This window comes from Electrophorus electricus, chromosome 15 (genome assembly GCF_013358815.1).
Source record: "Electrophorus electricus isolate fEleEle1 chromosome 15, fEleEle1.pri, whole genome shotgun sequence".
Classification (NCBI taxonomy): Eukaryota; Metazoa; Chordata; class Actinopteri; order Gymnotiformes; family Gymnotidae; genus Electrophorus; species Electrophorus electricus.
Window position 1 is genome coordinate 5,411,717 of NC_049549.1, and position 70,000 is coordinate 5,481,716.

Consider the following 70,000-nt stretch of genomic DNA (forward strand, 5'->3'; position numbering starts at 1 on the left):
AGTGTTTGGTGGTTGTGAAGTGTCTCTGAGACAAGAAAAGTGGGAAGTTTACTAATGCCTTCCACAAAGAATTGTGGGAAATTCTAGTAATTGTGAGCCACAGTCCATCTAATAACACAGTCTATCCACGGAATCGCCACTGTTTATTTAACTCTTAAAATATTCATTATTGTCCAGTGGTCCTTCAGTGAACACTGTAGGTACTGTTTGTTTGTTTGTTTGTTTGAGAACCTTTCTCAAACTCAAGTTCACTTTTCAGAGAATCAATCAATAATGTGGAAAACCACAATCAGAAAACAGCAGGTGGAAGCAGAAGGAGAGTATGGAATAAACAGAAACATTGTCAGCTGAGCTTTGAAAGAAGATACAGAAGTGCAAATCTGAATATATTGAGTTCCAGAGTTCCAGAGACAGGGGCCATGGCAGTAAATGACCTGTTACCCAAGGCAGAGTCTGGTCTGAGGGGCCATTAGTCCAGTGCTAGACCAGCATGTAGATGGAGGGTTGTAATGAGCTGAACTAAATAAGTGAAATAGACTTCAGATTGTGGTTTGAGAAAATGACAAGTAACGCATCTGATAAGCCATTTATTGGATGTCACTCTAATTTAAGTAATTTAGACTTTAAGTAAGATGGACCATTTTAAAAATAATAAACCAAAGTTTACATTGAACACAATTAAGATATTGCTAAGTACGGTAGCTGATAAAGAGTTTATGAAGGCATGAAAATCACACCATCAATATTGACACAAAAGCTTCTTGGTAACTACAAATATTTTAGTACTGAGTTTGAGAAAGTTTGCCTTTATTCAGATATTTAAATTATTAAGCAATTCTTTCAGAGTGGGGTTGTACATTTGTGAGAGAGGTTCCATCAGCAATGAAAACTTAGACCATTGTGGCAGATGATTTCGTCAGGGAGGGAGCAAGCATATTGTAGGGTTCACAGTAGTTGGAGCAAATTCTTGACTCATGCATGCATTTGTAAAAGGAAAAGAGAAACTTTCACAGGAGCTGGAATAAAAGTACAAACAATAAATGTGTTTATTCCAGGTTAGAAATGAATCACAACTCAAGGAAAATTCTAAAAGCGAAGGTATTCCTAATTCAAAATGCAATACAGTAAGAAAATGGTGTTGCTCCCACTGTCTTCACTGAAAATGAGACAAAACAAAAACTGCACAAGCCACTAAAACCACTGCGAGTTATACTGTGTATGACTATGTATGTGACAAATAAACCAAACTTGAACTTGAACTTGAAAACCAAGCTAAAAGATAATGTTATGACTTAGTAGTAACTTACATCTTATGGTGACAGTACTCAAAAAAGGTTATGAACATAATCCAAAACCTAAAGTGCTTTGGCTTCCACACATATTTTGAAAAACACGAGACCAACAACTGATCCTGGGGGTACACACTGGGTAATAGTGGCAAAGGTAGATATTATTTCCAACTAGAGGTTTCAACACAGGGGTACACAGAGGTTTCCATAGAGGTTTCAATACAGAGGAACACTTGTGTATGTGTATTCTGTCTTAGAAAGTGTTTTAGAATCTGGTATTGTTTATGGTTTGCAGTCATGATAAAATGTACTCATGCTAAAAATAACTACAGTTTTGGGGTGGATTCTGCATACACTGATATTTTGTAATGTGGTTTGAGAGCAAACATGAATTGAATAAATTAAAAGCAGTCAGAAAGAAGCAGATGGGTTCTTTCAACATTTTGATTAATGACTCTTATTTGAAAAGCTGAGATTTCACCTTTGAAATCTATTCATTAATCATTATAAGATCTTTATAAAATGATTTCAGACCTTACATTTTCACTCTTATGACTGTTATGGTGGCATCGTTCTTCCAACACCAACAAATTTGTATGTAACAAGATTTTGGATTAATTACTAAATCCTCACAGCCACATCAAGATCTGATTTATTTATTAAAAGACTTATTGTGTATCAAAATACTTGGCATTTCAGTTACATGAATAAAGAGTGCTGAATACATACTTACCTACATACATGTATGTACCATGTACCTAAAAGCTTGGAGATTAGTTTGACTCAAACCACTATCCTTCAAGACACAAAGAAGACATACACTCTCTGTCCTCATACCCAGGAAGTGGAATGAGTTCCCCTTGTTGTCTGTACATTGAGACTTCAAATAGTCTCTTCACTGAGTCAGTGAGCACTTAAATATATGCTAAATATATGCTAAATATATGCTAAAAAACCTATATTATCACATTTTCTGCTTTAGCTATGGCTTTAGCCAGATAGTATTCTTGACGCTAACCTATTTATGTTAGCATGATGATAAGTTTTTGGTAGACTTTAAATCACTTCTGTAGGTTACTCTGGACAAGGGCATCTGTCAAATGCTGTACATGTAAATGTAATGTAAATGTAAATGAATACATGATGTGAGGATTTGCCTTATGATTGCATGAAGTTGTGATTCCAGCCAGCTTATAGATTACACCATGACACCCTCAGCACTGTCTAGTCTGAAATACACATGTTTCAACCTCCATGAACTAAAAGCAAATGAAATAGCATAAGCGAGCCATCATTTTTTTGCAACCATCCATGACAGAATTTAGAGATGACAGAGATAGTCTTGCCTCAGCACAGCAAGGCTCTGGAGCTTTCTGGACCTTCAATTTATCTCTATAGAAGTCCTTCCACTGTGATGCAGAGAGCCATGAGAGTCTTCTCTGATTCAGGGAGACAGAGAAACAGAGGACAGAGCCTCCCTGGACCCATCTTTCATTCCTTTCTCTCTCTCCCTCTGTCTGCCTCTATCTATCTATCTTTCTCTCTGTCGTGCTCTGTCTCAGCTGTCTGGACAGCCCAGAGCACTGTGCCATGCTGTTAAAGGGAGCCCCACTCAGCCAGCCAGCTGTGGGATAAAAATCTACTTTAATACGTCTCCTCCTGCACTATGGCCCTCTCAGGCATATAAAGCTCTTCTCTTAAGTCTTTGTTTGGCTTGAGGAACTGTCCAAAGCTATTTTTTTTAAACTTAGCCTCTCAAAGAGCTCCCACTGAAACACACAAGCTCCTTTCTCTTATGTAAATTGGTGACCAAAAAGATGCCTATTAGGCTATACAATATATGGTTATTTAAATGTTTAAACAACAAAACAATGATGAAAGTTAATAATTGTACAAATTCTTTTTAATTCTTATAAAGTATAATGTCAATCAACTTCTATTTATTATAAAATACTGTACATACAGTCCTGCAGTCTGCAATGATCTTGCCAGTAAGTTATAGGTAGTGAAAAAGCTCCAGGCAGTAGAAACTGATTGAGTACCCAGACCCATATCTTGTGGTCAGTCTGGCCCTTAATTGATAGTATATTGAAATGAAAATAGGCACCAAAACCTGCCATAGTCCAACGTGTATGCCTAGAATAATTAAATCATTGGTTAAACCAAAACATTTTTTTTTTTACACTTACCTTAACACCTTTCTTATATGCCAGAGCACTTTACAATCAACACTAAGCTTTTACATCCAATAAACACACACTCCAATGAGAAGTGGCAGCCAATCATGCCCAGCATACTCTCAGATGGAAACAACAGCCCCCTTGGGGGACTGCATCAGGCACAAGGAAGGTGAGGGAAGAAATTTCCAGGACAGAGTGCCATCAATCACTGGCATACAGACATGCAGTCATTCACACACATTCACATCATGGCAATTAGAGCATCCAGTTGACCTAACTACCTGTGGACTGTTGGAGGAAATCTGAGACCACAGAGGAAACCATGCAAACATCCTAACCATCAAACCATCAAACATGTTCTCTCTCTCAGGACTTCTATCTCAGATTATTAAACAAGAAGATTTAATGTATTTAGCATCAGAGTCAGTTTGCAGAGGTCTAGACTGGATAAAAATAGGAACCTTAAAAATCCATTTTAAACGTCGATATTAAATAATTGATATCAAGCATCTGAATATTGTGTAAATATATACACATGAATGTGTCACGATTGGTCCTTATTTTATACCCATCCTGATCCAGTTCCTGTTCCTGTAGCCAAGCCTACGGACCTCCCGGACCCGGCACTGCTGAACGCCGCAGCCGCGCCCCAAGACCCGCTGCCGCTGAACGCCGCCGCTGCTGCCTTGTGCCAGACTTGTCCCAGTGGTTGCTCCTCAAAGCTCTTCTGTGTCTCAAAAGGCTGCCACTGCCATGTTGCCTGTCTCTTATGTGTTCGCTTATAGGTTCTTTGATTGTGTTTGATGCATTGTTTATCTGTATGAATGCGTGTATGTAAGTTTGTACTCAGTGACTTTGGGTTTTTCCTAGCCTTTGTGTTTCTTAGCCTCCGAGTATTTCCTAGCCTTAGTTATAGCCAGCTTCCACAGTTTGCCTTGTTTTTGTTTGTTTGTAATGTATCCTCGTACTGTCCATGTTGGCTCTATGACCCTGGACTGCTACAATGACTCTGATTTTGGATTTGCCCATAATAAATCTCGCTCTTCTCTGCACATTCATCCACCTTCTTATTGCTTACCGTTACAGAATGTAATGCTTACACATGAAAGCAATTTTTTTTTTGCATGTTTAATAGCAAGGTGTTAAAATGTATTACATTCTATAGTGATAACTACTAGACATCCCATAATTCTCCACTATAATCAACAGAGAGGTTTTATGTTTAAGTGAATAGATTATGCATAGGTAATAACATCAGGTTGGATAGCATACAAATACAATATTAACAAAAATATATAATCATGTTGCATGTGAAATGGCTGAAGATGAATGAAGACATGAAATTTAGATGAGGTAGCTTTTTTGTTCTACTAATGCAGTAGAAACTTTCTTCAAGAGTATCCATGTAACCCACGCCCAGACTCTTTGGTTAATTTAATTCCATTACTACTGCTTGGACTGACACCAGTTACCTCTGCCATAAACTCTTGTGTAACCGTAAAGCCCAGAGTACAGTGACCCTTTAAAAACCAACACTAACAAACCTATACAATGAGAATTTACATTCATGGCATTCAGATTACACTTTTATCCAAAGCAACTTACAGTTATGACTAAATACAACTTGAGCAATTGAGGAGTTGATGATCTGATTGCAATTGTTCAGAAAGATTTACGATGTTTTCCTCCCTTCAGGTTGGTTTATATGGCTTGTCAGTAAAGTCAGCATCCCACATTAGAATGTTAGTGTTTGTTGGAGAATGATGGTGATTGATGGATAATGTTGGGTTGGTGTGCCCTGTTAGAGGTTTGCAGTGGTCAGTTTCCATGTCAGTATGTGTCATGATCAGTCTCTCCCATTTTCCGTGATCCGTCTTGTGTTTTTAGTTCCGTTCCATAGTTTCGTTTTCTGCGCCCCTCGTTTGATTTTCAACACCTGTCCCTCGTTTAGTTGATTGTATTTAAACCATGCCTTGGTCGCTTAGTTTTGGCTGTTCATTGTGGTTGTTTGTTGAGGCCGTGGATGCAGTTATATTTGAATCATTGTGTTTGTTAAGTTTATACTTTGTGTTTCTTAGCCCCGAGTTTTCCTAGCGTCGTTTGTTTTAGCCTGCTTCCCGTTTGCCTTCGTGTGTTTTTGTTTGTTAATCATGTATCCCCGTACTCTCCGTGTTGGTAATATGACCCTGGACTGTTATACCGACTCTGATTCTAGATTTGCCATGAATAAATCTCGCTGTTCTCCGCACATGCGTCCGCCTCCATACCGCTCACCGTTACAGTATGATCCGAGTACCTGAGTCCTTCCTTTGTAACTTGTATCATGACAAATCATGACAAATGACATAGAGACTGAATGCACATTTCCAGATATCATAGATACCATTGGGAAAAGGAGAGCAATCGTGTACCCTTCACTCACACACAAAGAGGGAATGTGGGAGCAACACCTGAACTGGTTTTGCAGTTTTTCATGAAAGTTCACATATACAGATCTCTGGCTATGATGCCCAAAGAAATAAAAATAAAAGATAAGATTCAAATGACTGTGAATTGCTCCTGATGATGCGAACACATTATTTATACCATGGCAACTGAAATAGCTTACATGACATTTGTTTAAAATACTAACCAAATACACAATAGAAATTCAGTACTGAACTTCTATATTGTTCATTCACAACAGTAAATTTAACTTGCATCAATTTATTCAAATGAATTCGGTCAAATTTATTTATATAGCGCTTTCTACAGCAACCGTTGTCACAAAACTCATTTAGCGCAGTATGAATTCAACACAGCATGTCATCAACTCCATGTACACTTAAACACTTAATTCATTAACAAGCATCTTAAAACTACTCTAAGACGCTTTTAAAATAAATATGTATATTAGTTACATGCAGGAATTTATTTTAATCGTGTAAGGGTTCCATTTGAACAGAAACGTAGAGGGCAACAGTGAGTTTAAAGTTAGTCTAAATAATTTCTGTGTCGGACACTCCCCTGTATGAATGTTATATTTATGGTTATGTGATAAAATTGTTTGGACCATTGAAAAATGTTTTGACTGGGACACATCAGAAATAAATTAGGAAATAAAAACAGGGACAGGGTTCTTTCATACCCCTCTGTCAATTTACAGGAAAAAATGAGGTGTGTTTAGATTGAAGGCAAAATGTAAATTTGCTTTGTGCTGGCTTGCCAAACTGACAATATTTGTAGAGTTGTTCAGATATAGATTTACTGACCTTGAGTTTCTCTGTAGGCTCCGCAAACCTATTTAGAAACAAAAGGCTTCATATTCCATTTCTGCTCCAAGACACTGAGCAAAGCATTTCTGTTTATGTGGCCCCCAGAAATTACACAATCCATTTACAAACTCCACCCAGAAATCCAGGAGCACTGTTCAACAGGATATAAAAGAACAAATGAAGCCAATGAAGTGAAGGGACTTTTGAAAGGACTGATAAAGTTGGAGCTGGACAAGAGATGATTTAATTATTAGGATGAAAATGACCCTGAGATGGTATGAGTCAATTAGGAGGAAATTTTTAAAAATGTATTTAATTGGTTTGCTCTGAAAATAAGTGCTGAATGCCATTCTAGACATTATGAAAACCGGAAATTAAAAATGCCTTGCGGTGACCCAAGTCAGTTGCCAAAAAAAAAAAAAAGATTAATTAAAAGTCATGTTCTGTGCAAAGAGGATTCATTCAAACAAAAAGCTGCAGTAGAAAAATTATAGCCATTCCAGAGGATGAGCAAGGAAGAAAATATTTCTTAGACTGTGCCATTTACCTACTGTAAACAAGAGGTTAATTCTTAAAACCAATAGACAAGCGGTCAATTAATTCCTTTTCTTAGTTGTTGGTTTAATTTCACGTATGAACATTTAGAATACAATTTAGAACTCTGCAGTCTAAAATACAATGGATTCATGGTTTCTTCAGATTGAATGATTACTGAATAATAGCACGCACATAATTGCATATGAACAACACTGTGTACATAATGCATTTTGCACACAAATAACTGATATGGCCCAAGAACTCTACCCATGTGAAATGAACACTATTGTATGTACATACAGCATATATACTGCACACTTTTATTATTTCTTATTATACTGTATGTATATTGTATGTAACCTGTGCACTCTTTTTACTCATTATACTTTTATTTAGTAAATATATTCTATTGAAGTCTTGGTGGGGAATCACACACCAAATATTTGATTTATTCTAGCAGTCCAAAAGTTGAAAACAGCTGGACGAATGCAGACTAATCCATGATGTTAGTAATATGCATTAACAGAAATACCAAGAAAAGCACATAGGCACCTTACAAATTTTTGTAATTTCTTTTTTTTTGGGGGGGGGGGGGGGGTGGGGGGGGGTGGGGGGGGGATGGTTAAATTCATACAAAAAATCATACAAAAAATGTAAACAGGTAATGCATATGTACCTAATAACCTGCTCAATAAATACAGAATCAGGATGACTACAGTGGGAAATATTATCTGCCAGTGTTTAGATACCAATGGTTGTATTTCTGCCAATGTCCAGCAATAAGTCACTTTTGGACAAAACCTCATAAAACATGAGAAATATTTTTAAGATTGAATTACTCTTTCAGTTTGATTCAGTTTGACACAAGGAACTTGGACAAGTGTTTACAAGGCACATTTTTTAACAAAAAAACTTTAATCCTTGTTTTATTTTTTATGTATTTTAACATGTAAGAATAAACAACAACAAATTTAAGGGCAATTAACAAAAAAAGCATTTAATCAAAATGATCAAGTGATGACCATTTATAGTATTGTCAGTATGTCAGTCAATTATACAATATGAAATGGCATCAGCGATGTGAGGATTATAGGTGTAGGCTGTACCTATTAGAATGGTCTGCTGTGAAGTCACATTACTAAATGGTGCGTATATATAAAGACGTATATATTTTCACGTTTTATGTGAACTGTAACATCTTGACAAGATAAAGCATGGGTGTAGTCATTGAGGCCTGAAACACTACAGAGTCTGACCTGATATAATACACTACATTAAACATATGGGCATTTACTGGACATAACTGAAATGGGTGTGTTAGAGTAAGGGAAATGCTCAGCTGTGCAGGACCAGTCACACACACTTGGACTGAAGAATGAAAAACATCTTTGTCTCAATATGAGAGGAAGTCCTTCACCTCTCTCTCGCGTTCTCTATCTCTATCTCTATGTCTGGTACAGGTATAATGTAGGCATGGACTGTTGATTGTCTAGCAAGGCTAAACTTGCCTCCCCCAAACCGCTGCAGGCGATATTTACACATGAAGGACATAAACACACACAGTGTGTCTATGTGTGCATACAAACACGTATAGACACACTGCATTGACCACATGGTCTGTGCAAAAGCATAGCATGTCTAATCTTTTGTGAATTCTTTAATCAATCTCCAGCCACTGTTCAAAATCAGTGTCATCCCTGACTCTCAGTGGCTCTCAGCCAATGACACCAAAATCCATCTTAACTCCATCTTATCACCCCTCTCCCAAAGCTCGTTTAAAAATGCATGCAGCAGAATTTTTGGGACCTGCACATACAGTGTTTGGTATTTATTGCACTGTGGTGAGTGTCCACCGCACTTAAAATTGAGATAATAGTTCCATATACACGGTCCTGGAAATAATAATACAATATCCGTAATATTTTCAGAACATTTCTTTTGAAAGGGTTGTAAAAATGAACATTTTATAATATGTTGAAAGCACAATTTAAAGCATTACAAATGAGAACAAATCACAATGAATAGGTTAAAAACAATATAAATAATCTGTATAGTTCACTCAATGGTTCATTTGTAGCCAAGAATAGTACTTAGTCCTTGGAACAATAAGACAATGAAAACAGGTCCAACTCTCTTTTAGAGTAACACAGCCAAGCAATATATAATCTAATGTTTAAACATTTCTACGTATAGAGCAAAATGTACTGTACTGTTGTTTTGTAACATTAGTTCAATATTTACTTTCTGACCTCCACATTCAAAAACAGGAATATGCACATTTGTTAAAAGATCAACAAGACCAGGAAAACTCTGCCTACACTACTAACCTGTTTACACCTTGAATTAACACGTGTTTCATATCTGGATTGTATCTGGATTGACTTTACTTGGATTCTGTTTACACTTTTCACCAGCAGGCATCCCCAGTGTGACCAGAAAGCATACCAACCCACACAACTTTGCGTTTTCTTCCTAAACGCTACTGCAAACGGGGCTATTACCAGTGTATCGTCAAATATACACAGAAACAGTCTACAATAGGCAACGAAGCGTCTCCTTCAACGCAGGAATTTTGTTTAGCAGCTGCTATAATATTCCTTAAGTCAATGAGCAGACGCATTTGCTAATAATTGTACGCAAATTCAGAAGACATATTCCGTTCACACTTGCACTTGCAAAAGTGGTCAAGATCCGCCTCTGACCATCTCCGAATGTGACTTGAGTTATCTGATTGCAGTTTTCATCTGGCTTTTCATGTGGCAAGTAAAATCCCCATGTGATTCGATTATTAAAAAAATGTTAATGCAAGATATAAACAGGTTGTATGTATTTGTAAGACTTCAGCACTGGACGAAGCAAAAAAAAAAAAGTTTGGTTTTTTTTTTTCTCTAAATCCATATAATCTAGTGTCATAAAGTCACTGGTCACCATTGGGAGCAGCAACTTTTTCCTCAGGTTTTGGGACCTTCATACTTCGTCACTGTCATGTGACCTCAGCATATGTGATGGGACTCTGAAAACCACAAAGCGAACAAAAAGTGAAGATATGTTCTACTGCCGTTTCTTCCTGTTTGGAACAAGCCTGATGTACTAAACACCAGCTTTCAATTTGGATGTAGTCTGTAAATGTCCTAGGAGTGCTAAGTTGTCGCGCGTCACGTTACAACACAAACCTTAACCACACCCCATTCGTAAAGCTGTTTTAATGGGGTTGATTTATAGCTACAGATTTTCTTAGCCAAAGACCAGATAGAGACTTTCCTCAGCTACGCAAACTGCCTTAACCGCATTTAAGATTAATGGCGGAGCCTTGACAGGAGCAGCGAAACGAGTGAACGCTTGTCCGCAGACACATGCGTTACGTCTCCGGCTGCCCTGACAAACTGCCTCCTGCGCCTTTGACTTGCGCACAAGCGGATGTAAGAAAGTCACATTGAGTTTTTCTATCACTGTTCCAAGATGAATCCAGTGCACAACGGCACGGCGCATTTTGGCGCTTACGCGTGGCCTACAGCCATATGAGCCGTGAACAATGCCTGACCTGCCTGGTGAATACTGCATGGCTCAAAAGCGTTGCTGAATATATTGCAGTTTTCATAAGTGGTGCCTCATCCTGGAGAGTCATTTATTTTCTTTTTCTGGATCAGATCTGAATCTTTCTTTTTCTCGTCTGATCACCGGTTTATGACATCATTAGCCAGCACATTTTCGTTGCCCCTCTTGAAAACATAATGCAACACAACAAATACATTGATTTTTTATGGAATTATTTGTACGGTGGCCCTAAAGAGCTATGACGCTTCTAGTGTTTTGTCCTAATAATATGGTGGCTGTATCTATATAGCTCAGTGTGTTGCACTGACTTTGGTACAAGAGATTGGGAGCTTGAATCCTGCCCAGGGTTGTCCCTTAAGCAAGGTCTTTTGTTCTACCTGCTTACCTCACGAAGAGTCAGAAATAAGAGAGTCACACTGACTTGTATGTTTCCTGGGCCGACAAGGTGATAAACTGATACTTCAATGTATATTTGCATGTCTACTGTACACATTATTGCATATCTGTAAAGATATTCTTGTAGAAAGGAATCAATGCAGATTTTCTCCCCAAACCAACTCCTTATAACAATGACACAATACATCTCATTTAGTGTTAATCAAATTAACTGAAAAAAATGCTTCTGAGCTCTGCAGCCAATGTACAAATTAGATTTACACTTTTTTTAAAGCTTTTTTTCTCCACAAGGCTGTGAAATTACTGCTACAGAGCAGGAAAATGCACACCCACCCCAGAGTGAACAGGATGCATAGAAAGACCCCAAATGGCTGACAAGCCTTTTAAGTTCACTCCCCAGATAATCTCTCACAGAGCACCATTTCCCAGCTTCCTCTTCATTCCCCGCGAAACTACTTTACAGACGAGAATGTTTGATGTTCAGAAAGTGCCGGACCATTTCATTAAAATCACCTCAGTTATATGATTGATGCATATTGAACACTAAATCAATAGAGAATATAAAACCAAGGTCATTAACTCCATCTAAAATCCTCTCCTCTACATGACCAGACAGCTAATTATCCTGACAGCTTATCCACACGTCCGACTTTGAACAGTCCCGAGCGGTGCGGCATGTCGACATCGCATCTCCATCAAAGACAACACAGCTGAGTCCACAGCATTCGGGAGTATCAAAGAGAAGTCTGTAGGGTAAAGGCAGCCCTATTTCAAAGCCCGCTCTGGTATACCTGCGGGGACCCGCATTTCTCCACAGCATGCTCCACCCTTGGCTGCCTGAGTATGTGAGTGCTGGGAGCACCTTCCTCTGGTGGTATCACACTCAGCAAAGGTTTCCTCTTGAAGTTCTTCACGACGCAGACCACCTTAGACAAGAGCCCCACACAAAACAGAACACAGGTAAGAAAGAGAGCAGGAGCAAGAGATTGAGATAAACACACACGTGGTTTTTTGGGGGGGGAAGGTGACTAGAAAGGCTCACTGGCAATCTTCAGTGAGAACCTCCAGGTTCCTCTTGGTAAAAGTTATGAATGATGGTTTGTGTTCCTCACATTACTAGCTTCCCTAGATGAATCACGCTTTCAGAGGGGAAATGAGCAAGACATCCTTTGCCGTGGCAAAACGAACATTCTCAATGAGACTGAGACTGAGACCAGAGGGCGACAAAGAGCAGAGGACAATCTTATATGGAGCATGCTTCAGGACACCAAGCCCTTTTGAATTAAACAAATATTGCAATGTATCATTCTCTTGGAGAAATTCTGTATAGACTACAGCTATTTTGGCCCATGCTCTACATTCTTTGGCTATTCTATATGACAAACAAAGACTGTGGAACTCACAGCTGAATGCACCCAAATATATATACAGATTCACACCAACACACAAAAGCTGTTTTCACATATGAGCTCCAGTGGCTAGAGAATTAGGTCTGAACATTGTTCATAGTTGCCCTTTTGCACATGTAGTGCAGAGCAGGAGCGAGTCCATGTCAGATGCATTCTCACTACTAGAAATACTCTGGTTTAAGCGAGAGGGGATGGCTGTGTAGAGCATGCAGGAGTCATGGCAAGACACAAAAACTATACTTCCAAAATTGTAGTGTTTTGTTTACAGCACATCAAAGATGGCAGATGAGGCCTGACTCCATAATGATGACTGATTTTGTGTTCACTTTTTTTGTACATTTATTTGTACATATCTGTAACATCAGTATCAATATCTCATTGCCTCTCCACTTAGATATTTTCATCTTGCAGATGTTTATATTTTTTCCGGTTTCATACCAGTCGCATTATAGAAATGTCATCAGCCTGCCCATTTGCTCACTGTAAGTTCTCCAGACAGTGACCTTCTCTATTCACATCTGGGCTCAGACAGACATCAGCTCAGACAGACTTTGTACTGGGGAGCCGGCGGGATAAAGTCCGTTTAATGTTCAGTACAACTGATTTGAACACATTTGTGTTCTCACACACTCACACACTTCCTCCAGGGGATGTCTAGAAATGTTCAGGGTTGCCGTGCGTGTCTGAAAGGCACACATGCGTGCACACACACTCTTTAAAGTACTAGAACATCTGACTTTATTAAATACTCATTCCCCTTCCACCACCAACTGCTTTGTCACCCTCAGCACCCCTCCACCCTACTGCCACCATCGCCCTAAGATGGAGAAATAGGTCGTTCATCACAGGCTCGTGAGGCAGCCACATGAGGAAAGACATCTGCCCCACACTAAAAACAGCTATAACATTGCCTTCCCTTGACTAAACGATGGTCCCCATGCTCAAGGTCTCTTGTATCGTTCCAAACCTGATCTTTTTGTATCTCGGTGCTGCATTGCTCTGATGACTCTCGCTCATGCAACGTTTATCCAGAGACAAAGCAAGATTAGGACAATGTCCTAATTCCTTCAGCTGTGTAACACCTTTACATATATCTTATCGTGTGTACCTTTAACAATTTAGAGTATATGACAAATGGATTGCATTGCAATTTGGGTGGCTTCTAGGAGGCCCCTCTGTGCTACTGGGAGATGGTCTTGAACTAATTGTTTGTCCCTGTCCTGCCTGCACTACATGGGCAAGCAGGAGCCCTGTAGCCTGCACATGCACATGGCTCTGGAGCAGACGCAGATGGGCCTGTCCCAGCTGGGTGTAGCGGCAACACTAGAGGCTCAAAGGGTGGTAGTGGAAGTGGGGTAGAGGAAGAGAGACACCTCAGCACTACATGACCAGATGCTTCTCGCTAACTGTTTGATGCTCACCTTTCGCTGGCATTTAGCTAATTGGCAAGGTTAAGGTGAGGTTACCCATCAGCGACCATATTTGTCCTTCTAGCTAAAATGGTTTAGACTTGCTACTGCTATATATCTGCACAGTGGTGTACACTTATTAACCCAGCTGCCAAGGATTTAGATATAGGCTGCCTTTCGAATTTTGAAACCTAATTACGCGAGCTGTCCGAAGTGTCAGACTCATGCAGTCAGTCTATTCACTCTGGAGTCACCTGGCAATGGGAACAAAGCGCTCAGTGGATGGGGAGACGTTTCCTACAGCTGGGACTGAATCCCATGTGTGCTGAGTGCCATCTTCAGAAACCCAGGGGAACACAACTGGCATTGTTCCTTTAAGAGTGTTGAGTTCTGCTATGGTACAGAATTATTATCTGCTTTCATAAAAAGATGTGTTGAAATGCAGCGGCATTTATCTTACAGTAGGCCTGCTAGCTACCACAATTTACATGAAGCAGCTACATTTGTACATTTTCATTACTAGTATCAAATGGATACACTAAATGCAAGTGTATACAGCTAAATGCAAAGTAATGAAGTGCAACCATAGCGCATTAACACAACTATTATGTGCTATTATATGTACTGACATTTTTCTGGAAAAAGTTCATTAAATGGACTTGCATGTAAGCATAAATAACAAGCATCCCAACATTATTAACACTGGTAAATAAAATGAACCTCTTGGACCCCTGTAGTAATATTTAGTTATTATTATAATGGGCATTTAAGCCATATTATTTTTTAGCTATTGCAAATTATTCAGTAAATACATTCAAACTAAGATGTGTTTATGAAAAGTGAGGAATGAGAGTCTGGCTCCTCCTCCTCCTCTAGTGTTTGGAGTGTACAGAGTGAAGTGAATTTCAGAGTACCTTTTATAACACAGTGCAATGTAAATGTAAGCAGCTTTTACATGGATTATATTTTATAATAATTTCACTTGTCCTGATCCTAGTGGCTTTTGTTGAGAGATAATGCCTATGTGGCAAAAGTTCAAACAAAAATATAGTATCACAAATCTGTACACCTGATGGGCAAAACATTGTAGGAAGCATTTCTGATAACACATTTTTCCATTTTGCAAGCACATATATGAGTGTAAATCTTCTGTTATACAGTATTATGCATATTACATTGTAATTAGTAGTATAACCACTGAAACAGTGATATAAACAGACACCTTATGGCAACTAGAAAATGGAGAAAATCAAATTGGGTGACACAAAGACTGCAGAAGGCAAATGATTCTGCCTAATATAACATATTAATAAAATGGCCTTGGTCAAAATCAGCAGCAGAGTGAAGTCGTATCCCTTACCATGAAGACGGCTATGGCTCCCCCGATGATGAAGCCGGCAATGACATCGGACCAGTGGTTGCGGTACTCCACCACGCGGTTGATGCCCGTGAGAAAAGCCAGGCACACGAGCCCCAGGGAGAGCATAGGCTTGGCCAAGCGTGTGCCTTTAGCTTTCACCCTGCACGTGATGTACATCTGCACAAAACACACGCCGCAGTCACAATGAAGCCTCCGCTTCAGGTGCAGCACATTTTTCTCACATCGCACCTGTCTTAAGCTCGCTTGTGTGAAGTGTGCTTGCTTTTGAGCGCAGCTCCTGTCTAGACAGATCCCCTGATCCAAAGACTGACTGTCAGTGTATGACGTGTGAAAGCTATCATTAGGATTAAAGCTTGGGACCAGCTGTGAGACTGCATAGGACTTCCAGAGGATTAGGAAAAAACTGTTGTATAGTTAATGTCTGCTACATGGAGCATCTGGTAGCTTAAATTAATTATTAACACTTCAAATGTTTCTGTATCTAACAATTGCATTTTGTAGTTCTTGCCAGTGACCATGTGGGCCTGTCATGCCCGCAATCTGACTCCAGGCTCGGTCATTACACCTGCATCTATTGAGGGCCGTCCCCGCTCAGCAGAACCTGTGCTGTCCCCACTGGCATGCAGCATGTGCCATGTGGAGAGGGCTGGCAAAGTCATTGCACCCTCTAGGTTTCTCTGCAGCCTGAGCCACACATCACAGGAAGCAGGGGAAAGATGACATGGGGGCACCAGAGCAGGAGCTTGACTTCTGTTTTTCAGATGTCTGATCAAGCCAGTATGCAGACACATGCGCATCCCTACCCAGTTTTGTGTATGTATATAATATGTGTGTGTGTGTATATATATATATATATATATATATATATATATATATATATATATATATATATATATATATATATATATATATATAATTTATTTTTTTAAATTAATTTATTTATTTGGGGGGGGGGGGGGTTTCAGATGTGTGTTATGTAATGCCTTCGCCTAATCTCCAACCTAACCTTACTTCAGTAAACAAAAGGAAATGGTTAAAATGGCTGAAAAACTATCCTTGTAGGGACCAGCCCAATGGTCTGACAAAGACAACATTTTCATGTTTTCATATTATGATAGGGACATTTGGTCCACAAAAATAGGCAACCCCCCCTCACCCCCAACACACACACTGACTGGAGCAAATGGTACCTAGAAGCACTGAACCGCTGCACTGCGACACCCTGCACCCTCCCCATGCCACACCATCCTCCATTAGGCCCCCATGTCTGCACTCTTCCCCTGACTGCATCCATCTTCAGTTTTCCATCATCAGTGGCAGAATGCAGGTTATTACACCAAGCAGCCAGCCTTTGAGGCTCACTCCTTATATCGATCTGCCCGCCCCGCTATCATTCCTACATCATTTGGGCATGACAGAGGAGACTAAAACTGTCACCAAGAATATTAATTTGATTATTGTCATGGGAGCCATCAGGTTAATCTCTTACAAGCCCACTTTGGACTTTTTGCTACTCTCTGTCACCCACCCTTTACGAAGCCGCCAGGGTATTCTTGTCAAAACCAGACTCCCCTTCTCTGTTATTAATATGATAATTTAATAAAATATGGTTAATATGATAAGCATTATCAGTGCTTGAAGGCAGGATATATTTTATGTTTTTGACGTGTTGTTTTTAACACAGCAACATGTCCTTGCTTGATGTTCAGCGCTTGTGGCAAGTCACATCAAAACTAAGAAATAACAAGTAAGAACAGTGGTTCATATTCAAAAACCTTTTAGAGTAAGAGTGCTAATCTAGGATCAGATTACTGTCTTGTTTACTTATTTATTTACTGACAGGAACAGATCCTAGATCAGTATTCCTACTCTGAGATGTTTTGTGAATATGCGCCAACATAATCTACATAATCTAAATAAAATGTGGGCTCTGAACAATGTTAGTTAATGCAACCACATTTTTCCTGTCAAAAATGGAGCCCTTAGGACATGTCATTAAATGATTCCATATTGTGCTCTGTTTGGAGTTTAGTTAGGCTGGAACCATTAAGTTGTATACTTTGTGTACACTAATAGAGACAGAAAATTCATTTTCAAAAGTCACACAATGGACTGCAAGAGGAGACGTAATAAGACTTTATACAATCCTGCTTTAGGGAAATTATCATTTTTGAAAATCAATGCATCAGACTGCAGTAGATAGTCACTAGTCTACATGAGCAGCACAGTCTGGATATGGCATTATCCTCGAACTGCTGACTGACAGACTGGGTCTGACCTGAGCCCTGCTTGAGTAGAAAGTGACATAAATAGAGGGATTAATAACTAGTCTGTGATCTCTGTAATTTCAGTTCCTCTGTCCCCAGTGCTATGATTCTTCAGCATCACAATGGGATCACTGCATGACAGCATATTTTGTGATAATCTTTTTTGCAAACCAGGGGAACAGAGATTTGGAACGTGATGAAAATTGCTGAAACATCTGGTTCTTTTGAAGAAAGCATGATAAAATTCAACTCACACAAGTCCCTTGTGTAAACCAACATAGTGCCTTTAAAAATGAACTTTAGTAGTATCTTGCAAAGCTTTTAATACAATGTGCTAGATCCTGACTTGGGTAATGATTGTGAATTCTTACCTGGTACAGTCTACAAAGTCTGTACTCCTGCTTTCCCACAAGCACAAAGGCCTTTGTTAAAAAAAAGCTTGATTTCAGTTAGGTGTTTGCAGCTTCACAAACACAGCTTGCTAGCCTTCTGGTCAATTAAACCAGATTAATTATTTATTAGCACTGTCACACCAAAGTGCCCTTGTGCATCAAATCAATCTGATATTATAAGTGTTGAATGGGTAAAGTTGAAAAATTCAAATTAAAACATTATGATTTTTAATTTTATTTGTTTATTTTGTAGAATAGGAGACAGAAATATGGTACCCAGAAACACTGGGTTTTATCTGCCCAGCTTGGGTCTTCCTGCGCGAAAGTCCCCCGAATTGGTGAGAGGCGATCCCCCACAGGTGGGTGGGACTCCAGCCCAGCCAACAACTAGGGGAAAGGCCGGTGTCCTTTATGTAACTGTGTACCTGTCCCTGTGTCTGTCCCCATCACATTGCCTGTGCCTGGGCTTTGTCCCCCTTTGTATCTATGCCTGTGCCTTTCTGTATGTTCGTCCCTGTGTCTGTCGTTGTCCTGATCCCTGTTCTTCCTCCCGCTGTCCTGCTCGCGCTGGCCCGTGTCAGGTCACTCGGTTCCCTGGCCTCACCGTTTGCCGTTCGTTTCGGGGCCACAGCCCGATAAGATGGTGGGCCTTGGGGGGGGGGGGGGTCTGTCACGGTACAACCCCCCCAAACGTCTCCATGCGTGTGTGCATGTGTGTGTGTGTGTTCGTCAATGTGGCCACGCCCTCCTTGTGTCTCACACCTGTTCCTTATTGTGTCATCATAGTTATAAAGGTCTGTCGTTTACGTGTTTGTGTTGTCAGTTTTTGACTCTGTTAGTGTGCGTGTCTGAGTGTAAAATAAAATGCATGTTGTTGTTTCACGCTACTCGTCTCTGCATCCTGCCTAAAGCCTCCACGTTACAGTCTCCAGAATGCTCGGTGATGTTCAAACTCCTACAAAATAGATGAGAAGTGACTGGATCAAATCACTGACTTGCTGAATCAAACCAAACTAAATTATTTGCAGCAATACAAATTGCTCCTGAATCAAGCCCTCAACCACTGTATTGTAATTACAAATGAAAATGACATGCCAAAGATTTAAAAAAAAAAAACCTGTCAGTCTAACAGAATAATCTGATTAGTGAAGCACCATAAGAGACATGCAGTACACGCACTCAAAAGCAAGTACAACTGTGACATACTGCCAGAGTCAGGGAGCAAAGTGCAAGCCTTTTCCTTTATTAAAAGAAATGAAAGGAAGCACAGAAAAAGACTATTTCCTCAAACAGTCTGATTTGCCGGAAGACATGAAGGAACATCAGGTTGGCAGTCTTGGGTGCTGTGGGGACATGGTCGTTTGGGTGTGGGCTTGCCTGCTGGATGGGTGTGTGGCACCTTGCTCTGCGCACACACCACACAGGAGTTGATTAACTGTATGACATCCCTCGGCATAGATGGTCATCAGTATGTGGAGAGGAGTTGGCATAGATTCTAGGTGATCACACACCCAGTAAGGTGTGTGAACAGGTGAGTACAGGGGAGTAGCATTGCAGCAGTACATACAGCTTGTTGCTAGGGCAGAAAGAATGTGGCAATGGGAGTGGTACAACTCCCACTCGATAGCCCCCAGGAAGCAAGAAGATCAAGGCCAATGAGAGATATTTTTTATTCATCTTGGGGCTCACATCAGACCACTGCAATAATAGCACTCCTCCCATATTAGGAGCATCCACCTTGATGATGTATGGCACACTGAGGTCAGCATAGTGAAGAATGTGAGCGTTGGTGAACGCCTTTTTGAGGATGGTGTCTTGTAAGCCTCCTCGCAGTAGGCGATCTCCATCTGGAGGTCTATCTTCAGGTCCTATACAATCACATCTATGAGGGCTTCCTCATTCTAGTGTGTAGCAGCTGCAAAAATGTGGAACTTGAAGGCATACTCCATCACTGGATGGGAGCTCTCCCTAAGTTAATGTGGGGAATTGGTGATCACCAAACTGACATCACTGGCTGGAACAAAAAGCTCTGGGTCACGATTGTGGACCTCTGGCATAGCAGTGTGGTAGGAGTGGAACCCAGAGTACCTGGGACTCAAAGATCTACTGGTCAGTGGTGTGGGACCCACTGAGAAAGTCTTCATACAGCTGAACAAGCAATCCAGTCAGGTTAGGAGCCTGTAGGTTTCCTCGCATTGTTCTCCCAGCTCTTGGTGTTAGTGACTAGTCTGGAGTCAGACACTGGAGTCAGGTAGCAAGGCACAAGTGGAGCAACAGGCAGGGGTTTATTAAAAGAAATGAAAGGAACCACAGGCTCGCCAAGTGAGCATCAAAACAAAAGAAGTCCATGAGGAGGACCAACAACCAAATGGGTAACCAGGCAAGCTCAGACGCGACTGGCAGGATACAGACTTGTAAGAAAGCAGCAGACTGCAGGCTTGTAAATGAGAAAGGGGTACTCGGAATTGCATGGAACAGTGTTCTGTGGAGGCTAATTAGGAGCGAGCCTGAATGGGAGCTGTAGGAATAAATTCTCAAAAGAAAACAAAAAACATGTGCACAGAATGAACGGATACGTGGGTGATTGGGAAAACAGGAGAGATCGCGGCTGGTGATTGGTGTGTGCAGAGGGTATGCAGGTGTGTGTGGTTGGATGGGTGCTGACCATGGTGTATCGCAGCTCAGTGAAGTGGGTGTTAAAATGGCTCTCACACTTTTGTGCTATAGGCAGGAACAGTTATCTAGCTGTGAAGTGCTTTTGTGAACTCAGCATTTCAGATGCTGGTAATTTCAGATAACGGTAATTAAGGTACAGAGAAGTGAGTCTATATGTTTCTTGATTATAGGTCAACTTTTGTGCTCAGAAAACATGAATGCATTGAGGATCTCAAACCAGTTTATGCTTGCTTGAAAATGGCGCAATCATCCCCACAATAAAACAGCGATGTATGTCTCAGTGTGTATCATTCTATCCTATCCTTTTCTTCAAAACAATTAACTTGTATTAAGTTTTAAGTAATTTTAATTTTAAATCACTTCCTGAAATCATTGCTCTTGGAAATTACATTGTGGTATATTCCACAGTTACAGCATGAAATAGCCCTCGGATTAATCTTCTGGTATTTTTTAAAAAAGACTCTAATTGTGTTTTTTTGGAAGCCATAGTTAAAGTGGATGCACAAGTAGTTTTGGGGTGGTGGTGTGTTTCCAACGAAAGCACTGCTCCATCTTCCCTATACCTCCTTGAACTGAAAGCAAATAGAATTTACTCACAGAGACATAGAGGGCAGCATAGACACTGAGGGCAGCCTCCTTGGATGGGAAGGATTTGCGGGCATGCGTTACGTCATGACCGTTGCCTGTGCAGGCTTCCTGTTGGCTGATAAAGCGCACAGCCTGCTGGCAGCCCAGGGCGGTATAGTTGGGCTTGCACACCGTCAGGAAGTAAGGGGACAGGTTCCCCGTCACCACCTGGCCTGCGTTCACAAAGATGTCAGTGGCGAACAGGCCAAACGCGTACACACCTGCCAGCAGGTAGAGGAGAAGATGGATTAGCAGAGCATGAGCAGTATGGAGAGCACTAACAGGTGAGATGGTGGAACAGCTTACCCCAAGATCAGCTCTGATTAAACAAAATGTATATGTATGTATGTAGGAGATTTCAAGGCCAAATTCTCCAGCAAAAACAACATTATAATATTGGGAGATGACAAAATAATATTCAAACGAACTGGAGTGTACTGGGTATAACATTCTTAAAAGCAAACATCATGGAGCACAATACTTGCATTTGCTGTTTTGTTAAGGAATTCTAAGTTGGTGTGCCGTGGCTTCAATAGGATCACTAGTATTATTTGAATGCCTTTGATGTTGGTGCACTAAAGCCAGCAAGGTAAAGAGATTCTTAGCTGGGGTTTTAAAAGTAAAACACCACAAATTAGGTTTTTCTCATTTGTACTGTTTACTGTACATTCCAGAATTAAGTTTACTGGAAAACTGCAACATTTCAAATTTTCAATTTATGACATATGAAATATTTATCTCTGCTAAAGTATAAATAGTTTAGATTTTTTAATTTTTATGTAGATCTCATAGTTGGCTTTGACATTATTAGTAGGGAAGTGGTATAAAAGTAGTCTTATACTTTCCAATACATTGACTTTGACTTAGCTAAGTCTCTGTATCTCCACTTCTAAATCTACATTTAACTCAACAGGACATGAGCTGATTTATTGCTAGTGGTACAAAAACAAGAAGTGCCAAACAAACCAAGTTAAGCGGTCTCCACTGTGCATCCTCTCATGCGGACTATAAATCCACTTTGTGGTCAAGTTTCATTCAGGCGAGAGTACGGTACAAAGCCTGCATTACTGCAAAGCAGGGTGATGGAGCATTGTATTCATGCTGGAGGCCAGCGTGGGGTAAGAATTTTGAGCTTTGTCTCATCGGATCTCAGAGCTCTTAAGGCCTGAGTTCAGGGTTCAGTGGAGCATCAGCATGGAGCATTAGCTGGAGAAAGTGCTAACGTTGCCCTCTCCTGTCTGCTCTCATGTTTAAACTATCATTTTGCTGTAAAGGAGTCCATTTTTAGCTGGGGCTGTAATGCGATGTATGTAACACAAATTTTCCCCACAGCACAACAGCAGCCACTAACACACATCGTCATCTTATCGGGCTTGATGACAGCAGACAAAAATGTAATTTATCACAAAAAAGGGTAAAATAATATGAACTGAGTAAACAGAAAAAAGATTTAGTTATATCTTGCTCTACCCTTAGAGTGATTATTTTGGTGTAACATGTAAACACCTAGCCTCTGACTACAGTTACCAGGAGTAGTTTTCCACAAGGAAGGATTACTGCCGGTACTCTCAGCAGTTTATCATGTTCAAGACCCCTGTGGCACTGAATATCATATCAATATCTATTATTAATCTTCACAGTGCACAGAGGCAAAAGCAAATAAATAAATAAAGAAGACAGCTTTGGTCTCATGACACATGCTGAAGGCCTTCTGACCTTCCTCACATGGACAATGGGATTTCCTTGAGAGTGGAGCTAAATGCGAAAAAGGTTCCTGCGTCCGTTACATTGCGCATCGACGCCAGCACTAAAAACTGATGCCAATAAGCGCGACAGCATACGTGAAGGCACGTACCGAGAAAGCGGAATGTCCTGCGCACCAGAGGGTTGAGGTAACAGCAGTCTCCCATCACGATGATCTTTTCCCTGTTGTCCAGGTCCTCGGAGATGTACTGCAGCAGGAAGAGCACAGACTCCGTGGCAGTGATCTGTGGGCAGTGGCAGACAACAAACAAACGTCCCCGTCAGCTCCACCCCTTACCTGCCCCCACCTGGCACTGAATGCCCCATCGTCTGTTCCAGACGGAACCATGCCCCTCACCTCGCTCTGTGCCGCTCTGAATCCGCTCTTACTTCTCTACGAGGTGTGAGGTGACACTTAGAGACTTTATAAGTCCTACGGAGACATTTGCATTCGAAGCACTGGGTACATGGGGATAGGGATACAAAGAACACAATGGAGATGATTAGGGGCCTGATTTGGATCAGATACAGAGCCGGCTCCCCTTCAGGTTTCAGGCAGCCTAATTCGCAGTGGATGGCGGGGTTTCACAGTGCATGCTGGATAATAAGACTGAGGCCATTTGTCAGAAGCCATCAATTAGGTCCAAAGGAAAGAACCAGCACAGTGTCACAGAATACAAAACAACATGTCCCTAATAAACTTGTGAATGCATGGATTTGGGTGTGAATAAAGTCACTATGTTACATCAGCTCAACAACTGGGCAAATATGGTTCAAAAGCTACATATTCTCACTGGGAAAGAATCTAATTTTTGTTCTGCTCTGTTCTCATGCTTACGAAAACAGACTAAAAATGAGTATTCATTGACCATGCAAAGTTCTATTAATTCCAAATGAACTCATTTTGACTATGTCTTGATTCTATTATTTAGTTGTTTTGCATGTTTTACTGTCAGTTCCTTCACTTATGGTACACTAATAATAATAATAACAAAAATTAATCATACGTTTTTTGGACTTTCACACAGGAGAAAGCAGTGCTTTCACTAATGCCAGTGTGAGATCAGACCCCCAGGGTGCTTCTGTAGCTCTCCTGGTGGAGCAGTGTAAGGTGCCAACAATGCTAAGTTCATGGAATTGAGTCCCAGGAAAATCATATGCTGCAATATTGATAAATATGTAAGTCACTCTGCAGCTGAGTGTCTGCCAAATGCAGAGTGACAAGCATGTCATTAGGACTGGCTTTTGTGACTTGTTTCTGGAAGCTTTATCTTTGGACACCTGTAGGTCATCTGGTAGAGCAAAGTGCAAGCAAATCAAAGACTGTGGGTTTGATTTCCATGGAGCATGCACACTTTATCATGTGCACATATACATATGTATTCCAGTGGTATGGCATTTTAATGTTAATGGCCATTGGCATTAATGATGTTCTTGGTTTTATTGACAATTGCTGAGCTGTTATAGCATCAATCAGCATAGGAAACATAAGTATTACTTAAATTGATACACTGATAAATATATGTAAGTCAATCTGTATAAGAGCATCTGACAAATGCAAAATAAAAAAGTTAAGCACTACTCACGTTTCGTTAATAAGAAGAGTCATGCCATTTTGGCTCAAATACATCACACACTGTTACACTCAGGAAAGACCACTTCCTTTAACACCATATGGGGGTGTTTCTCTTGCTCTCTCTCTCTTTATATACCTCTATCATTCTCTCTTGTCTTCTCTCTCTCACTCCCTTTCTGGTGCACACAAATTTGAAACTGTTAATGGCAAATTCCAAAACATGGTCACATTCAACAGAAAGCCTCAGGCTAAGTGTACCCATATACGACAATCCCTGTATTGAGACTAGCTGTGCCTTTTATTTTACATCATCCAATCAGCAGAGAGCTCAGCGTCTATGGGCACTATAAAGTTATATGTTAGACGTGATGTGAAGACAACACTGTTGCACAAGGGACCCTACAAAACTGGCAGACATAAGAAGAATACTGTAGCATCTCCAAGGGAGGCCTGGTCTGCTTCAGCTAACAGTGGCCCTGTTCTGGGGGAGAAAGGTCAGACTGTGTGAGTTAAAGGACAAATCCATCTACACCTCAGCAGCAGACCCATTTAAGATATCAATGGAACCTATTAAAGGTAACATGAAAAAATACATATATTTGGAACAGTCTTACAATTTAGTGTAGTCTCGGAACAGAAGAACACCATCCCTAAGACATGTTGTGAATATACAGATCTGTGCTATAATTCTGAAGATCGGTAATTCTGAAATGCTTTATCTTGAAATAGGGAGTGTTCAGTTCAGCACCTGTTCATACTGATTTTCCTGGGTACACCTAAAATGGATATTTCCAACTTCACATATGACATTCTCAGTCAGGCTTATCATACTCAGTATTTGGGTGTATTTTGCCCATTTACTAATCATATATCTTATTCAATTTACTTATCATATATCTTATTCAAGGGTACTACAAATGTCTGAGTTAAGCAACATATAGTAGACATCTGAGTCCAGGAAGAGCAAGAGTGGAGTGACAATAACAGGGAAAACTTTCAGGAATGGCAAGTGGAAGAAACCTAGAAAGGAGCCAGACTCATCCCTGTTTGGATGCCCAGAGGTTTTAGTCAGTGACAGTGAAAATTCAAATTCTCTGGCTTATTGCTTCTCATTGGAAACTTCAAGTCTCTGTCTAAGATTTCCCTGCAAACGGAATCAAAGTCAATGCCCTTGCTGTAGCCGAGGACACCGACTGCTGGGATGTATTTAGATGTAGAGATCCAGGATTAACACTGTATTAGTCACGCAGTGCAAATACCTGAGATAACTGCTGATAGCTGACCTCTACTGTCAAATAGTACACTTTAAAGAGCACACAGAACTCCACACTCAACCCTATGGGGAAATGCCTGACAAATGGATGGTGGTGGTGGTGCTAATATCTTGAAGAGTTCACATCTGTTTTCAGAATGCCCAAATAAATCACCATAACCTGGAATTAGTTCAGGGGTTCTGTATAGAGTCATCCTGCTGCTACATTAATGACTTATGGTCATTCTGTCTCAGGTAAGGGTGGGTTCTGCAAGCATCCACACTGTAGTGTCCAGAAAGAGTCCAACTGCATTTGGTCCTGAGGTAAAGCTTTACCACATTGTAGCTGCTAGAGCCCTTACTTACTGAAAAAGTACTTCAACATCTGAATGAGCACTGGCTTCCACCATATCAAAAGCAAGGATGCAGAGAAAGAGATGCAGTTCAATGGTCAACATCCAAGTCCAAGATCGGTCTTGCTCTGTATTACTCTTAATACTCCAGTGATCAGTATACTGGATGAAACACAGATTGTCCCTCAGCAGTCTGGTTAACTTCTGCCCTGAAATGTTAAGACCATCTCTATTCTATAATCCTGTCTTCTGATTTATTTCCATTTAAAAGATGCCTAGAATAAACCAACATATTCAACACTCTTTTTTTCTAATGCTGTGATTGTAACAGTTTGTTGCTTCACACCCAAGAGAGCTACTCGGATTGCAGTTATAAGGTCACAGATTACTCACCACAAGTACGGGCACGCCGGCAACCACAGCGTACAAGATAGCAGGGGGGATCGCGCTAGACTCTTCCGGTCCGAGGTAAGGCTTCGTGTAGGCATTGTCGTGACAGAAAAACCCCTGGACATGTACGTTGAAAGTGTCCGTATACTCAAAATAATATGCCAACATGACAGTCCCTGCCATTATCACCAGTTGAAAGTACAGCATCGTTGACTAAGGTTCAAAAACTGGAGTCCAACCTGGGTTAACCAAGGTTCTTGGTCGGTTCTGCAGTGATCCGGTAATAAATCCCAAATGACCCACGCTCTTCCCACATCAGGGCTTACAAAACAGCCTGTCAAAATCTGTCAAAAATCGTTGGAGAGACGAAAGCCAGCCAAACCTCACAAGGACGTTCGTGGCGGTGCGCTGCTGTTGGGCACACAAATGAATGAAATCAGCGCGGGAGCGCTGGTCCGTGTGGTAGGCGTGTCTCGTTTCGGTCAAGAGAGAGTACGTTCAGAGTGAAAGAATGGAACCATCATGGTTTATGCGTTCACAAATTACATATTAAAGTTTTGAAGTATTTGATAAGCACGACAAATAGGTCCTCTAAACCTACCCTCTGCCGAACCAAAAGCGCGGTAACGATTTTAGTGCTACAGTATTTGAATTATCGGTGAAATTGCGGACAGCTCTTGATTAGTAATTTTAAAAGCATGCTCTGTGCCCTGGTAGCTACACGAAGAATACAGTTTGTGAAACTATGAAAGCCTAGGGGGTTCCAGATGAGAATTTCTCTGAAGATGTAAAACGTGTGTTGCTAAACACTCGGAATAGCAAGGTCACAGTGCAGGATCACAGCCAATTTATTCCTACAACATTCTATAAGATTTCAGTGGCTTCAACGTAACCTAATTTCAAAAGCCATGGTTGAAGGAATGATTGCCAAATACATTTATTCGGTTAAAGTTGAAACTTCATCTGACTTTAGATTTGCGCGAACTGATTTCATATGACTCTGGATTTGCACGAGCGCCATTAACTGTAACACTGGGATATTCATGGTGTGTTTATTTCACTTACGTATTAAAAGATTCGAACGCGCGTGTAATTAAAGAATTCCTTGAATGTAGGGGAAGGCAGATGATCGCGAGATTCAGACATTCGCAGTGGTTCTCCCGAATAACCACGGAGTCAACAATAACTTTAAACGGTGTAGTAGACTTAGTAATAATCATGAATTGTGAAGCCGTGTTTGGCAACTATTTAGATTTAGATTTTGATTAAAAAGCAAACGATTCTCCATAATTGGAGACTGATTCTATTATACTTTTCATACAACCTACTAATTAATTTTTAAAAGGTTCCATTCGCATGGCAGTAGGGTTGTGTAATCGTGTACATTAAACTGTATACCTATTATTATAATATGATATACTATAATAAGATTACAAAGTCAGTAAATGTCACATTAAAGTGTCGTTATCATAATCCATGACTATTGAAAATAACCCAATTCGGATTGCAGATCTGTGATCTAGCACTTACTGAATCTTTTTTTTTTTTAGCACCATGGATAGCTCCTGCGATTGCTATGATTACTGCGGCTGGTGAGCGCTCATTTCTAAATATTCTATACAGTTAAGCCTACGTTTTAGTACATCAATCATCCTCGGGGGAGACTTAAAGGAATAAATGCAATCGTGTCGGAAAATGCATACTATCGTTGTCTGTCGTTTCTCAATCATCAGTTACCAGTCATAAATTATAATTTCTCATTCTTACATTCTCAGTTGTCATATTGTTCTCACCTGTCGATTATCTGCCCTCTAGAAGTGTGTCTTTAAAAGTGCCACTTGAGACTTACGGATGTCCTAAAATGTACAGTTTTCTTCACTCTTCAGCTTTCCTGTCAGACAAGTTCTCCCTCTGTCATCTTAATTCTTGTCAAACTCTAGTTCTTCATGGATAAAGCTTATTTCAGTGCACCTAATGTTATTATCAATTGGCAGTTCGAACGCAATCAAACATGTAAAAGCAGGGAAAACTCTAAAGTGGACCGTGGTACTGTAATTTTACAGCATGACTGCTTAATTCTGGCAAATTCTGTCTTATGCTCTGACCTCTAGTGCGCAACTTGAAAAACGGCCGACGGGGATCAACCAAATAATTTTTTGGCGTAAGTTTATTTTATTGTTAAATTATCTTTCACCTTGCTGCAAAAGATTCAACATGCACTTCAGAGAGGCAGCAAACATAATTGAAACCATAATAGTTTTGCGCCATGAAAAACAATCGGGTAATTGTTAAATCGTCACCAGCACCCCCTGTCTGCGTAAAGGCATTCATAAGGGTGTAATAATCCAGTCTCAAACCTTCACACTCATATGACTTTAACCGCATATGACTGCAGTTAAAGAGGAAGGCATGGGTTGTGGTCTGATTCACTATTAAGTGACAAAATAATTGCCTGCCATGAAAGTTGACATGAAAAAAAGTTACCACTCCACAAAATCTTTTATCATGCTAAGTAAATAATTAAATGTAAAATTAAAATAAAAGCAATTGTGCAATAACAAATTGGGCGGGGGGCTTATAAAAAAATAAAATGTTGCAACCCTTATTGTCCCATTTTTCATACACATACAGCCACTGTGTTACTCTTCATAAATGCACTTTTTTTATTCTTCGTAGTAGTGAGAATAATATAGTCAGTGAAACTATTTCACAATAAATAGCAGAGAAGCTCAAAATCAGCAGTAGAGGGAAGTCAAATCAAGACAAATGTATTTACATAGTCAGTATATTAGCTAGTCATTACCTCTTTCTGTATAGGCTGCAGGGCTGGTACCAGAAAAAAACACCAAAACCATACATCTTGCATAAAAGAAATGGCTAACAATGGAATGTGTTAAGTTCATTTGTCAATATTGTTTAAGTAAACATTTGAGACACTAATTTATGGTCTACTCATCTTTTAGTGTGCTGTTGCTGATATTAACCACATACAGCAATGTGGTGAAAATATCTTAAAGATGTCAGAATAGCTAGAAAAATGTAATAATGAGGGTCACAGTTTTGGTGCTTAAGGTTGACATGATAACTCTGTATGGGAGAGACCAGTGTGCATTGTGACTTTTTCAATTGAGTAGGTTTTACAAATCTTAAAATATTGGTTAAAATAGCAGTTGAACATTTCCATTCAGCCAATCTATCAATCAATCTCCCTATAAGTAATTTTTGTTGTTGTTGTTTTGTTTGTTTGTTTGTTTGTTTGCTTGCTTGCTTGCTTGCTTCACTTAAGTCTGACTTTGGTAACTTTGTGACCTTACATTTTCATGGAAGGCTAATCCTGTAATTGTGTAATAGTGATAAATGTCCACAAGATGGCGAGTTTGCTTATGGAAATACTGTACAACTTCCTGAAGAAAATAAGTTATACGTCATCTCACTTCCATGTAGATAACCGGGAAGTGAAATAAGAGTTTTCATAACTGATTTCACCATAATTGCAGATGGAATTACTGAATAACCTTAATAAATAATACTATAATGAAAATAGATGCAGCTACACTTTGACTCCTCAATTCAGTTTGGGGTCGGGGGCCAGCTGTCCACAGAGATTTGTTCATCTATCACATGAAATAATTAGGTTCCCTTCTTTGTTAAGGACCCAACCTCATTACAGGAATTAGCTGTGTTGGATTGTGTTGGAAAGATACCTGTAGACAGGCCTTATCAGGTCCCAGTGGTTTAGGCTGTTGATTATAGTGACTGTCACTCCAGGCATTTCCAGCCCCAGTCCTGGAATCCACAAACACAAACACACACAAACACACACACACACACACACACACACACACACACACACACACACACACACACACACACACACACACACACACACACACACAAAGCACTTGTTCTCCCTGTTCTAACTTCTCAGGCTGTGCATCTTAGAATAGGGAAAACAAATGCCTGATGTGTCTCAGGTGAAAAACTGAACACACTACAGTGTTAGGCCATAAACGAACATTATATTCCACGTGGACATCTCATTTATTGTACAGCATATTGATTGTGCATTGATTGCTCGAGAGTGAGTAAGGAGTAATTACCCAGAAAAACTAAAGTGTCGAACTGACACCTAGAGTTAGTTCTTTTAGGTCCATCTGAACACAAACATTGAACACCGTAATGCAACTGTTGTAGTGGTAGTAGTGAGTGACAATGTTGACAAATCATCCAGAAAATGAGTTTTTAGCTCGACTACTTCTTTGTGGACTAGGTTACCGACAATTGGTCCAGAGTTGTGGTCGTTTTAAACAGATAGGGTTAGGTGTTGTGCTAAAGTTGTGACACCATACGTTGGAAACATGAAATAACATATGAACTGTGTTGCACCGCGTTTAGACATTTTGGGGCAGTCATGTACCCCGTAAAATAGGCAACCCATTCTATACAGATTAGCAACATACATGGTCTAACCAATATGATGGATGGCTTCTGTCACATACCAAGAGACGTTTCTATAGTCTTTGCTGAGCGCTCCGAAGACCTACGCTCCCTGCGTGCACGCGCACGCACTTACATTCACCGTGTGAAAATGGGTTTTTAGCACACCTCTGACGTCATTTTATCGTTATCTTTTCTTTTTTGCAGTCAAAGCCTGCCTTCTGACTTTAATCTGTAGACGAATTTGAGACATATCCATCTCCACTCCCTTGGAGGACATGTTTTTGCGGCGATTCCCTCGGCAGCGATCTTGATAGTAGTCTATTAGCGATTATAAAATGTTGCTCCTTAATAACGTTGCATTCGGTTTGCGGGTGTCCGTTCGGTTGGTTGCACTGAGACCACTCATTCCGTTCTAAGGATGGAGAAGGCACCAGTTTAAGGGAGCATAATTATCGCTGTCAGAGTGGCCGGCGAGGTTGGTTTTTAGTATCTCTCTTTATTCAGAAGCGTTGATCATGTCTGCGAAGGAGCGACTTAAAAGCAAGATGAGCAAAGACAGCGTTACCTTGCTGCCCTGTTTTTATTTCGTGGAGGTAGGTGAGATTGACACATCTACACTGTCACAGACCAAAATAAGACAAATACTATATTGAGCTGTTCCTTATGCCAGCGTACCTGTTCATGAAAGTCCAGTGGCATATGGCGGATTTTGGAAGAAGGATTTTGGATCTGATGATATTCACAGGTAGCAAGTGAACTGGCATAATGATCTTTATATATATATATATATATATATATATATATATATATATATATATATATATATATATATATATATATATATATATATATATATATATAGTGTATCTTTGCAATAACTTTCATATCGACTATATCCTTAATTTTGCTACTACTTCACTTGTCTTGAGATGGCAATGACTTGGTACGGAGTATTTATATGAAGAAAAAAAGAAAGAAAAATGTGTGTATTGAGAGAGGTCAATGTTTGCTGGAACGTTCTTCGTCCCTAGCCGTGGAGAATGCCTTTATGCTAAAAGCCCCCAAAAACACCGTTATAACGTAAGCCATGTCTCTTTCACGTACAATCCGTGGCCTGGTTATAACAGTACACCGTGCTGCGGAACGTGCACGCGGGAATAAATATAGGACAGGTAGACTCCTGAGAAATAGCACACAGAATTGAAGCCCTGTGCTGTCGATTTATTGTCCTCCCAGGAATGGAAAACACTAGCCCTCTTAAAATTAACACCAACCCTTTCCTAAACACGGATGCAACTGGTTAAGTCCTTTCCAAAGCGGCGGAGGTGCGGGGTGGAGGGGAGGGTGTGGGGGCAGGGGGGTGCAGTGGTGCACAGCGCTAACTGCAGCAGAAGGACGTTGTGTTGAAATATGGATCAACATGTTGCAGTATTACAGTAACTAATCTGTCGAGTTATAAGGATCACTCCTGCTCTCGGTATGAATTTATCTCACAGGGGACTAAAGATGCTTTATGGGCCATTTGGCTGTACAGTGCAGGGCAAGTATGATTTATCATGATTTAGGATTTTTATCCCTGGGAGACATTTTAAAAGACATATACCATGTCACCTGCTCATCACTAATACGCAGTAAAAGTGTCGAATAAAGTTTTACAGTGTTAATTTGTGTTGAGCTGGATTTATATTGTAGATGTTAGTTCAATGCTAAATATCTCATTCTTAAGCTTTAATTGTGATCAGCACTTACTATAAGACTGTATGATAATCATAAATCTATATTATTTGATTTAGGACTAATCCCTGAAGTTATGAGCTAATTTATTTTTCTCAAACTGAATAACTGCCAACTACGTATTTAAGAATTGATATTGATTATTCCTGTGGTTAGCAGCCAGAAATCATTGTGATATTCACAAACTTATAAACCCACTTGCTAAAGTTGTATTCTCTCAAACATCCTCATATAAACTAAAGTTTACTCCTCTGACCACTCTTCTGTCATGACCAGCCCCTCCCCGCTACCGTGTTCCGTGTTTTCCCTGTCTTGTGTTATTTTAGCTCCGTGCCATAGTTTTGTTTTCTCTTTCGTTCGATTGCTCACACCTGTCCCTCGTTTCTACCTTGTTAAGTTCATGTATTTAAACCCTGTTGTGTGCCCAGTGTCTTTGTGGTCCATTGTTTATTTGAGAGTTGTGTTTGGGTTAATGTCTGGATGGCTGTTAGCCTGTATTGTTATCCTAGCCTATGTTATAGCCTGCTTCCCCTCGTTTGTTTTTGTTTGTATGTAATGTATCCCCGTAATCTCCGTATTGGCTCAATGACCCTGGACCGCTATACCGACTCTTGGGTTTGCCCATAATAAATCTCGCTTTTCTCCGCACATCCTCACCGCTCAGCGTTACATTGTTTCTGAAATCCTATCAGGATTCAACCTGGTCAGCATTCTAATTACCTGTTACTTGTCATAGATTATCAGTCTCAGCCTATAAAAGCTTCTTTTATGGCAGTTATTCTTTGTGAACTATCACATTTGTCTTGTGGATGCTAAGTTTAATTCTTGTGCATTTGTGCATCCTACGGCCTGGTTAAAATTTGGTTCGCATATCACACTACAGTTCTGGCTCACCTACGTGCCTGTTTGCAGTGCATCAGTACAAGCCTGTCTGACTGCATCTCTTCCTGCTCCTTTGTCTGAAATAAATGGCCCTGTCCATTCACCAAGGCTTGCTCTCCTTGAGAAATACAAGCCTTTTTTGGAGCTTAGCTTCTCCTTATTCAAAGCCAGAACGATGAAGTGGATAGGCACACCAACCCCCACAGCAAATGCACTCACTTTGTACAGACTGGCAAAGTAGGTCTTGCTACAAGGGAGTGTTCTGTGGGTGTTCCGTACCTGAACCCACGATGGACCTGCGATTAGTGGCTCTCATTGGATAATATGCCTGCTCCCATCAAACTCCTAATGCAGACTGAGTGAGCAGACTGATCTGTTAAGAAGTACTTCTCTGAGAGACTGTACAGTGCTGCTTTCCCTGCTGCAACAGATCCATCCATAAGGCTGCAAATGAAAGTTGTAGAGATGCTCAGTTTAAGACCTGCCCTCTAAAACTGCACACTATCTGTGTAATGCTAGTGTTCTGGATTATGGCAAGGTAAGGAGAGGTCACTGAAATCAGTCATGTGACTAGAGACAAATGTTCTTATATACTGTTCCTGTACCAATGACCCTAGTACAGGAACAGTATCTTCTCCCCAGTAGCTAGGGTGACATGTCCATTTAGAAGATATAGCTGCAAAGCACAGCCTGGAAATATTCAGTGAAAATGAAACATGAAAATATATGGAATGTATACAATATAGAAGGTATAGGGGTAGTTTATGTGCAAGATATGGTTGACTAAGGTTCAGGGTAGTTTATGTGCAGAATAACATTAGTTAAGGCTAAGGTATCACATATCATGGATGTTCCTTTGTGGTTCTGTCAACTAGATTAGACTCTCATTTTGCTTGAGTTTCTGTTCAGGCAGCATGTGGCCAACCATGTGACTGACAGTTAACTAGTAACTTTGATGTAAAAGAGTCAGTAAGACAGACTGAAAAAGAGCATGACTAGGTAGAGTGGGGCAGATCTCATTTAACTGTGGCAAGAAAAGAGTTTGATCACTGGTCATTAGGCAAAAATAAAACTCATGTTTGGTGGAACTTTAATATTAACTGTAAAAGTGAAAGGTATGATACAAGTTATGATATTGCCTCTCGGTGTAATGGCTCATGGAGTAATGCAGTGTAACACAACAGATTGCAGTTGCAAAACCCTGTGGAACAAAATGTTTTTTGTGGTGTGTATTCATAAAACATGAAAATATTTCAATATCAGATATTAGTTTGCAATGGTTTTTGAAGAAAAATGTCTGATTTAGTTGTTAGTTATCAACATTTTGTAATTATTAGCTCCTGAGTGCAATAACAGCAATGGTATACTGTGCCCTACATAAAAAGCCCAACCAAGCTCTAGCTAATATGAGGTTAATTCTGTGAGCCTTCAAAATAAGGTTTTGTTGGCACTGTGAAAATGTTATATGCATGTTTGCCTTACTGTGACCTGTGTTTGTTTACATCACATATCTTACCTTCATGTGAACCCAATGTGGGGCTAGAAGTAGGTATATCCTGAGGGTACTAAGTGGAATGAGGCTTCTTTATTGACTTCTTAACACTTGTGGAACTCTGGAGCTTAATACACTGGAAAGGAAAATCAATGCAAACAGCTCTGAGAGATAAAGTTCCTGTTTTTTAAGCCCAACCAATATAGAATTTATAGAAAATCTGATAAGATTTCTAACATTCCAGTGGCTGGTATAGAATTTGTTGGGAAAATATTAAAATTGCCTTGCCCTCAAGTAAATGCAAACCAATTGGTATATGTTGTTTCAAATGGGCAGCTTGCATTTAGAGCTGCTGTGGCAAGTTCCCACTCACGTGGTACTGAAGCAGTGAGTCAACAGCACGGTTTCTCTGCAGCTGCCTGGCTCATGAGGAGAAGCCTTCAGACTTTTCTCATTAACACTATAAATGTTGGCTGAAGAGTGCACTGGTTGCTAATAAACCTCTATTTAAATCTGAATGGATTTATTTATGTATATATAACATAAACTGGAGTATAGCATTTATGAACCACAGGTTTACAGTCCAGTTCAGGTGGACACTCAGCCAGTCCACATACAGTGTTGCAGGTCTCAGCAGGCCTAAACTTGTAATCCAGAGCTTTGCAACTCTTTGATACCTGGTTGAGGTGTATGAGGAGTTGGAACAGAACAACATGGACTGAATGATGGATACAAAGAGACCATCATTAAGTCCAGCTTGTTTTGTTCCAGCTCCTCATACACCTCAACCAGGTAACAAATAGCTACAATGGTCTGGATTGAGAACCTCTCCTTTAAATAAGATATCAGTTGGTCTAGTTTTTGGTCAAAGGTGATACAGCAATTGATATTTGGGTTCGCTAGACCTATTGCTATCTGTTCAAGAAAGTGTTCGTATTTAGCTTTTATTTCTATATTATTTTCTCTTTCCTTGTGGAATTAATTTTAATTTCAGTTTATTTTCATTTAGTTTCAGTTCAATTTCATGAAGTAGCCATTATACTGACACCTCATGGCCTGGATATTTCAGGGATTCTGTATTAAATCTATTTTAAACATGGTTGCCTCTATGGGGGGCTGGGGGCAGGGCGGTTTGCTCTATGGAGCATAAACTGGTTCATTTGAAAACTACCAGGCAATTTGATTCTTCATCTCATGTGAGCTGTACTTTATAGAAAACGTTTTAAAAATCTCTCAGAAATATCATTTGATACATTTCACTGCTAAAAAAACATTTTGCTCCGTGGCCACAGGTGTATAAGACATTTTTGCTCCGTGGCCACAGGTGTATAAAACCAAGCACCTGTGTACAAGCAGACTGCTTCTATAAACATTTGTGAAAGAATGGGTCGCTCTCAGGAGCTCAGTGATTTCCAGTGTGGTACCGTGATAGGACGCCACCTGTGCAACAAGTCCAGTCATGAAATTTCCTCGCTACTAAATATTACACAGTCAACTGTCAGTGGTATTATAATAAAGTGGAAGCAATTGGGAACGAAAGCAAGTCAGCCATGAAGTGGTAGGCCACATAAAATGACAGAGCGGGGTCAGCGGATGCTGAGGTGCATAGTGCACAGAGGTCGGCAACTTTCTGCAGAGTCAGTCGCTACAGACCTCCAAATTTGATGTGGCCTTCAGATTAGCTCAAAAACAGTGTGTAGAGAGCTTCATGGATTGAGTTTCCATGGCCGAGCAGCTGCATTCAAGCCTTACATCACCAAGCACAATGCAAAGCATCGGATGCACTGGTGTAAAGCATGCTGCCACTGGACTGTAGAGCAGTGGAGACGTGTTCTCTGGAGTGACGAATCATGCTTTTCCATCTGGAAATCTGATGGATGAGTCTTGGTTTGGCAGTTGCCAGGAGCACAGCACTTGTCTGACTGCATTGTACCAAGTGTAAAGTTTGGTGGAGGGATAATTATGGTGTGGGGTTCTTTTTCAGGAGTTGGCCTCAGCCCCTTAGTTCCAGTGAAAGGAACTGTTAATGCTTCAGCATACCAAGAGATTTTGAACTGTTTCATGCTCCCAACTTTGTGGGAACACTTTGGGGATGGCCCCTTCCTGTTCCAACATGATTGCACACAAGTGCACAAAGCAGGGTCCATAAAGACATGGATGAGCGAGCTTGGTGTGAACGTACTTTACTAGCCTGCACAGAGTCCTGATCTCAACCCAATAGAACACCTATGCGATGAATTAGAGAGGAGACTGCAAGCCAGGCCTTCTCATCTGACCTCACAAATGCGTTTCTGGAATGGTCAAAAATTCCCATAAACACACTCCTAAACCTTGTGTAAAGTCTTCCCAGAAGAGTTGAAGGTGTTATAACTGCAAAGGGTGGGCTGACATCATATTAAACCCTATGGATTAAGATTGGGATGTCACTCAATTTCATATGCTTGCAAAGGCAAATGAGTGAATACTTTTGGCTATATAGTGTAGTTAAAGCACATTTTTTTGGTCTTGGTTCTGAAGATTCTTTTCTAATCATTATCATGATTAGAAATATATATCATGAAATATTATCATGATTGTGCTTCATTCTTCTTCTTAAGCATCTTTATTTCTAATTTAAATTGAATATATGAAAATGTTTTATTCACTGTATTAGCACTAGTGTTCTCTAGTAGCGTTAGCTTGCTGTAATAACCCTCAACATTCTCCCGCTGTTTCATTCCCAGCTCCCGATCCTGGCATCTTCGGTGGTGAGCCTGTACTTCCTGGAGCTAACGGACATCTTCAAGCCTGTGCATTCAGGTTACAGCTGCAATGACCGGACGCTGAGCATGCCCTACATCGAACCTAAGAAGGAGGTCGTTCCCTTCCTCATGCTCTTCAGCCTGGCTTTTGCTGGCCCAGCAGTCACGGTCAGTCTTGCTTGTGCACCCGCTGTGGCCAGCCCCAGAGCCTGGCCCCATAGTCGGCCTCAGTGATGCCACACCAGCCTGGCCTGGTCCGAATCACATGACATTCAGTGTCAGGCCCACTCTCACAACACTGTGATCAGGCCACGTCCCAGTTATACCAGCTGAAACAGTGTAATTGATGATAATGCAGTGATGATGTTCCCATACACCTCTGCTTCATGTATAGTTTCCAATCCAAGCTCCCCAGTTTCCCCCTGACCCCGCACATGCAGGCCTATGTGCTCCATGCCTCTTTGGCCGCATTAGGGTAAAACATGAGAAAATGTGTGTAGCGTGAAGTCTCTGGCGCTGGGATTAAGGGACCACAGAGGAAGAAGCTCTCATGGTCATGGTTCTTATCAGAGTCTCAACTTCTTTCCAGTATCCCAGCCAGGGTTCCACTATCAACCGTGACTAATCCCCCAGTGGATCTTACTCATCCCCCAACTCCTTTCCTTCAAGCTGAAAGGAGGAAAGAGGAATTTATTTTTTTTTGAGCCACCGAGTATCCAGTCAGAAGACAGTTACAATGACTGTCTTGTGTCTTCTAATACTTATTGAAGCATTTTAATTAGAAACTAATTGATGTCCCAGTGCTGTTTTTACAGTAATGATAGTCTGGTATGCAGTTTGAAATTCTCAAGAATTTCAAGACAGGTTGAACAATTACACACTCTTCCTTTAAAATACTTTGAAACATTGATAGAAAGATGAACTGGCATATGACTGTCGTAGAGAAGCCCTGTAAGGCAGAAGAACAGTAACAATTGCCCTCATGGCATATATACTGCTTTACACAGTATGAATACGTGCACTGTTGAGGCAAGATATTTGCTTGTTTTGTAATATTGCAAATTGCAATGTCAAATTAATGTATACTCACATTAATTAACGTATACTCATATCTCAGCATAAAGCCTGTGTTTGACAGGTACTTGCTCTCTCTCTCTCTCTCTCTCTCTCTCTCTCTCTCTCTCTCTCCTCTTCCTCCTCTCTCTCTCCCTCTGTCTTAAACTTCCCTTTCTCCCTCTGTCTCTCACCTTTTCTCTGTCCTTCAACCTCTCTCTCTGGCTCCCTCTTTCTCTTTCCTGCTCTCATTTTTTCTCCCTTTCCATCACTCTCTCTCTCTCTCTCTCTCTCTCTCTCTTCCTCTCTGGCTTTGTCTCCTTCTCCCTCTGTCCTGCTCTCCCTCACTCTTTCTCTCTGTCTCTCTTCTTCTCTCACCCTCTCAGTTTTTTCTCCCTGTGTCCCTCATGCATGTTCAGTTGTCCTCCTCACTGTCAGTGGTGTCCCGACTGCCGCCCACAACCGTGCTACCCTGCTGGGAGACGGCTCGCACGCCTCCCCGAGCCCCCCACCCAACCTCCTGCACCCGGCACTGCGCCTCACAAGGACTACTGAATGCCGTTCGCCACCACTTTATCTGCCCGTCGGAATATAATACACACGTGAACATTAGACGTTGACTGGGTCGTGGATGAGGCAGCAGGTGCGTGGCCACCGAGAACCGAGAATGGCTGCAAAGGAGAGCAGCCATTTCCTGTCTGCTTGGAGCAGAAAGGCTGGAGCGTAATATTGTACTTCAAGTCTATTTTAAGATCTGCGCCCAGTTCCACCCATGAACAGTTTTCAAGTTCTGCTTGTTTCTGTAGACAAGGCCTTTGAGAGTCAGATTCATTGTTTTCATTTTCACATTTTCTAGTGAAATGATGTGCTTTCTTCCCAGTCTGTCTACATACATGCATACATGCCCCAAAGGTACAAGCCCAGGCACAAGCTTTTTATACATAAGAAGGTGTGCCAGGCACTTTCCTGCCATTCCATCGCTTCAACACACACCACACCATTCGTAATTCTTGTATAGCAGTCACCGGTTGAGAACACTGATCAGTCTTTCCAGACGTTCATTTTCAGGACACCAGGTGCTTGCCCATCAAGTAAATGTGAAGTACAGACAGTACTGAAATCATGTTGTTCAGAGCAATTGCGTTAGCTGCACCTTCATCCATTTGATCGTCCATTTGTGTCTTTAATGAGTGTTTCTGGTTTTACCAGCGCCTCAACAACACATTGTATGACTCAGGCAGCTCCTCCAGACTTGACTAATCAGTTCTCACCCAGTGATTCGGTTCTCGTGTGAGATGTGTTCGATTTAAGCCTGTGCTGGCTTTCAGTGCCCTTAACAACAGTACTCTGGATCACTCAGTGGAAATGCAGCCAGACGATTCTGTGGTGGAACATTTGGACAGTAGGTGATGTGTGATGCATTTTCGGTTTCTCTGAAGAGTTGAAGCAGGGGTGGTAGTTTTATCATTCCAGACAGCCAGTCATGCTTTTCTCGCAGTTTGCAAGTTTTGTGTGTGTGTTTCACTGATGATGGTACCACCTCCATCTAAAACTGAAAAACTGACATGAATCAGTCCAGTGGGATGTACACAGAATCAGTGTTTGCTTTGAGCTTGGCTAGTGGGTGGTGTGTGGGTGTGTGTGTGTGTGTGTGTGTGTGTGTGTGTGTGTGTGTGTGTGTCCATTTGTATCCTGCAGTATCTCAAGCTGTCCTGTTGCAGGGGCAGCTGCTCTGGTTTATGGGTTGATATCAACCTTGTTCCAGGGCCTGGGTTTCTTTTCCCCTCTCTCTCTCTCTCTCCCTCTCTCCCTCTCTCTCTCTCTCTCTCTCTCTCTCTCGCCCTCTCCCCCTCTCTCTCTCTCTCTCTCTCTCTCTCTCTCTCTCTCTCTCTCTCTCTCTCTCTCTCTCCCCCCCTCTCTCCCTCCTCTCTCTCACATGCACTCTCTGTTTGGCAGAGCTATATCTGCATCAGTCTAAACATGTATTTATGAAGAAGGTGGTCAGGATCGTCTTGTAATTACTGATGCAGTGGTTTATATCTTTGTTAGTGTACACTGTCACAGTGGAAATGTGTTTTCCTATGCTGATATGCAGTTTTGAATGGAACTGATCCTTCATTACTGTCCCTCTCATATGGAACAGATGAAGAGTAAGTGGTTACTGTGCTTGCAGTAATGGATACGTCGGCAATTCTCTTAGCGCTGACCCCAGGTGGCCATTAGCTGCGCTGCGTTTGGTGGGCACAGCAATTGCTGATGGAGTAACCACAGAGAAATGTCTCCCCCTTATAGATTATGATCGGTGAGGGAATCTTGTACTGTTGCTTGGCCAGAAGGAACATCGCCATCAAAACTGAAGCCAACATAAATGCTGCTGGCTGCAATTTTAACTCCTACATCCGGCGGGCTGTAAGGTTTGTGGGTAGGCAGTCATTTTTAATGCCCTTCTTTAATTTACTACTAAGCATTACATTTTTAATAAGGTAACTGATTACTTGTACCAAGTGCCAATAGTAACAATAGTACTGGTACTATTCAGTTATTTTTTGATCTCCAATGTTTGTCTTATAAATAATATTATTTCTAATTTAACATTATGTTTTCATTTTTGGAAGACATTTCTGAAGTTATGTTATGAACTGCTGTGCTTGTGGGCATTTACTTGTGTGTGTGTGTGTGTGTGTGTGTGTGTGTGTGTGTGTGTGTGTGTGTGTGTGTGTGTGTGTGTGTGTCTGTCTGTCTGTCTGTCTTTAGGGGTCCATGTGTTCGGCTTGTGCATCACAGCCCTCATCACTGACATAATCCAGCTCTCCACTGGCTACCATGCTCCTTACTTCCTGACAGTGTGCAGGCCCAACTACACAACACTGAACACCACCTGTGACGAGAACGCCTTCATTGTGGATGACATCTGCTCAGGGCCCGACATCACAGCTATCAACGCTGGCAGGTCAGACGGCCCAAGAAATGTTCAGCCCACAGGCTTTGCTTGCTAATGTAGTCCATCATAGTGGCGATCACATATTTGCTGCCAGTTTGAGTAAAATGTGCTAGGGTCTGAACAAATTCGGATGATTTGATATGAAGCGTCTTTGTAGGTCACTCCCCAGACTGTGATGCCAAACCAAAGCAGCCTGAAAGCTTTTTTTATCCCAGACAGAGAGATTCAGGTGGCTTTGCTAGGCATAAACACTCTGATCCCAAATTTCATTACATCCCTGTAGTTTAGACACACTAGAATCGCATCTGACTGGGAAATAAATTCTCTGAACAAAGAATGCACATATTTGTATTTCATATTGGTAACACATTTATGAAATGGATAGCCGAAGTGTTAAATAATTCATTGGGCCTCCTGTCTATCTCACGTTGCGCAGTGTGTTTCCCATTGGTGTAGTGGCGTGGAGGAAGCTGAGAGTGCTAGCATGGGAGTGCTAGCGTGCACCATTCTCCCAAGCCCACGCGGAACTCGGTACTTGCGCTAGGCTCGCGAAGCTCTCGCAGAATGGCTCCGGTGCACCCACATGCCCCTCCCCAGCCTTCGCTCTGCTCTTCTGTCCTCGACAGATTTACAGATTTTCCACTCAGTCACTGAGCACCAATTAGAGTGCCTTTGTTCAGGCAGCATGTAGGCAGACTGCCCTTGATGTGGCTGAGGGAAAAAATGAAGCACCTGGACGTATTTATTGGTGAATGTTTAGGTGCCGCCCTGTGCCCCAGTTTCTGACCAAAGACCCAATGCTGGCTGGATATTTTTTGGGTTTTGGAGCATTTTTGACAGTGAAGTGGGTGTTATGCTGACCTGAATGGATCAGACACTGTGTTGCAGGAGTTTTCACATAATGTCAACATCTCTGCTGAAATGAAAGTGGGCTTATATCCAGACATTTCATGCCAGCACCCCTGTAGTTAGAAACTGACCACTGCCAAAGATCTGAAGGTTATCTAACGCAACACATAACAGTACCTCTATACCTTCAAGATGTTTCTATTAAATAAAATGATTCTCGTAAAAGGGATGATAGGTATATGCATATATACACATGGGCTAACTGCAGTGTGCTCCAGTGGTTGGAGAATTCTGGAGAAGCAGAGAGTTTTGGATGGAAGTCCTTCTTCAGCTGTTCAGGTGAACCGCTACTGAAAAGGGTGAACCATTGCTTTACAGTGGCTGTCCTTTGAGCCCCACCCCCCTGAGTCGGTTGCAGGGCAATGGAGAGCTGAGCCTGTGTGTGCTTGTCATTGCAGGAAGTCCTTCCCATCCCAGCATGCCACCCTGGCTGCCTTCGCTGCGGTGTATGTCTCTGTAAGTGAATCCCCCCACTTGACTTTCCATGCCCCAATCCATGCTCTCATTCCATCATAACCTCATCAAGGATAAACCTTGCCTCCTGTTCTGACTCCCAGTTTTGATTTGAGTTGTAATCATTTTCAGTCCTTTGAATAATCAACTCAGAGCTGACTGGGCCCTTCATACCCACCAGCCGGAAAATCTTTGCTTTGTATTAATTAGGTCACAACAGTAGAAAACCTATATCCATAACTACTCCCCTACCAAAAAGCTGTGTGGTAATGGAGCTGCCAGGCTAGCTTGCGAACCCCGGGGTCCCCCTATCGTGACAGGGCTTCATGTGGTCCACTACTGCAGATGTACTTCAACGCCACGCTGACCGACTCCTCCAAGCTCCTCAAACCTCTGCTCGTCTTCTCCTTCATCATGTGTGCTGTCATCTGCGGCCTGACGCGTATCATCCAGTTCAAGAACCACGCCATTGATGTCTACTGTGGTTTCCTCATTGGTGGCAGTGTTGCCATCTACCTGGTAAGTGTCCACCCCTGATGCACCCCCCCACAAATCCCCCCCAGGTACCAATCTCAGGTCTCCCACCTAGCAGTTCCCATCTCCGGACACTGCCCTCCTCCCCGGGTCCCTGTCAAGAAATACCCACCCCTAGCCCCAAGTTCCAGTCTCAGACCCAAGTCCTGAAGTCACTATTTGAAGGCTCCACCCTGCCGGTCTCTGTCTCAAGAACCACCCCTACCCCAGCCCAATTTGGGGACCACCCCTTGCTTTCCCCCTGAGCCAAGTGAGCAATGCATCTCTCGCTCTCTTCCTGTATAGAGTCGCCTGTTATAAATAACCCCTGCACAAAATCCTGCACAGAGGCTGCCTCCTCCTCTTCCTCCCACATACTCCCGCTTGCTGTTTTTTTTTCCTTTCTTCTCTGCTGCTCTGCCTGCTGGAGAAGCTTCCAGCTATTCCCCAGGCCCGTGCAGTTGATCACAGAACGTGGGAGTGGGGAGCGTCCATCGTACTTCCTGCACAGCTGTCAATCTACTGCAGCAAGAGGTCTGGGAACCAGTACTCTCTGTCTCATCACAAAGGAACTCCAACCTTGACAACCTAAGAGGGGCCTCAGAGCTAATCACTCTTCCTGATGTTGATGGAGTAGAGGAAATGCTGAACTATGCTGTGCAGGAGTTCCAAAAAGCAAAGAACCAAAGAAACATGGCTATGAAGGACAATTCAACAGTCCTTGATCATTTGCAGAGGTCTCTGTGGTGGGTGACTTGGTAAATGAGTGCCCCATAGCAGCCATCTGTTGCTGTGTGCTATTGCTCCACCGATATTGTGCTGTGCTGTGTTACAGGGATAATTAGGTTATAATGTTGCCATACAGGTAATTGATTGTAATGCAGTGATAATGTTTCTGTTGTGCTTCAAGCAGTGGTTTCTGATCCGAGTCCCGGTGACCCTGGGCCCCATGTGATTTTTCTGCTTGTCCCAGTTTTAACTGATCGAGCTCATGAAAGGTTTGATAATCAGCCATGCAGAATCAGGTGATTTAGATTATGGGATTCAGGGGTTTTAGATTAGGTGATTCAAGTGTGTTAGATTAGGGGATTGAGGTGTGTTAGATTATGAGATTCAGGTGTGTTAGAGATATACAATAAGATATACAATGACAGTGTTGCTTTGTGGTTCTGCCCCAGGGCCTGTACGCAGTGGGGAACTTCAAACCCAGTGAGGACACCTCCCTCCATCAACGGCAGCGCCTGCATGCCCACCTGCACCCCCACCCGCACCCCCACCCACACCCGCACCCACACCCACACCCACACCCACACCCACACCCGCAGCCCCTGCCACCGCCACAACAACCCCAGTCGACCCTGCAGATCTCGGGGCAGCCACAGGCACTCGTGCCCCCGGCAGTGCTGCGTGAGCCCCTACGTCCGCTGCCCAACCTGACAACGGAGCATGTAGCACGCCTGCTGCAGCCCAAGAGCCTGAGCATGCGTGAGCGGCCCACATCAGCACGCTCCGAAAGCATCCTGCTGCGCGGGCCGCAGCGCTCCGGCAGCTCCATGGGCAGCCTGAAGCGGGCAAGTACCGAGCTAGAGTGTATAACCCCGCCCAGTCCACTGTGCAAGGAGAGCCTGGTGACGTTCAGCAACACGCTTCCGCGCACGCACTCGTTGGGCGGCGAGGAGCCCATACCCCGCCGCCACGCCGCCATTCACGCCTCCATGGACTCCACGCGCTCCAAGCAGCTCCTGTCGCAGTGGAAAAGCAAGAACGAGGGCCGCAAGATGTCGTTGCAGGCACTGGGGGCAATGGTAATGCCGGAAGGTGAAGAGGTGCGCTCACCGCAGAGGAGCATGGAGCTACGCTGCAGCTCTGAGCCGGCCGCCATGGGCCTGGACGGTGAGCTGCGCGGTGGGCCAATGCCACAGTATGTCAAGTTGCCGCCTGGTGCCGTGCCACTGCCCAATCATGTTGGAGGTGGTGGGCTGGCAGGAGGGGCCCGCGTGTCCATCCAGTCACGGCCAGGTTCATCGCAGCTGGTGCACATCCCCGAGGAGACGCAGGAGAACACGTGCTCCTCGCCGCGAGAGGATTGTGGGGAGGTGTGCGATGGCGGAGGTGGGAACGGGCGCTCCAAATGGCTGAAGGTGGCGGAGAAGAGCGGCGTGTGCAGGACTAACAGCCAGCCGCGCATCATGCAGGTGATCGCCATGTCCAAGCAGCAGGGCATGCTGCAGGGCAGCCCCAAGAGCGAGGGCAGCACCGTCAGCTGCACGGGCTCCATCCGCTACAAGGCGCTGACGGACCAGGAACCAGGCCCGGGCATCGTGCATGTGGACGCGCACCCAGAAAGCCGGCCCATGGTGAAGTCGCCCTCGGCCGATGGTACCGGCTCGTGGAGGTGGAGGCCACAGGAACGCGCCAGCCTGCGGCAGTCCTTCGAGCTCAACGACCTCAACCGCGACTCGGAGAGCTGCGACTCGCTCAGGGACGCCTACGGCTCCGTGGATGGCCAGCGCAGCCTGCCGGACATGAGCAACCCCCACCACCCACACTTCCACCACCACCACCATCCACACCACCCACACCACCACCCGCACCAGGGCATCACCACCATCCGTGTGACACCTGTGGAAACAGGCAGTGAGGCCGCCTCCGAGACGCTTTCCGTTGCCTCCAGCCGGGACTCCACCCTCCGACGCAAAAACAACGTCAATGTCATCATGCTGCCTGACCGTGGCCCAAGTCCGGACAACACCAGGAACCTGCCACATTTTTTCAAAGCCTCCCCCACTCCTCCTCCCACCGTGACCTTTAAAGACTGAGCCTGAAGTTATTCCCTTGTTTTCTTTTTTTTCCAATCCCGGAGTGGCCTTGCTCGCTTGACTTGCAGTTCTCCGGAGGGACAGGTAAGAGCTGGTCAAACTGGATTTTTCCATCTCTCGCCTTCCCCATGGCCAACGGGCTCCTCTGACCCACGTGAGGCAGCGTTGCGCAATCTCACTCTCTTTTTTGAGGCTCTATGGTGATGGTGGTTTTGTGATTTGGCTTATACAATTATACTTCTTTTCTGTTTTATAATCATTATCATATGTTAAGAGACTTTAAGAGACTTTTTGTCAATGATAGTGTCTTGACTACCTAGACAGTGTTTTTTAAACTTTCATCGTCCTTATTGAATATGTATGTTGTCTTATATGGCAACATGTGGGTGCTTTTGAAAACTTATTTCATACCATATCCAGTGTGAAGGCATATTTTTCTCAGTGTAAATATTTGTATCTGGTCACATTATTTAGCCTCACTATAAAACCACTGCTAATGGTTAACAGATATATCCTCACAGCGCTGCGAATATTTTAGCCATGTTGCTTGTAGAACCAGTAGGGGAATGTGATTGTTGATGTTTACAGAGAGTCCAATCAGTAGTGTATACACCAGATGGTGGAGAGGGAGCTTACTTTAGTATGCCCTATGCATTGCACATTGAGCTGACCATATATGAGCTGCTTTCATTGAGGTAGTAGACAGTACTCTTCAGTGCACAGTGGCATCAGGTCAAAGGATTTATAGATAACACTTTGCCTTAAACTAGGCGTTAGTTTGCAGATGAGGATTACATTCAGTTGCACCTCACATCAGTCATATTTACCTGCCTTTGAAATTGATCCTGTACTTATTATTTTACTCAGTCTGCATATTGTTTATTACTTTTGGCTTAATTCTGTTTTTGAGTTTGTAGACAGCTTGGATATTTACAGCAGGGCTCCTTCCCAACCTGCCCTTCACCCACCACCTGCTGGGGGAGGATTGGGATCGGCAGGGTCATCCACCTCCTTTTCCTCCACCACTCCATGTCGCCTCCCGAAAATGGTTCCGGCTCCAAACCGCTGGCGGTGTGCAGAGAACGAAGGTTCAGCTTCGATTCTTTTTGTCCCTCATCACAGGAATATTCCTCTAATAATCATTATTCATAGAGTGCCTCCGAAAAAAATCAGAGCCAGATATTGATTTATTGCTGTAAATTACTGTATCTGTGCCAATGCAGGACAGTATCTCCCTAATACAGTAATGTGCCGCATAATCGCCAGATGCTCTGGATGCTTTTAGATACCTTCTTTGAGGTGCAGAACAGCACTATCAATAGCTTTGTGTGTGGCACTGAACATTTGTCATGATGTGGGATCTTGCTACACTTTAGACCGAGTACCAGGGCCTAGATTGCTAGCATTTTCAGTGCATTTCACTGTTAGTAAAAAAGTAAAAAAGCACATGCCTGGTTGAAGAGTTAGACCCTGACAGCGTCAGTGAAAAATGCACAAACGGAAAAACAGGTGAGCCTGACCCCCTGATCTCCTTTTTTGGGGGGCAGGAGAAGTCAGGTGAGGGCTTCCTTGTTAATGAACCGAGCGCTGATGCCAGCGTTTGTGACCCTGCCGCATTGTTTACATCATATTTACAAGACAAAAAAAAAAAAAGAATGTATTAATAACCCTGATAACTTCAACATGATGAGAGTTTAACTGCAACAAAGTACAGTAACATTTATAGAACTTAATGATTAAGGTAATTTTTATTACTTCTGTCTCATTCAAAATTAAATGACACTGATACACATATACATATTTTCAATGTATGTCTTAAAAGGATATATCAGAAATTAGCCATTTAATTTTAGAATTTTATACATGACTGTACAGTATAAATGTACCCTACAAAATGGCTTTAAACTGATCTTAGAACTGCATGGTCATCTGATATTGTATGTACTGTAACAATGTTTCTTTTTGGATATTTGAGTTTGTTTTTGTTTTTGTAAATGATGCCTTTTGATGGTGAAGGTTGTTACCTTTATATATGCTCAACAGTGCATTCTATCCAGTCAACCAATTAACCACTGGGTCTTTGTAAATAGATAATTGTAGTTTTGCCGGTGAACTCATGCTATAGTGTGAATTAAAAGAGAGATGTTAAATTTGGACGGTGTTATTCACATGAGCAGCTGTTTAAAGAGTGATCACATGGAACACATTTATTTGAGTGCTATAAAGAAATGCATTCCTTTTTTGCATTGGAACAAACAAGGTGGAACATGGTTGTAATGGCTTTTTGAAGTTGAACTTTAAAGACATGACAAATAAATAACCTGATATTTTAACCCCCTTGGGTTTGCTTTGCAATGTGTTTTCAGTGGGGATGATATATCTTATACATATTAAAATAAATGTTTGGTATCACGGTTAAACAGAATTGTTTTAATTTGAACCATTTTGTTATACTGTGTCATGGAATGACATCTTATACAGAGAGTAAGATAACAGTTTGCGTTTATTTATGCTCCTGCCCATTATTAACACAGCATATTTTCCACAAATGACTCTGTTGCCTTTTTTTGGATTATAAAAAGACCTTTTTGATATATTCCTTTGCTCTTTGTTACAAACCAAAAGATTCTCATGTGATACAAAAATGAAACGTTTGAAGTTTTCAAGGTTATATCATCTTGGCAAGGCGTGTTGTAATTGCTATCAGTCTGTGGTGTTATCCTGGGCTGAACATTTGTTGAAGTGCTGTGCTGAACAGTTGGTCTTACTCCTCCGGATGTAGCCGGAGCTCTTCCACCAGTCCGTCTGTGGGAATGTGTGTGGCACCCACACGGCTCCCAGAATTTCATGAAGGAGAATCATTCTCTCCGTGGCTGCGTTGAGGGTGGTTGGTGGGGCTTGGGGGTGGGGTCTGGTTCGCGCTGCTGTATGCTTATCAGAGGATCTTAAGTGGGTCAGAGAGCTGACCTAAATTGAGAGACAAGGAGGCACTATTCTGTTGCCTACAGGCCCAGTGGAGCACATGTACGGCATGAGGGAGGAGCGAGGGAGGGTGGAGAGGCCTCCGACAGAGGTGGAGAAGGGAGGTGGAGAAGGCAACCAGAGGTGGATGCTGTAAGGGTAAAGCAGATAGCAAAACAAACAGATGAATTGCAGCGAAAAGTGCAGAAGAACAGACTGAGCAAGCATAAGGAAAGAGGAAGAGGATAAACAACTAGAGAATAAAAAGACTGGCAATAAGAGAAAGCAAAGCAAATGCAACACAAAATCAGATCGAGGTAAGGAAAAAAGCTTGCCAGTTAGAATAAGTAGAGGTAACTCACTAAAGATGATGCTGTGGGCGACGCTGAGTAATTTGTAGTTTCGTGCCAAGGTCATTTCAAGCTTATAATAAAGCTAAGCTGAGGCAGGCATAATCAACCCTTTAGGTCTGGTCAGTGTGTGGTTGAGGCCCTTTGGCACTGATCTTGTAATAGGGCCGTTTATTTTTTAAAAATAAACATTGACCAGACTTCAAAGGACGACAGTGGTAATATGCTTGCCATCAACTAATGTACCCAACTAATGTGTTTCAAAGGTTTGCAGCAAAAACTGTCTGCTATCGTTACATGGCTTTTTAGTGAAATTGGTGCAATTTTGTTTAAAGGCATCTGTTACTAATATTGGCAGACTGAGCACTAGCTTACTGTTTTTTTCTGCTGTGAAAATGTTTAATGGGTTTTGGCAACAGATGCACACACACACACACACACGCACACACACACATATATATATATATATATATATATATATATATATATATATATATATATATATATATATCTGAAGAACATTCCAGGGAGTAACTGCAGTGTACTGTTTCTAAACGTGTAGAGGTAGTAATAATTGTAGTGCAGTACACAAAGTTTTCAGAGAAATGGGATGTGTGGGACAGAACATCAGCTGTACAAGCAAGGTGCTTCTGAAGATGTAGAGGATGCAAACATGTAATTTGGTCATACATTACAAAGCTCACTGCTTCAGAAGTTTTACTAGACCAGTGCTGACAAGTCCTCTGGTTTCTGTAAAACAACATCATAGATGAACTGTTGTGAAGAACACTCTGGTCTTTCCTTTGGCTCAGCAAGGGGAAGCACCAGCTCAATTTCCTCCCTCATTATTGCTTCAGGAAGTGACAGGCTGTAGGTTACACCAAGTAATGTACAATTACCGACCACACTGAGCTTAATGTTTACACCGCTGAGGCCACTTTATAAGACAACCCTTCTAGGTGTACAGTTACAGTGTACCGCCAACCTGCCACCAGGCACAACGTGATTAAGCCAACCTTCAGCCCTTCAATGGTGATCAGTTTCTGACCACAGGACCACCGATGGTGGACAAGTCTCAACCTGGCAGGGACAGTGATGTGGGCTGTGATGTGACACTGCTGAGGTTGATGAATGTATACCAGCTCAGTGTCAGCAGCCTGGTCACTACCATGTCAGTGTTATGATGAGATGGTCCACCACCCAAATAACACTTAATCAGCAGAGGTCCTGTGGTCAGAAATTGAGTACAGGTTAACTGACATATTTTGCAGAGGAACAGTTTGACTATACTTTCTAACTGTGCACCTACAAGGTGTCTCTAATAAATTGGTGTCTCTGCTGCCTGCAAAATGCACATGTAAGATCGGTGCACCTACTAAAATGCATGCATGTGTACTTATACTTAATTTGAGGCCAGTGAGTGCAAGTGGATGGCAGATATTTCTAAAAAAAAGTGGATGGCAAATATATTGTTCACCCTGAGATTACACTTCACACCAGTGAATATACAGTAAACAATCATGCAATGCTGAAAGCCTTTTCAATTATGCATAATCAGAAACATGCATAATCAGTTACAACATGAAGTCAAAGCATACCGAAGTTTCCCAGCAACAAACACACGTATCTCAAGCACAATATAGCCTAAACATTTAGGGAACCAATTACATGTAGAAACTTGCAGTTAAGCTCTGTGGTCAAGACCACACTGGTGGGAGCTGGTAGTATATGCACTGGTTTGTAGCACCTGGAATCAAACCCATGGCCACTAACTCAAAGTTCTCTGATGGCTGAGCTCCATCACAGCCCAGTGCTGCTTTCTGGAAGGTGTACCAGTTTCACTGAATATGTGAACTGACAACAGTTGCATGGGTCCAGACTGCACTGTATCCCTAGATTACCACATTGTGAGCAAGGCGCCACTGATCAGTCCATGCTTATCCAACTGAGTACTTACACCAGCCTAAACGATATCTCCAATCAGCATAAACTAAATCTTACAGTATTACTGGGTACCTTGTTTGCACTCAAACACATCATTAGCCAATCTGATATTGAAATTCTCTCTTTCTAAAAAAAAATTTTTTTTTTACTGTATTATATAACTGCTATCAATTTGTTGAACCACTGTGATATATTTTGAAAGAAGATGACAGATGGCTCCCATGTACGACTCACTTTGAAGGGCTGCCATTCGTATTACTTCCCTTGCTAGTGCTGAAAGAGTTGTCCTCTGTCTGCGCTTAAAATTGGAACAGAAGCCACCTCCTGTGTGGATTGTTCTGGGCATTATCAGCAGGAGCCCTCTCCTTTCAACCAGAACATGACACCCATACACGCAGTGCTGAAGCACACAGATACTTTCGAAATCTGACCATGACTTTCATGCTCAAGACTAAAGGAAATTCTCTCTCGCTCTCTCGCTCCCTCTCATTTTATTCATGAACCAACCATACTGTAGGTGTAATCTTTTATATAAGAATAACACTGTCTCATGAATCTCTGCTTTTGCAGTTTCAGTTCATATAGAGTCAACAGAGCATTCTGAACATGTCACCTGGCTGTTTCATCTAACAGATACAGCCCTGCCCCAAATCAACCACAGGGGTAAAAGAAGATGATAAGAAGTCCATCTCCATGGCTGTAAGTCAAGGTCTCAATCTGATGTGCCTGCAGAAGACACTGGGGTACCCTTCGGGGGCTGAAGCAGCACAGAAATGACTGGCAATGACAGCAAGCAAGAGGGCAGGGATATCTCCTAACGAGAGAAATGCTGCATTATTTATCTGAAATATGGTCAGTGCTTAGAGAGCACAGCAAGCCCTAGGTCACAGCACCACAAAAATGGCTGGCTGATTGTCTACAGTTTCTTTGAGGCCAGATGAAGTAAAGGTGGTCATCATTGATGTGTTAACAAGACCCATGGAAAGCATGGTGTTAACTAGACCCATGGAAAGCATAGTTCCCACAGGAGAGTAGAGTTGGGACAGGGGTCACAAACAATAACATGGCATGGGACGAATCTGCGCACATGCGTTCATGGGAAACACTGCACGATGGCTGCTGTTCTATGTAACTGCCACCAGCTACAAAATCAGAGGCAAAATGCTGCAAGTTTGCCATCCCTGCTAGGTTGCCATGGCAACTCCAGCGCAGTTGCTGGCTAGAAGGAGATTGTTTCCAATTGATGCGTTTTTGTTTTTTTGTGTTGTTTTGTTTTTTGTTGTTGTTGTTTTTCTCCCTTTTTGTTTTAGAATGTGCGTCTGTCTGTATGAATGTGTGCATCTTGGAGCCAAAAGAGAAACTCAAAAATTCATTTGAGAATGCATCTTTTATACCCTCCCAGTAACAAGCATGTTTCAAAGGATGTCCCTTTTGATATAGAAAATTGCTGTGCTGATCTCACCTGCTATTGATCCAAGCTCTGAACAATTAGCCAATTTGGATTCTCATTAGGAAAAGCCTTTAAGAGTGAGACAAGCACTGCTGAACACAAAAGGAAGCAAATGATAGGGTGTCAGGGGCCATTATTCCCAAGGAGGCACTAGGGAAGAGCGTGTTGCTATGTCTTGCTAAAGGCTTAGCACATGCCTGGGAGCATAAAAGATAAAAGATGTGAAACTGCGGCAACACATCATACTCCCTGACCTCTGAATTAGGCTGTCATATGGCTGTTATCCTTCTATAGATGATGCTATCAGTATATACATATTCTATTTATATATGAATGACATCCACATCTGTAGTTATATAAGGAGATTAGAAAGAAGAAAATTGGTGGAGTATTGTTTGACGTGTTCCCTTGTTAAAAGGCTTGCTATGTGGTTCTGATTTTGCTAGATATCAGGGGTTGTTAGATGGCTGTACAACTCTATTATACTGCAGAGCTGCATACAGAGTGATGCTCATATAGAGCTGCATTGCACAGGGCACTGCTGCTCTGTGTGTTTGAGCTCTAGTGCTGTTTGTTGTTCTGCTGCTGTTTGCAGCCTCTTCACGGTGCCCTGCACCATTTCAGGACTCTATGTTACAGTGAGTGGCACTGCACCTCTCAGTGGCTGTCCAGGTTCTGTCACTTCATCTGCTGTGTGCGTCCCTGGACCAGACAAGTCCATAATGAGGTTGACCATCATCACTATTCAAGTACATTAAGTTAAATCTTCAAGAAGGTGGATGGCTTCCGGGGGTTAAGGACTCATTGTAGACTGAGCTGTGTCCTCAGCTCAGAGGACAGTTTATTATTATCCACTTTTCTTTTATCTTTAACTTTACTTTGCTGTGGATCTTTGCAATGTTTTTAGCACAGCATTTGATGGCCTGCTTCACCTTCCCGTGTGTCTGCTTGGCTGTGTCTGATTGGCTGAACTACATAACCTGTGCATGCATTACCTGACTTGTGCATACACTACCTGAACTATGCATGCACTGCCTGATGTGTACATGCACTACCTGAATTTGCAAAATATACATGTGCCATGAGCCATATGAGAGTCCATATTCTGGTACTGGTCCCCACCTTCCCCAGGCTCAGAAAAATGCTCATTCAGAAAAACACAGTGGTTATGTAACAAATATACATACAGAAAAATCAGCCTTCAGTGCTTTCATTGCGATTACAGTCTGGTTTTCCAGTCACGGACTAATCACGATCTTGACCTTCTCAGTGGTTTTATGTTTTGTAACATACACAGCATGAGCTGATATGCAGCATTATGTGTAATTGTGAGTTAGTAATTGAAAAAGGGAGACTTCACACTACATCAGAGGCACTTTGGTTAATTATTTCATACCCCACGTCATATAGCATGTTTCTACTTGTATGCTGAACCTTTGTAACACACCAAATTAACTGGATGTCTGCTATTGAAATGTAATAATTGTCAGATTACTGTCCCTTACAACCTGGAAGGGATAAAAACAAATCTTGACACTGACCATCCTGGAAGACATAAGGCAGGAGTCGTACAACTCCTGGAAATGTCCCTCTGGCAAAAGCCAGTTCTTCAGCTGCTTTTGTGGCTGGCACGGAGAGGGCTGCAGTTTGGCCTCAGGGGCCCTGGAGCATGAAGGTACACTTTAAAGGGGGGACGCAAAGTGGCAAAGGTGCCGTGGATGGAACATGTGAGAATATTGGAAGCGACACACCAGTCACTGCGGAAGCCAGCTGTTCAAACAAGCAAGGCTTAGTAGAGTCTCAGTTCTCCAGTTCTTCTCATAATTTGAGCATATATTATAGAATGAGGATGATTTTGAATGTTTTTGTTTGATATAACAAACATATTGTGGCTTGGTAGATTTTTCAGTGCTGCATTCAGTGCTAAAATTGGGCTAGAACTAAATTTATAAAACTATTGAAATAATTGTCTAACATAGCTTCCAAATCTATGTAGCCGAATTCATGTGAACAGCAGGTTCACTATGTGGTATGATATTTACATATTCATCCATATAGAGGGTCCTGGGAGGGTTCTGAGGCCAAAGGGACACTAAGCTGCCAGGGACTGTGCGAACCCAATGAGAAAGAACTCATTGTAATACTACTGTATTACTATTGTAATACTACTGCCAGTTGTAATACTACTGTATTGAATCCACTGTAACTCACTCAAATGTGGCACCCATTAAGAACAGCCTGACAGGACATGATAAAAAGTTTATGCACGCATGCATGTATCAGGTGTACCATGTGCACTTCTGAATTGGGGTGTTGCCCTCGCTTTCATATGTCAGGAAGAATTCACTTCTGGCTGTTTGTCAGCTATTCTGTTTAGGAAATCTATTAGAAGTGTACTGTGACATCCATAGTTAGACAGTTCTCAACACTGACCATTGAGCTGAAACACCCATGCACCCTCCCACAGTCCTGAATCTCATCAGAAGAACGGAAGCTTTACACCAAAGTCTGGTGACATTTAATAGGACTATTCTGGATGTAAATCAATATATCGCCTGCTAAGCATCTGACATGAGACCCCCTGCATGTAAAACAGGGAGTATAAAACTGAAAATGATTCAAGTCCTTTCTGAAATTAATTTCAATCTTGTATTTCAACAGTGATTTTCCTTATGAAGAAGATACATTCGCGAGATGAGAGCGAAAGCTTTGAAAATCGGTCACACAAAAGGAAGGGGAAAAAACGCGATTAAAGAAAAGCCTTCTTCCAACAGCATTTTCTTCGCAGGCGGATTTTTTTTCTCTCTGAGCATTTTCATAGTTAGCTGCTTGATGCACTGTGGAGGGCACTAGAGAACACGCAGTCCACCGTTGCCCGAGTAGAAATTCACCATGGCAACCATGCCGCGGCAGCAACTGGAGCACGGTGCCGTTCTACACAACGATCAGATTGTGAGCACAGCTTGGAACAGACTGTTGCCTGCTTGTTGCAGACTGAGCTTTAAATAAGCAGGCATAGGCCTGTGCATTATTTAACGCTTTAGCCATGATGTAATTAACATATGAACTTGAATTTGCGCGCACGAGATTTTGTACATGACACGCGTTTTGGTCTTGCTGTGTGCGCCAGTGTATACGCGCGCGGGCTCGTATATGTCTGTACTGTCTGTACTGTCTGAGTGCAGCTACGTTGTGCATGAACGCAAGTGTATTATTTCTTACACCGTTTTCTGCAGATGAAGTCAGAATATTCCATTTTCACATAAAAACACAAATAAGTGATTTGTGATTAATACAAAGCATAAGAAAAATTAAATCACGTAGTGGTTGCTACTTCGGGGCACGGTGACAGCACCCGTAATGATCTGATTCTTCATCTAAAGGCGCAAACAGCATTATACCATTGTCTACGCTTGTTTGTCTCTCTGCGGTAGACCTACTAAACATTCAAAAACACATTTTCGTGACGTAGTCACTAAAGATGAGCCAGATACATAACCTAACAAGAATCCATCGTATTCTCACTGGCGAGTAAATGAGGACAGGACTATACGGGGAAAAATGTCTTCAATCCTTAAATGGAGCCACAGTGAGCTGCAGCGCCATCTGTTGCCAGATATTGAAAAGAAATGTCAAATAATAATAATAATAATAATAATAATAATAATAATAATTTAAAATAAAATATTTTAGAACCATTTTCTATCTATTTTTGGTAAATCAACCCTGAACAGTCTTTAAGCGTAGAAAAATTCATTATTCATATATTAAAAATTATGCAGTTATGTGAATGAGTGAAACAGAAATCCGAGGTGAACATTTCAGCAGATCAGCAACAGGTACACAGCAAAAGAATGGGGAGTAAAGAATGGCTACATCTCCTGTGTGGTCTGTGTGGTGTTTTTGCTTGCCAACAAGGCCAGGAGCTAATTTGCCAGAATCAATCCATCAGAGAGTGGATCACTGAGAGGGGCAAGCTAATGACAGACTGCTAGAATGTTGTGTCCATGGCGATAGCATCAACATAGTACAGAGTGTGAACTGAGGTGTAGACTCCAAGAGGAATTATTATAATCTAAGAAGAGATTGCATAACAATATCATGTCTAACAGGTAAAAAAGGTTTTCTCAAAATGTTTTTTGCTTTAAAATAAAATTAAATACACATATTGTACAATATCTTTCCAGTTAAATGTCTCACAGATGTGTTGTGTAAGTTGAAAAGAAAGCTCGAAAGCTCCTAGGGTTTATTGAGAGAACCAGACACTGAGGTTGTATCACACACACCCCTCAAATTCCTGTGCCAGGCCATAAAATCTGACACTTAAGAGATTGACAAGTCAAAAATCTTAACTAGACAAACATTAAGGGATCAACACAAAGCTGATAGATAGATAGATAGATAGATAGATAGATAGATAGATAGATAGATAGATAGATAGATAGATAGATAGATAGATAGATAGATAGATAGATAGATAGATAGATAGATAGATAGATAGACAGACATTTTCTAACCTTTTCATTCACCAATGAAGCATTCTGTATTTCCTCCAATAACACTTGTTCCCAGCCTGTGTGCCTTTAGTGGAGTGTGAGACTACATTAGGTTTTAATACACACCCTCTCATCTGATCAGCAGACCCTGGGGATGTGACAACATGGAGGGCCTTGTGTGATTACGACACTAAAGTGGATTAAGTACTCTAATGGATACCAAAAACACAATGAGCAACAAACTGCCATGAGCTCATGTGCTGGTACTTATCAAAGGATGACAGCATTTGGTTGCTTGAATGGATTATAATACTGTGCCAAAATGCAGGAGCACAAGGAGACGATGGGTCAGTATGAATTCAGAGTTCAGTGGAGCTGCTCCAATCATCATTAGCCACATTTCAAAGGGCTGACAGAACCATAAGGTTTTCATAACATCACACAAGCATCTCACTATTTTAGTCACATACTGTGGGTCTAAAATATTACTTCCTCATCCTCATATTGCAATTAATTTTATTACAAGGATATGTTCTAATAATATATTGATTTATTTATATCCTTTTTACCATATGGTCTTGTTTTAATAAACTCTGTTGTACTTGTGTAGCATTTAATCCTAAAACACAGCATTATTTGAATTATATTAATATATTTAAGTCTATAAGTGCTGGTTTTGTCTGGTATGATACCTTGAACTTCAGTGTTTCACTGTATCTTCAGAAGAAATGAAGGTGTATTGTCACTGAATTACAGAGGAAAGTGCGGGGGAGGAACTGTTTAGTTGCTTAGGAGGACTTTCACCCGCTGTGGAACGTCGATCAGAATGCAAGAGACAGGAGTTGGAGTGCATAGTAAACAGCTTTACTGAAGCATCGTCTTCGATACAGCACAGCCATTAATTAGACCACAGATTAATATAGAATACTCCATAAAGTGTAACCAAGTTAATTATTTAAGCATTCGGTTTACAGAAATAAAAATATAGAATTGGATAGGTGTGTGTGTGTGTGTGTGTGTGTGTGTGTGTGTGTGTGTGTGTGTGTGTGTGTGTGTGTGTGTGTGACAAAAGGGAGAAAGTAGTCAGTAACAAACACTATCAAATACATAGAATACTAAAATTAGCATATAAACACATAATGTTATGATGCAGAGTACAATAACTACCAACATTATAGTATATTGCTAACAACAATGTTAACACACACATATCTCCACTAAGGAAGGTAACAAGGCAAAGACAGTAAATAAGAACTGCACAACATGAAAGAAAGATAAACTCATGCATTGGGCTTCACAGATAACATAATACTACTACTCACTGAACTAATGCCATTTTCTCTAAGCACTCGTAGAACACGATGCTACCTAGCGGTCTTTATAACAGCAGGGCAAATGTGTCTCATATGAAGGTAACTAGGTCAAGATCCAGACTCAGCTTCTTTTGGAAGCCTGAGAACCTCACCAGTATGGCCACAGGCATGGTGTAGACTCTTTTACTTGAAGCGCCACTATCCTCATATGTCCATCTTGGCAACAACTTGGTCAGGTGCCCAGTAGACCACAGTGCTATTTGTACATGACAGTTGACCACTGTAACCACCACCCCTTCAGCAATGTCCTCTGTCACTTGTTGCCATTTCTGCTGTACTTGCAGGCTGGGTAAGTAGAATCTGGTTTTGTCTCCATCACCATCTGCAGAGGAGTTCTAAATTTGGGTAGATTACGGTTTGCAAAGTACTACTCAGCTGCCCAAGGAGCAGATGACTTGAAGTGACAGGGTCTACATCTTCAATGTCTGATGAGACATATCCCAGTGGTTTGGAAATGAGAATGAGTTCAACTTCGACAAATAACAATGTAAGCACTTCTTTTGCTACTCTCTAGGCCCCAACTGTAATGGTGAGTTTGCTTTGACAGAATTGCTCTCTATTATATGTAGCCTATAGTGTCAGAGAGGCATCGTCAGTTGAGACCCAGGGTTGAATCTTGGACATCAGAGCAGCTATAACTCAGCATTACCAAAGCGAGCCTCTGGGTAAAGATGGCTAAGTATAATGGGCACATTGCAGGCTCACTGGTGGATCACAAATCCACCAGAAGCAAGCAGATCTTTTAGTTTGTCCATTGGATGTATGTCCTGCTCCAGGTTACACCACACAGAACAAAGTAAAGGACTGTCTTCTGGCAGAAGGTGTACCTGATAGAACATGGCTTTGATATTGGCATTTATCACCACAGCATGTTTTCGAATGTCCCTATGAATGAAGGCCCATGCAAGAGTGATGTATTCATGCAGCAACCTTGGAAGTGTTAGGAGCAGTTAACGTTCAGGCAGTTCATCCCATTATGACTCCGGGTGAATGAACAAGTATTCCTTAGTCTGTGACATTTTCAGTTATCACCTTGTTTAGTGCACCAGTCACCTCAAGCTTCTTAATTTTGGCTTTTCATTTCTACATTTTTTTTTTTTGAGCCTTGGCAGAACTGTATCTGGAAGAGCTCCAAAAAGGAGCTGTAAACTTTCTCCTCAGCAGAGGTGTGGTGTAACAGAGGGCCCCACTGACCTAAAATCAGATGGTTTTAATGCCTATAGCAAAAATAGCTTCCTGATGTTTCCCAGACCCAATGATTTGTTTCTCAGACATGAAAACCAGTGTATCCACCTACCACAATAGCTCAATATACTTCATGAATTCCATCATGGTGGGGTCAGTGGAAGTGAAATGGCATGCTGTGGGTTGAAGGTGTTGCTGTAGTACTCAACAGAAACCAGGTCCCTACAATGTCCACCCTAATAATATTCTGACAGCAGATGGACCACTGTGAGGGCCCAGGTATACTAGCTCAGTGTGGGTGATCAGATGGACCCCCTTTGAAATGAGATGTTACATCTCAAGGTGCTATCCTTTCAATAATTTCAAATAGCTGGGGCTGATCGGAGAGTACCAGATATTGTAGGGTAGCCTTCACAGCAGGAGGAAACCCAGGTGGGGCACATTAGAGTTGTCTTTACGTTAATCTTTACTTTCCAAACCATCAACAAAAACAAATCCTTATCTATTTACACAATAAATGTATACCAAGGTATTAAAAAAAATATATAAAAACATAACACGGGTTGCCTGTCTACTGTTCATTCCCACGTTCTTTTTTGTGTAAAAGTATTAAGAGTATGCTTTTAATGCCTACGCTGACCTTAGCTGTCAATCTTGGAGATGAGGTCAGTCATGGAGGTGGCCAGTTTCATAGGTTTATATGGGCATCTTTTGTGTTATTTGATGGAGAAGAACAGGATGTGTGACAGACGTACACAACCGGGCATTCGGTAGTCGGATAAAAGTTTATTATTACATACTGAATACACAAACGTGGGTCTAGAAGAATCCATAGTCTTCAGTAGATCCTGATAAATGTATGTTTCTAGACTTACACTGAAAATATGAAGTTTTATGTAATTTATGTAATCGCAAGAAAGAACGTCCCATGTAAAATGATTCAAATCAACACCATATCTCAAGCTATACCTTCTTCCCACTCATTCGTATACAGTAATACTGTTGTAAAATCCTTACTCTGTGGAGGCCGGTGAAGATGTGACGGCAACATATTTCCTTCATTAGAGCCTGGAGTCGAAATGTCCCGCACTAACGCGGGCTTCATTTTCACCAGCCGTGTAAATAAACACAGGGGTGTTTGTGGAAACGGCCGAAACTTCACTGGACTCCGCGAACTGCCGCGTGTCCGGATGATTGTGTCCGCTTTTCCCTTCAGCGGAAAACAGCATACTGGGCGCGTGACGTCATTGTGTGGTGTAGCTGGGCTGCTGCGGTCAAACTATCAGGCGATGTCACTGAGCAGCAGGCGCCGGGAGAAAACAAAATATCATTTAATCGCAGAAAGTTGTTCTCTAAAGTATAGCCTGTATAGTCTGAATACGCTTGAGGACTGCTTTAGAACAGTTACTTGTAAGCAAAATTATACAGCAATTATGTCTTCTGCAATGGTAATAGTGTTACCATAATAACAGAACTGATGTGGGCTTAGTCTAAATCTTTTGGACCAGATCACTGCCATTAAGAGGTGGATATCGATAGGCTACATGCCGCCCTCATTGTCAGTGCCGTGGTTGAATAAGCTGTGCACAGTGTTATTATTTTTGAAAATGCACAACAAAACGTAACAGTTCTTATATGCAGCTGGGTGAGCGTGACCCTCTTATAGTTGTGTTAGTTTTCAGACCGAGAGCGCGTTGTCCTGTGAACGCACGCTCTTCTCATTGGTGAAGTGCGAGATTGTCGCTCATCGCTGAATCGCCAGCCCACTTCACCTTCGCTCCCCGTTGAAATAGCAGTTGCGCTGTCTCAGACGAGCTCTTAACCGAATTAACGCCTGGCAGGTTCCTTCCGTTCGATTCTTCCACAGAACTGGTAAGAGTACCTACTTTTATACATAAAATGCATGCTATGGTAAAAGGTACTTTATTATACAGGCTGTTTGCAATAGCCTAGCCAACGGAGTGAGCATTATGTTGTTATATTTGTACATATTATTTTGATCAAACAAGTGGCGACAACCCCTTCTCAGATAATCTTTTAAGTGTGGGGAAGTCTCTCTGCGGGTGTTCCCCGTTTGAGGTTCTTGGACCCTCTCACGGCGCGCCATGATCCAGAAGATTAAATGACACGGACAATTGCAGAAACAAGAGTTGACGTTCTCACCAGAAGTGTAAATCTGTTAAAATGTGCGATCTAATATCATTAATACGCAAGAGAGTAGCTGTATATTTTCCTGCATGACATTTGTGCTCCAGTGCTAAAGTTATGAAAAACAATTAATGGAACATTGCATCTGTATATTTTTTAAGTGACCTGACCTTGGCTTTCAGCGATTCATTTACCTTTAATCGCAGTATCAAAATGTGTTTTCACTTTGTTTACACTGTGATTTGCTGTGCAACGTTTTGATGTTCTTTTTGCTAAAAAAAAAAAAAAAAAAAAAAAAAAAAAAAAAAAAAAAACTTGTAAAACAGTTTGACATGTAAAACAGATGAAGACACTTAGCAATCATTCTAACTGGTGAATTTCCTATGTTTATTACACCATTCGGCATAAACAAATTGTATGGGTCATCACATTAATTATGTTGGCGCATTTAATAATAATCCACTAGGACACTGTGTAAGTAATTTAGCAGATAATAGTAACTTTGTGCTCATCACAATTGCTGTGCACTAGCGGGTATTTGCACCGTTATTTTATTGTGACATTGAACAGATGCCGCAGGAGATTTGACACTTAAGGCACTGCTGATCAGATTAGCGCGATTTAGAAAAAAAAAAAAAGGCTCTCAGATGCCATCTTTCTTCTGGTGCTCATGTTGCTCTGTTGAACCATAGGGTGGAATACTGGTTTCCGTGTTATTTCCGATTGTCACAGAAATAAATTTTATTGTGTTATGAATTAAATAGGCATCATTAAAAAATGTAGGCATCGTTATGTGTTATTGCTTTTTCTGCCTCTTTTAAATGATAATGACCGTGGAGGTTCAAGCCCTGGTTTCACAAAAACAGAGAATTATTTCAGGCTTCTACAGAATGGTCACTTCAATCTTCATGTCTATTTCAAATGGTGTGTCAATAAATCTGGTTGTGGAGATGACATCACCTGATGGCAGACCTCAGCAGGGAAGGAGACAGGGTCACAGTATGGTGGTTTCCCCACCATAGCGCTGGGTGGCCTGCTATTTTTAGATGCAGTTTGGGCCTTCAGAAATGCAGGAAACACAAGGGTTTAGCCTCCTAATACCTCCAGCCCTGTGGCCACCGTGGCAGATTTGACACTTTGTGTGCTGTTAAAAAGCTGACATGGGAGCCTTGCTTTAATCTGGATGCAGCTAGAAGACCAGGCCTGACTGGGAATGCTGCCTGCTTTCCAATTGGATCATGCACTCATAGTTATTTGGTGTATTTATTTCCTTCCATGAGGAACACACATAGTGTAAGTACTGACATCAAGCTTGCACTTGCAAACACTGACAAAGACAATCACATTGGTTTTGATAAAGCGTGGCCTAGTGATAGCGAGGATCATCCATGTATTCCAAACTTTACATGTCAACAGACTTCATGGTCCAGTATGCTAGGTGCTTTAATTCCTTTCTGTGGTGTTATGCAATCACTGATCTGGTTGTACTTTAGCAAGACAGGCAGATCAACTGATTAATGAAACGACACTTGCCTTTAAGAAGACCTTTGTATGTTTGTTAAGGCAGGTTAAGCCATGCATATATTCCATAGAACACTTTTATTCCTTTTATAATGTTAGTCACATATGAATGTATTTAGACAAGGAGTGGTTCATGCAGTATGGTGACTTTTGGGAGAAACAGGGCCTTCTGCTGTTATGCGGGTAGCTGAATTGCAGGGTCAAGCCACTTGTTAAACGATAAGGGTGGTGTGGACAGAGACAGGATGGCTGGAGTCCGCCTTGCATTTCAAGGAAAAAAGAAAGAGGAGATGATTGGCCATTGCGCCCCCTGTTGGAACAACACAGTGCCACTCCAGTGTAGTTTTTCTGAGAAACTGCTCATACTTGTTTTTAGCTTGTACATTAGGATTTAGCACTGATGTAATAGCAGACTTATTAACAGAATTACAACTTGGAACTTGGAACATGCAAAATATTGAAATACTGCATGTCTAGTTATCTATCTGTCATGATATGAAATAACTTCTTTATATAGAAATATGTTTGATGCATAAAGCTTCCGGTCCTCGGGTCAGTGGTGGTTTATTGTAACAGAATGCCCCTATGAAAGGTTAAATTATGAAAGAGTGAATGATGAATGTGTGAGTGTTGAAAGCGTGCATAATGAATGGCTGCGAATGAATGATGAGCTCTTGCCTCAGACCAGACCTGGTTGTCAGCGAAACCCAACAGAGCCTGGAAGTCACCCAATCTAAGTCAGGCTAGCAAATCCTGTCAGGCGGATTATTCTGGGGAATTCTAAGCGTCACTGCTATCACTGGTGCTATTCCTGGTGTAGCATTGACGAAGGAAATGGCATGAGGTCAGTGATCTATGAACAGTTGCCGTTGTGGATCCATATCAGTTTCCACTCATGGAGCCTGACCTATGCATGGTCACTTTGCAGCCATCAGTCTGAACGGACAGGATACATGGTACAGAGGAAGTGAATAGCTGCTGTAAACTTTTAAATGTGCCTAGATATGACTTTGCTTTTTTGTTTCCAGAGTCAGCATGGAAGAGACAGAGCTGGTAAAAGTGCGGCTTCAAGCCATTACGGTAACATTACATTTACATTACATTTACATTTACGGAATTTAGCAGATGCTCTTATCCAGAGCGACTTACAAAAGTACTTTGTCATTTACTCATAGAATACATCCGAGACGGTATAGAAGGTTATATGCAATATACAAATGATATATACAAATGATCTAGAATACTGTAGAAATACAGGGATCACTGCTGATGCCTAGATGTACAAAATACATAAGGTCTCTCAAGCAATAAACAGTATAATAAACAATAAGTTCTAGAGTTTGTTAAACAACATCAGTGTAATAAACAATAAGTACTAATTTAGTCAGTCAATATGGGAGCAGGGTCAGTTGTCATTTAAATTACTCACATTACTCACTCAGCTTTTATTATTATAAAGAAAATATACTGAGTATGAAGTGTTTTTATATTTAAACTTAGTATGTGTATACTCTGAAAATCTGTGGGTTGGGGAGTTATGCATACATACAAATAAAGAATTTAATATTTAATATTGGACAAATATATTTCTATTACTCTGATAAGGTAGCTTTGTAAGTAACAACTCAAGAACACTGATGGTAAGAACAGAGGTGGACTAACAGATTGCTAAACCTTTCCTTTAAGGATCTGTTTGTCATTTAACTATTTTTTATATTTGTCTGTAGAGTAAGAGAAGAATCCAGGAGGATATTGCTTTGAAGCGACAAGAGATTGACAGGGAGAAGCTAAAACTTCAACACCTCAAGGTACCTTCTGTCTTTTACTGAATGGCAGATGTGTAATGTCTTTGTAGAAGGCTGCATGGTTGGAATTTAGGCAGAAATAGAGACTATTGTATAATTCATTGAGGATGCAAGACAATATACCTTTCTGTCAAACAGAAAAAGTCCATGAGGGACCTTTGGCTCATGGGTGACACGAGATCTGCTAATGTCCAGGAGGTCCAGAAAGCTCAGGAGGTGGTCCAACAGACCAAACTACTGCAGAGCAATATTCATCGGTATGTGAACTTTCTCAACCAGAGCTTTTTGCTGTAATATCTTTTGACCGATTTAAGCAAAATTGTTTTGAAGCTATTTAGAAATAATAAAAAGTATATCAGTCTTGAGTGCAGGTCATGAACTGTTGTGTCATTACAGTTTTGGTTTGGTCACACATGACATGTTAATGTTGAAACTAACATTTTCAGTTTGTTGGTGCCAGGTATATATTGACTTTGTCTTCTTCCTGTTGTGGCAGGAAGTGAGGGCAGTAGTGCAAATGAACTCTAGTGTCCTACTGATCACAGTTACATTATTCCCAACTTTTAAGGATAGGTTTGCTGTTTTTCAAACCAAATCTTATTATTAAAATTGTTTTCCCATTGCTTATAATCAGGCAGAGCACAACCTTTTTAATAGTGTGAATACTGAGAGATTGGTTCCTGATCTGTAGCTTCTCACTAGGCCCTGCTTAAAAACACATTGTCTGTGCTTTACCAAAGAATTATGCCAACAATGCTTTGTATCAGGTTTTATTGACTTTATTTTGCATTTCAATAAATCCATTATCTTGGCTACCACTGTGTCAGAAGTAGGAGTTACACCAATGTGATATAATTATTCAAAACGTTTTTCTGAATAAACACATGAAGACACATAATGATACTGTGTGTTTCTGGCATTTGAAATGGAGATTTATTAGGAATGTGGCTTCACCACACCAAATGGCAAAAGCATTAATTCACTCGAATTACTTGTGATATATATTCTTCTAACACTACAAAATAAGACTCCAAAGGTATGGTCCCTAATAGAATCAAATATCCTCATATGCAATGACAATTCATCCCAACTCATCTTATTTACAAAGATATTCTAATAAAGCAATAATGGGAAATCGTCTTAGGCAAATAAATGTAAAGCCATTAATGGCATTCTGAACAGCAGTCTGTTGCTGATGAAGGCATTTGGAGACCACTGTATTATAGGTAGTCATGGTTTCATGTCAGCGAATAAGAATGAAGTATGAGGCAAGAGAGGTGCAAAGACCTATTAGTCATCTGGTCTATATTTGGGAATGTACTGTACTGTAGTTTTGAGTACCAGAGCTGACAAATACTGGTGTTTGTCTCATTTGTGATGAATTTGTGAAATTGCTGCGATAGATGATAAGACGGTGAAGTCCACGGCACGAATGTCTCAATCTGGTGAGAGTGAACTCGTACACCATCAAATATTTACTCAGATTATGTTTGTCATCTTGCAGACAACCTCATGCTAGTGACCCACTAGCTGTTGCTAGTTTTTTGGGACATTGCCACCATCACAGTTTTAGTAAATGCCAGGGACATTTGAGAGAAGCAATGCCAACCAGCTGACTTACTGGCATCCTAGTGTGCCCTCCTGCTTTACCAGAACCCAGCTGCTGTGCCACACGGAATTGTGAGATGCATGGAGCCAGCCACATAGCCATCCAACAGCAAATTTGTCACATGACCAATGGTCTTCTGTGTCCTGTAGGATAGAGAAAGAAATAGAGGCTCTGGAGCAAGAAGAGCTTAACATCTCTACAAATGAAGGTCTAATTCTAAAGAGGCTGAAATCCATTGAGAAGTCAACAGAGGAAATAATTAAGGTAGTCAATGATTACATTTCTGCATGTTGCATTCTGAAATATAGTTTCTAACAATGCAATTTCGCTTGAAATAATTTCCAAAAAGCAGTTCTGTTTTTTGAACAGAATAGAGTTGAATGAAAGATAAAGATTTGAGTACTCTTCATATAAAGATGAGTAGTGTTAAATCATGGTATTAAAAGATACAGACAAATCAGTGGTATCTTAATTAAAACATGCCATATTTGTTCACAATTTAACAGAAAATTCAAAATTATGTCTCCTTCCAGGCAGCAAATGCAAATTTTAATTCAGGTAAGGGAACACGATCGCAAAATTAGGCATCTGTTTAAGTGGTGCCTTTTGAAATAAGCCTACTGTTAGCTATATTGCTCAACTTTGGGGTGGGGTTGTCAAATGTTTTTTTTTGTCAACTTTTTCTTTATTTTTATTTATTTTTTTTTATTAAAACAGAGACAGCACCTGTTTACACAGGAAATCCAGAAATGGGAAAGTTATATACATCTTTAAACCTGAAGAAACAACCAACCCCAGATTCAGGAGCCCAAACTGACCAACACAAACCTGGTGAAAACTGAATTATAAATGGATGATCAATGGTTCAGTTGATTAATTTGCTGATGGATTCAGTTGCATCAGAGATTATATCAGAAGTTATACTAGAAAAGTGTATATCTGCAACTTGTTTTTTGAAGAGGTTGGACCTCATTATGTAGAGACATCGCTTTCTCTTCCTGTCAATCTTTGCATTGTCTCTCTTTCTCACACAGCCTTGTTTGCCATGGAGATCAATGTGCAGAAGGACCTGCGCACGGGCCAATCCCATGTCCTCTCCTTCTCAACTGTGTCCCCTCAAGAGCTTCAGCAGAGGGGTATCAAGGTGTACGATGACGGTCGCAAGTCAGTGTTTGCACTCCGCTCTGATGCCAGCCAGCGTAGTGGCAATGGAGTGGCTGAGCTCAGTGCCAGGGAGGTGGAGGATCTCCTCAAGCAGGCAACCAAGATGAAAAAGAGGCCCCAGGGACACAGTAGTGAGCCTTCATCCCCAATGAACTACAGCTGCTCACTGGTCCACAGCATGCCTCACATACACCACGCTAGTCACCACACCAGTGGCTGTCCTGAGCCTTTTGTGGTGGATAAGACTACATGGCCTGAATTGAGAAGAGACAGAGGTGTGCAGTATCCAGGACAGGAGCTTCATGGACCTGCTCATATGTTCCAACCTTATGATGGAGAGACCCAGTTTTATCACATCAACAATGGGAACAGCCATGGTCATGAGATGTATCGAGCAGGTCCAAGACATGGATGTGGGCCATGTTATGACCTCAGAGACACACAAAGGGGAGCTCTGTGTGTGGACCCTGATATGACCAACTGGCCTCCCTCATCCTGCAGTGACAACTCCAAGCCCAGCATCCTAAACACTCTACCCTCAGATGAGCCAGTCACCATGATCTTCATGGGCTATCAGCCCACTGACAATGACCACCAGAGCTCCAAGGGCTCCATTCGGGCTGAGCTTGTCGTTATCGGTGAGGGTGAAGAAGACCCCAGCCCCTGTGCTGCTTCATATCACCACTCATCTGTTGGCCTGCACCAGAACCGCAACACCAACAACACCACCCCACGGCAGGATTCAGAGGGCGCTTTGAGCAACCCACCAGCCACAGGTAGCAAAAAGACCAGCAAGGTCAAAAGGCGATGCTGCTGCATGCTGATGTAGCACCCAGTGTCAGTTCTTTCACTAACTGCTTTGCCTGTCCTTCAGCTGTTGTCATGGCTGCAGTTTCTCCCAAGTGCTTCCTCTGTGTGGCATGCTGGGTAGTAGCCACAGTGATATCAGACACTTTGCCTTGCTCTCTGCTGTCTTGTGCTGCCAGATTCACTTGTTTTGTGTTTTCCCAAGCTGTCTATTCTTTTAGCTGTCAATTAAGCTTTTTCTTTGGTTAGTATAGTCACAGTGTGACACATCTGAGTAAATACATTATATGTAAATGTGTATCTTTTCCCCATTGTGGCATGAGGAAAAGCATGCTGTTTTTCACAGGTGGATGACATCAATTGTTTACAACATGCAAACAAAATTGATTGTCGCAAAATTTTCTGTTTATAAACAGAAGGATAAACAAAGCACCAGGTATACAAATTCTATAGAACTTTGGGTTTTCTTTTAATTAAATGAAAGTGGCATTCTCTACATTCTCTGTCCATTATTTCAGGCTAAC

General features: G+C 41.7%; 3 protein-coding genes across 4 annotated transcripts in view; 2 read left to right on the forward strand and 1 right to left on the reverse strand.

The window, feature by feature from the left end:
* Positions 1-10,243: 10,243 nt before the first annotated feature.
* On the reverse strand, positions 10,244-29,589 carry plppr5a (phospholipid phosphatase related 5a). Its single transcript, XM_027028404.2, has 7 exons — positions 29,569-29,589; positions 26,690-26,899; positions 23,228-23,360; positions 21,343-21,593; positions 15,390-15,566; positions 12,003-12,137; positions 10,244-10,273 (listed from the first exon to the last, which is right to left on the reverse strand). Exons 1-7 carry the CDS (start codon positions 29,587-29,589, stop codon positions 10,244-10,246), a joined length of 957 nt encoding a protein of 318 aa, XP_026884205.1.
* A 1,715-nt stretch (positions 29,590-31,304) lies between these two features.
* On the forward strand, positions 31,305-48,996 carry plppr4a (phospholipid phosphatase related 4a). Of its 2 annotated transcripts, XR_004776920.1 has the most exons (8): positions 31,305-31,719; positions 37,958-38,143; positions 41,321-41,450; positions 41,783-41,978; positions 43,277-43,334; positions 43,677-43,850; positions 45,023-46,747; positions 47,574-48,996. XR_004776920.1 is itself a non-coding variant. In XM_027028393.2 (7 exons), the coding sequence occupies exons 1-7, from the start codon at positions 31,642-31,644 to the stop codon at positions 46,661-46,663; spliced, it is 2,463 nt and encodes an 820-aa protein (XP_026884194.2). In that variant the 5' UTR covers positions 31,305-31,641; the 3' UTR covers positions 46,664-46,932. The 2 variants fall into 2 exon arrangements, 1 of the variants encoding a protein (XP_026884194.2); XM_027028393.2 differs by lacking the exon at positions 47,574-48,996 and having other exon boundaries at positions 45,023-46,932.
* Positions 48,997-62,213: 13,217 nt separating this feature from the next.
* Positions 62,214-70,000, forward strand: part of palmda (palmdelphin a) — a 9,073-nt gene continuing 1,286 nt past the window's right edge. The window contains exons 1-8 of the mRNA XM_027027996.2: positions 62,214-62,294; positions 65,120-65,171; positions 65,819-65,899; positions 66,035-66,153; positions 67,655-67,769; positions 68,039-68,063; positions 68,223-68,336; positions 68,540-69,445. Of these exons, the coding sequence (XP_026883797.2) occupies positions 65,127-65,171; positions 65,819-65,899; positions 66,035-66,153; positions 67,655-67,769; positions 68,039-68,063; positions 68,223-68,336; positions 68,540-69,445 (1,405 nt within the window). The 5' untranslated portion in view covers positions 62,214-62,294; positions 65,120-65,126. The remainder of the gene's footprint in view (positions 62,295-65,119; positions 65,172-65,818; positions 65,900-66,034; positions 66,154-67,654; positions 67,770-68,038; positions 68,064-68,222; positions 68,337-68,539; positions 69,446-70,000) is intronic.

What these genes read in the sequence shown, in the direction of transcription:
- plppr5a (XM_027028404.2), bottom strand. Translation starts at nt 29,589, where the DNA reads ATGAACTTAACACATTCCATT. An exon ending in TGAACTTAACACATTCCATT is followed by an intron (nt 26,900 to 29,568) that starts GTTAGCCATTTC and finishes TTTGAACCTTAG; the next exon opens with TCAACGATGCTGTACTTTCA. An exon ending in AGAAATGCGGGTCCCCGCAG is followed by an intron (nt 10,274 to 12,002) that starts GTATACCAGAGC and finishes TGTGGTTTTCAG; the next exon opens with AGTCCCATCACATATGCTGA.
- plppr4a (XM_027028393.2), top strand. Translation starts at nt 31,642, where the DNA reads ATGTCTGCGAAGGAGCGACTTAAAAGCAAGATGAGCAAAGACAGCGTT. An exon ending in TTGCTGGCCCAGCAGTCACG is followed by an intron (nt 38,144 to 41,320) that starts GTCAGTCTTGCT and finishes TCCCCCTTATAG; the next exon opens with ATTATGATCGGTGAGGGAAT. An exon ending in TCGCTGCGGTGTATGTCTCT is followed by an intron (nt 43,335 to 43,676) that starts GTAAGTGAATCC and finishes CCACTACTGCAG; the next exon opens with ATGTACTTCAACGCCACGCT.